We start from the raw sequence: 72089 nt of genomic DNA, 5'->3' as shown, positions 1-72089 counted from the left end.
TAGCTTCCCTTATTCTCTTATTCACTTCTCTCATTGTATAGATATCGTGCTACTTCAAGTGCATAGGCTTGGCTTGGTGGAATCTTTCCATCTCATTTCTTTGTGAGAGCCTTCAATGATGGTGATGAGGTGGGATGACGAGGATGCCGCGAAGCTTGAACTCGAACCCCATTGTTGTGTTCAATCTCTCTTTTGGATTAACGAGACATACATCCTCCGTGTGTCGCTTTAGTTTGGCCTGAAAAATAGGGAGATATGAGCTCTTTGTAGAAAACAAGCAAAGAAAGGAAATAGAGTAGGAATAGCTCTAAATGCAACTATATGCAACTAAACTAAGATAATATGTACACAAAAAGGATCCTAATTGGCTCCTAAATATGGGCTAACTACAAGCACACCAAACACCCCCAAACTAAACTCTTTCTCGTCCTCGTGCAAGACTCATAAAATGAAGCTCGATTGAAGAAAGAGCACAAGGATGAACCATTAAGAGTTCGGCCACTTATATCTCTCATCATAACATAATGTACACAATAGGATGAAAGAGAAATCATGATCAGACATAAGGTAGTGACAACATCCAAGCTCAACAAAGTTCACTTAATGGCATGCTCTCTCGTGACAAAGTGTTTAGTGTGGGTGAACCTAATGCTAAAATAATCTAGATGATTCACTCTACTTTAGACTAAACATGGTTCAGAAAATGCTTGCAAACAAAGTAAACATGCTCATCTGGGGAGGAATTTATTTTGGCTGGGTGTTCTTTGTGGTGGCATAATATGCAAACAAAATTGGGAATGGGGTGAAGCTTCAACAATAAATGGGAAGACAATACACACATGCTTTGCAAAGTGACCTACAATACATCACATGATATATAGTATCCATCAACTACTTCAACTTACACTAACCTTCTCAATAAAGCACAAATACAATCACTAAGAACAAACAAAAATGTGGTATACAAGTGTAGACAAGCAAGAGAGAAAATTGCTTAAAGAAAATGTTACACAGCCACTTGAAGACTTCTTGAGAATATTGAACTAGACTACTTTTTTTTTTGTATGTCTCATTTCCGGAGTGAGGGTATACATTTCTTCTTCTTTTTTTAATTTTTTGACTTGAATTGACACGAAAAACAAAACATGAACACATGATTACAAACATGTTACAATCATGAGGTGAAGTTGAACACGACTTCTTGAGATGCTTAGAAGCTACCTTACTTCCATCACGAACTTATGCTTTCATGGAATGGGGTATCAAAGAAAGGTTAAGAATTGGGTTATCAAAGAAAGGTTATGGATTGGGGTATCAAAGAAAGGTTATGGATTGGGATATCAAAGAAAGGTTATGGATTGGGGTATCAAAGGAAGGTTATGGATTGTGTTTGGGAGTAGAGTTGGGTAGGATTCAACATGGGTATGCAAAGGATATATTCAAGAAGGGCTTGTGTTTACGCACAACATTATACGAAAAATGGCCTCCGACCTAATCGGCATGTAGTTCATAAAGACAAGTGCATATAAAGAGAATTAAAACAAATCCAAGTTTCATGAAGCATGGGATATGGGAAAATTATATTTTACACTACAATGACATTTGAGAAACTTTTGGGTGAGACTCTATTGAGAAAGCTAGACTAATATATATTGGAAGACAAAACATTTGGTTTTCGAAAAGCTATGCTTGTGTAGGGAAATTCCAAAGTTACACATGAAGGAAATATGTCCTTCACCCAAGGTGCATTAGTCCGATACCAAGGTTCAGATTAATTACGAACAATTAATTCAGTGGGATCAAGTGATCGGAACAGCTAGCTGGAGCAATGCTTCCGATCAGTGAGTTCTAATCTATATTAGGCTCACAGCTTACTCTTGACTGAACCTATAAGGTCACACCATTGGCATGTAACAGATCACCAGATTAAATGAATAGGAAATTCATTTAATAGCTTTCCGGGAAATTAGTTCGGAAAAACATAATTACACGATTAAACATTGGATCGTGAAATCGTATATCGTATTGTGTATATTCGTAAGCTAGGCGAGAAGAATAATCGAATCGTACGACATTGGATCGTCAAGTACGAAACGATAAATAAATTTTCGAAGGATAATTTAATCGCAATACGAAAGCAACCCATGAGCGGGAGAGCGCAAGCGCAAGGCCCATGGGCGCAGCGTGCATGGTAATGCAGCGCTGGCCCATAGGTGTCGCTGATGTGTGGCGCGCACGGACAAGGCTCAAAGCAAGCAGCAGCTCGCGGCCCGCATAAAGACCCTCGTGGGATTGCTGGCCGGCCAATGGCCTTTGGCCTTGGTCGGTTGGCTTGCTTATTATCTAGGTTATTTTATTAACCTAAAATTATATTTTTCTAACACACAATTCAGTTTACACATCAAACCCTAAGGAGGAGAGAGAAACCCTAATTCTCTTTTAGCCTCCATGGATGTGTTCTTCCCAAAAGCACAAACTCTTGATCATTGTCTAAGCTACGATTATCAAGATGGATCTGAACGTGTCGGTCGGTGAACCAAATAGAGGAACGACGATTGGAGTTCTTTGTTCGTGTTCGTGAATCATAAACTCGGGAAAACACGCTTCGAATGTAAGTTTGCTTAATCTGTGTTTTATACATGTTTCCTGGCTTTGGGGATTGTTCCGCACATGTTATATGTATTTAACTGTATTCCCCTACAGTGGTATCATGAGCCTTATGTATTCAAAGCATTTTTTAGCATGATATATTGTTTTTGCTGTTGTCGAATTTTTGAAACTTTTTTTTTTAATTTTTCGATTTATTATGGAATATTGGATGAATCGTATAATAAATTCGGAATTCAAAATGTTTCGTATTTTCGACTTTTCTGACCCTAATCTGATTGAAAACGATTTTCTAAGATCAAGTCATGAGAACGAAATTGCAAAAACAGGCCTCGAAGTATGTGTTTTTGTGCATTTTTGTTAATTTTCGTATTAAAATTAACAAATTCGGAAAGTTTTTCAATTAATTGGTCGACCTAAACTACTCGGAATTGATTGAAATTTTGAAAAAATTATGTTGGGTATATTTTAAAATCATGCTAAAAATTTCGGCCATTTTTGTTAAGTATAAACCCTAATTTTGCTTTCCCCAAACTGGTAAACTTTAGATCGCTAATTGATTTTTTAAATAATTTGGATCTGGAAATTTGGTTAATTGGGAAAGGGAATATAATTTCATGTAAAGTGGAAGATTTTAAAAATTATTGGATTAAAATTTTGATTAGATTGGTTAATTTTAATCAACACTTAAACCAAATTGCTAAAAATCTGAAATTTAAATGTTTAGAACGATTTAAAGTTTTAGATTCGATTATTTAAAAGTTCAAATTTTTGGTTGAAATTTTTCTTCCTTAAAATTTGAACAAAGTTAGCCTAGATTTAATAAATTTAACAAAATCGGATTGTTGTTCATATTAATTAAACCGTAAAGTCGTTATTTTTCGAAAATAAAAATTGTTAAATTTTGTGAAAAATAACTTAATGCAAATTTGTTCGTGATTTTTTTTTTAATTAGTTGGTCCTTAGGCACGAACCAAAGGCACGAACACGAGGGGTGTGTGTGGACGTGTGGCTCGTCATAGCCATGCGGGCTACCTCACCACTGCCGAGCCACAGCAACGAGGGCAGCAGCAAGCGTGCTGCGTGCCGCGCGCGCTGGGCGAGGAGAGCAAGCAAGGAAGCGATCCCTGGCTTACGGGATACGAGCAGACATGGGCAAGGCTGCCTTGCCTTGCGCGCAGCGTCGAGCACAACAGCAGCAGCAGTGCCACGGGCAGCGACGAGCTGCGGTACGTGTGCGCGCTGGCTGCGGGGGCATGGGCGCATGCTCGTGTGCCTCGTAGGCCACACACAGCACGAGCATTGTTGGGCTGGGCGCAAGCCTAGCCCGCGTTGCACTTGGGCATTTTTTTGTTTCGTTGGGCTTGAATAATTGTATTTGCATTAAATGGCTAACGGGATAATTAATAATTATTTTATTTAACTTGGGTCGGGCCGTGAGTTTAATTTAATATTTAAATATTTAATTATCCGGAATAATTATTGGTTTGAGTGGGAGCCGCTTAATGAAATTAAAATGAAATAATTATTTTCATAGGTCGCTTTATTTTAATTAAATTAAATTTTAATTAGAATAAATTCTAGGGATTAATAATTTGGAAATTGATTAATCTTTTAGGACGCGTTTATGTGAACGTGAATTTTAAATAATTCACGTAAATACTTGCATAATTAAATGGGCCATTCGTTTTAGGATACGAATGGGTGAATGCATAGAATATATATATTTTATGTAATGCAGGTACTCCAAGTTACTAGTATGGCCAATCTAGGATAGTTAAATACGGTCTGCGAACCGTTTTATCTTTGAATGTAAAGTTTTAAAATATGGTCTGCGAACCATTGAAATTTTGATGTAATTTTTATTATTTCAAGTATTTCTAGTTTAGAACTTTAAGTTAGCATTGAATGAAGATTCAAGACGATGCCAAGCTAACAAAATGTTGAACAATATTGGATGTTTCAAGACAAGAGTTTTGGGCCATACTAGTTCACCAATTTAATTTATGCAGTATATATTATGCTTGTATGAATGTATTGTGCACGAATGTTGTTTGTATGCTAGATTAGATTTAGTTCACTAAATAATCGAACCAACATAGAAACAACTAGGTCCAAAGTAATATTGAGTTCAAAAATTGCCTTCCAAATCAAGCACTTACAAAAATCTAAGGATCTAACGTAGTAGGTTTACGCCAAATCAATGTGCTATATTGGTTGACTTAGATGGTAAGGCGTCCCAAAGGAGCACGTTGATTGTGGTTTCAACTCAAACAACAATGGCATTATGTTGTGGCAATGGGATAAATTATGGTATTAATTTATTAACCAAGAGTAATTTGAAGATTACTAGCAAAAGGTTTTGCTTACCTAGAATCTTAAAATACTTAAGACATGCCAAAGCTGCTTAAGGATTTAGGACTTTTAGGGTCTTGGAATCGTTTCATTCATTTTTGGACCATGTTTTGCTTTTGCATGAATGAAATGTTTAATAGCTTTGATGATTGCATGAATGATTTTATTTCAAGTTATTAAAGTATGATAAATGTTTTCTTTTCTAGTTCATTTTGTAGAATCGTAAATCTTCAACTTTATTGCGTTCGGATAATAGAACTGCGATATTTCCTCGATCGATTGGTAACTAATTATGAGAGTGATTCTCAAAGAAAAGGAGAGTGAGAGTGTATCTTGAATGCTATTTTCTTATAGTGATCTTCATGGTTGTTTTCAAACTAAAATTTTAATGGTAGACCAATTGGACCTCATATATTCAGAATACTGGGTAGTTTTGGAATAATGAAGTATTGAGTTAAAGACTCATGTGTAACCAATGGTTAACAACCAATTTTCTTTTGATTCGATAGTGAACTAGACTCATTGGATGCGGTCATTCAAAGTGAATAAAAGAAAGGGACTTTGTAAGCACAACAAAGTAAGAAGATCAAGCAAAGAGTAAAATATTCAGGACTATAAGAAAACGTGATAGAAAGGATAGGAAAGGGGAACAAAAGAAATGAATTTAGATATTCTATTTCTACCTTGAGGTTTATGTTAAAGAGAAACGACTTAGCAAATAAACTCCCATGGTATTAGATTACCGCTTGAGGTTCTAACTCTTGTTAAGAACTCAAATTGCGGGAGCTAAGTCTGGTTATTGACCTACAAGTGGGAAATAAAGCAAAGTTGTGCTACATTAATTGTAGGGTCATCATGTTTGTTTTAAAGTCCTAAAGGCTGGAAATTAATGATATTATGTTCCATTAATCATCATAATCAATTTCTGTTTGGACAACGGGAAAACTCACATTCAAAGTAAACAAAAACATTCGTTGAGTGTTTATTTGAATGAAATGGTCATTTAAGGGTTGAGTCATATGATTGATTAATAAACATACGAATCTCTTCACACTCAAACTTTAGAAGGTTCAAATCAAATATTTTGATTTGTGTTCCACATATCTTTGGCAATGTCATACGACCATATCTACAAGACAACATTCTAAGATTCCATGGCATGGATTTCTGAAAGTTGGTTAATTTAAGACACATGGGTCTTGCTTGTTGAACATGACGTAAAAATGGACTATTGTTAGAAGTTTCTATACAATAAAGTTCATGGGCCAAAGATGGATATTATGACTTACCTATTTCACAAGAATTTGAGAAAATGTGGCTATATTTACTCAAGGTGAAATATGTGAAATGCTTCATGCAATTCACAAAGGGTATAAAATAAACTTGGCAAGAATTTTGGAACATCTAGGTTGGGTCAAGGTGATGTTTGCAGGAGCCAAGAAAGATTATCTAGATTGTTTATATGGCAATTGTAATACCTCGTATTTTTATAATATTTATAAATATATCTTATTATATTTATAAAGCATTTTACGATTTATTATCGTTTAAATAATATTTAAACGCATTGCATTTAATGTATTTTAATTAATTAGAATATTTATTATTTTAATTAATTACGAAACGAATTTATTCTTGAGTCGGGAAAATTAAATGAGTTGCAAATGATTTTTAAAGCTTCGGGTTTTAAATAAAAAGTCCAATTCGTTTTATTAAACGAGCCCAATCCAAACAGTTTAATTTAAATCTTAAGCTAGCCCAATTCATTTAATTCCTAAGCCCAACTCAAATATCCTAAGCCTAGCCCATCAAGGGATTAGGGAGCCTATAAATAAACTCCCCCATCATTAAATGAACCCCTAAAATTTCATAAAGCCCCTTTTTGATTTCGTGCACCTCACTCCTCTCCTCTCTTTGCTCGGCACACCGCACGCACGCACACAACCCCGTGCTCGTGCTGCTGCGCCCTCGTGCTGCTCGGCCTCACGCCCAGCGCGCACTACCTCTCGCTCTCTCCTCGCGCACGCCAGCGCCCACTCCCTCTCTCCCTCGCGCACAGCGCGCCCCTGCTTCGCTCGCCTTCCCTCGCGCACAGCGCCCACACTCTCGCCTTCTCTCGCTCTCTCCTCGCGCTCAGCGCGCGCCCCTGCTACCCTCGTCCCCTCGTCGTAGCGCGCGCCCCTGTGCCTCGTCCCCTCGCTGCTGCGTGCACACACACGGTCGTGTGTGTGTGTTGTTCGTTCGTTGTTCAATTCTTTTCGCCCAATCACATTATATTCGTGGTTGTTCCGTGCTATAGGCCGGATTGGTATAATTCTCTTCTTCCTTACCTATTCTATTTAAATTCCGTATTTTAAATTATTATATTAATTAAAATGCTGGGAACCGGTTATGAATACCGTGGTTTGAGGATTTGTGTGTTGTGATTCATTAGGTTTGTTTTAATTAATAAAGGATGAATTTTCAGATTTGTTTATTTAATAAAGCATTGATTTTTATGATATTAAACTAGTTTTATTGGAATTTTCAAGTTAGGGTTTTAACCTAGACCTAATGAGTCAATTGATTAGCATAATTAGGTGATGATTTTAATTATGATAATCAATTATATTTTCAGATTTGAATAAAGGTTTAAAGTGTCGATTTTTATTGATTTTAAAGGCGGAAAAAGTATGTTTTCGTACTAGGGATTGATTTTGCAAATTGAGACGATTTTATCATTGAAAAACGATTGAATTCTAAAGTCTAAAGGAGGTTTTAATTTTTATAAAGTTGTTGGAAATTTAATGAACATGGAAATAATTTAAGTTTCATTATTTTGATGATAGGAGGTGATTTCTAGTTGAGTGCTCGTTATTGCAAAGTGGCCCCTACGCTTAGGTATTCAAGGTACGTACAAGTCTAGGGCGACCACACCTTTTTGTCAATGACATTACATGATTGTTGATGATGTGAATTACATTATGTGGAATCATGTTTATTTTGGTGAACGAGCATGTGTTTTGTGATGTTGGATTTACTGGATTAATTGTTGAACAAGCATGTTGAAATTATTATGAGTATGGATTTCATTGTCAATCATGTTGTTCAATATTTATGCATGTATGGTTTATTTCACATGCAAGGGATGGATTATTTATTTGTATGCTATTGTACGGGATGTCTAGCATACTTTGAGCCATTTATTTGTACCTCGTTGTACTATTTATTTTACCACATGTGAAGGGTTAGCTCACGTAAGCCACCGCACATGTAGGGTTCAGTTGGGAATATTATGTATGAAATGAATTAGGATTTGTCGTGCAAGGGCACAACCCTCATGTTGTGGAGTCTCACTTTGGCGAGGAGGAACATGGTAGTAATATCACAAGTGTCTTTCTTGGTTGATCACAAGTCTTAAAGCATTAAAATAAGATTGTTTTGGTTGTCGTTTATTAATGGTATGTATGCATGTTGTCGAGTCTTGAGTTCGCCTTTATTAAAATATTAATAAACGTAAAGTGCAACCGGAACAAGCTTCAAAACTCTTGGAACGTATATACCTTGAGTATGAACAATGGGGGGGAGTCTTGCCGGAAAGCTCGTACTCCTACTAATGATACAAGACGTTGTTTCATTTATATTATGCGCAGGAATTCCGTTGGTATGGCCCGACACTCGGTATGGCCCGATTTTATTATTATTATATTTGGTGTATGGTTGGCTCCCATCACCTTTTCCCTTTGTGGATTATTCTTTTGGCCCATTCGAAGCTTATTCTAATTAAATTGTGAGTCAAGAGTCGAGTCTTGTGTCTCATGATTGTCTGTTAAGTATTATATGGCTTTTGCATGTTGATTAGTACTTAGTGAGTGATGCATGCTTTAGTTTCATTTACTCTATGCTTGTAAGTACTCAGCTTTTGCTGACTACGTGCTTTGTGTGTTTCTGGTCATGGCCTTTGCCTTAATGACCCTATGATGATCCATCATTTAAAATTGCATTTTTGGGGAGTAGATTAATATAGCAGGTTGGTAGATCAAGTACGATCGAAATCATGTGGCTTGGGATGATTGAGAGAGTTGCATGCTTTCGTTCTTTGAAACTATTTTATTTAATACTTTAATTATGTTTGAAATGTTTGAATTATTTATATTTTGGGTTTTGGGCCATTATGGTTCCAAATTGTAGGAGGCCTCAATATTTCATTAATTATGGTTTTTAAAAGTTAGTTGACATTTAATTCCGCTGCGTAATTCTGGTAATAGCCTTAACCGTTATCACAGTGGCGGTAATACTTTAGTAATTCCTTTATTTTAAGTTGGAAAATGGTTTTATAAAAGCAAGGAATTATTAGGGTGTTACAGCAATATGACAATCGAATATCCATAAGAATATGGTATGTCCAAATGGAGAAATCGGAATCTATTCGATTAACGATAATCACGACTATTTTCCTATATAATTTCTAAATGATACTCTCAAATGACTATCACACTAAACAAAGTTGTCAAAGCTAAGGATAAGATGTCATAAGGATTGAACTTCGGTTCAGTACATCTTTTCAGTACATATATATCTAGGGTTGTCAAACCCAGTGGGAGTTAGTGTTTACATCAAACAAACTCAAGAATAGATATATGTTTCTTTATGAGAGACTCAAAGAAACAAAAGGTATTGATTCTACCACAAATCTGATAACATGTGGTTGTTGCTTAAGATAATTTCTTTTAGGAAACCATCATATTTCCAAAAAGACAAGTGGGAGAAAAATGACCTCGGATGAACTTCGAGTCAAGCAACAAACAAATGTAGGATACTTAGGAGTATTTGGAAAAGCTCTGTACTTAGAAGCCTTTGGAAGAGCTTCAGGAAGACTTTATAAGTGCTTCAAGAGAGTGATAATACTCATAGGACTTGAGTAATGTCTTTATAGACACTAACGTTTGATGTTCAATACCTACGTAAATCGTATAAGGAATAGAATTCAACCAAGATAGATACATAGATATCTTGATGAATAAAAACTATGAAGACTTTGGAAAGTGCTTCAAGAACATACGACTTACATGTTATCTACGACGAATTAAAAATTCCCAAGTATGGTTTGAGGCCATCATAAATACGAAACGGTTTGAGGCCATTTCATCCAAAGTATCTTCATCTTAAAGAATCAATTAAATCTATGATTTGGTTGATTTGCATAAAGGGTTCACTCCCATTAGTTGCATAAATGTTTTCTAAACATACAACGTTGATTTGCATAAAGGGTTCACTCCCATTGGTTGCAAACATGTTTTCAAAATATACAAAGATGATATTGTATACACATACAAAAGAAAAGCTAGATTGGTGGTTAAATATTATAAACTACTTCACGGGGTTGATAATGTTGAAATCTTTTTCACCAAGTCGGAATGCTTGAACTATTTTGGATAAATCTAGCAATCATTGCATATGGAAATATGGCAATTGGAAAACGAAACACCTTCCTCAATTGGACTTGTAGAAAGGAATTGTGTACATCACACAATGTAAGAGTTTTGGATGCTAGATAAAAGAGCAAGCTTAAGAAATCTATTCATAGATTAAAGCATGCAAGTGGGAATTGAATAATATTTTTCAAGGCTATTGAGTAATCATGGCTTTATGAAAATATGGGTCATCTTGTAGATGAGGAGTTTAGTGGGAGCTAAGTCAATTTTATTGGTTCTATATATATGAGATACATATCTCTCTATTGAAAATGACATTCAAATTCTAATTGGTTAAGATTTGAAAGTATTTGTCAATATTAGAACCATGGCGAAACTAAGAACATAGTGGGTTAGAAATCTATTGGATAACATCTAAAGCGTTGTTTGGATTCTGTAAAAGTAATTACTAAATCAAACACAATAGAGAGACTCAAAACAGACTCTCAACCCATATGAGTAAGTCTAAATAATGAATGCTTTAACTAAAGTATAAAGCTAGGCTGTTATCACTAAAGTTAAACATGAAGGACCTTGAAGAGGTGCATTCACCCTATATCACATGGCAATGCCAAGATTTTAGCAAGATTCAGTATCTCTTGAAACAGAATAAAGCTAAAGTTACATGGATAGATTTTTAAATGCGAATGGTTTTTGCATTACAATAAATCATGTATGATGTGATATATAGATCGCCAAGATAACTCGTGAACATTGGATCGTGACGAGTTTATACCAATCTCTATTGATCTAATCAAAGATAATTAGAACCATATCAAGAACATCCAATACATTTGGATATGTACGATGAGCACTTGATAAGAGGAAGTGAAGATGAACTAAAGTTTTGATGCTACATGCATTTGCCTAAGCAAAAGTTGAATCTTGTTGTTAGGCAAACCACAAACATACAAGGGCAATTAGGCGTCGTGATTAAAAGGTGGTAACATAGGTTCTAAACCATATGTGATGCATGGGAAACTGAATCAATGATTAGTTTCCAAGTTCTCAGTTGAAGGATGTATCTCCCACATCTCCGTGAACTGGTTGGAGTATTCCAAAAGAGAAGCATCATTTGAAGTTCTACATAATTGAAATGAATTCATTATTGCCTAAGAAGCAATGAAAAGGAATTGTTTTTAGTGGGAGTTCTTCAATGAACTCAGGTTGATCACAAGTCTGCTATCTGGATGATTTTCTATTTTGAATATGAGTATCATTCTAACAGCAATGAAAGACTAGAACATTCCATAAACATATTCAAAGATCTTTCCATCTTACATCAAAAGGCTTTCGATAGAAAAGATGCTAAGAATAGCAAAGTATGATAAACTAAACCTCTGCATCGAATGAGATACAACACTCATATGCAGAAATGGAATCAAGTTTGAGTTCCATGAATGTTTTAAGTATTGCGTGAAAGGCATATATCTGTAAAACATTAAATGCTTGATTTTGGGTTAGAGGCCCAAAGATTGGTAAGCATTTGGTTTAAACATTTATCATTTATGAAATTATATTTCATAGATCATTTAATCTTGGTTTAGTATTAAATTATGAAGTCCAAGTGATTCAAAACATTCAAATGGGATGTCAATATGGATTCTTTGACAAAGAAACACCCATAAGTGAACTTGAATATTGAAATCACAAAAGGATCCCTAATCCAGCTCATTGAAAGGTTGGACGACCAATGACTAATGAAGATTAGATTGCAAGTTGATTTATAGTTCTGTTTCTTGAACTAGATTGACTGGATGTCAGAAATTATTTGCATAGATACTTATTGGATCTTGTATCGGATTGACCATGAGAACACTTTAAGAGATTAAAGTCATGTCATAAGTAGTTCTCATTAATTGTGATTGGAACCTATTCCTAAGAACCTGAGTAGTTATGGCTGCTTGTTTGAGAATTAGTTCGCTTTAATGCTCGCTAAACGTCGCAGCGTAAAAGGAGGCTATAAAAGCAGTTATTGGGCGTACTATGAATCAAAGAAAGTTGTTCATAAGTTACAAGAAGGGATTGTCCTCCTATCTTTGATAGGATATGATGTTGTTGTTGTACAAGGCCTCTCGAAGAGTTAGATACTGTGAAAATGCATGGCCGTGCTCAGAATGGTTAAGGCTTAACCTTCTGTAAAAGTTTAACAGTTGAACTCAGTAATTCGAGAAATACTTCTTCACCTAATAAGGATGGCTTGGATCTTACCTTATGTTCAGTAAGTAACACCAAGAGACAAAGAAATCGGAATGCACACTTGTCTGAATAACAAGTGGGAGACTAAAGGAAATATGTCCTTCACCCAAGGTGCATTAGTCCAATACCAAGGTTCAGATTAATTACGAACAATTAATTCAGTGAGATCAAGTGATCGGAACAGTTAGCTGGAGCAATGCTTCCTATCAGTGAGTTCTAATCTATATTAGGCTCACAGCTTACTCTTGACTGAACCTATAAGGTCACACCATTGGCATGTAACAGATCACCGGATTAAATGAATCAAAAATTCATTTAATAGCTTTTTGGGAAATTAGTTCGGAAAAACATAATTACACGATTAAACATTGGATCGTGAAATCGTATATCGTATTGCGTATATTTGTAAGCTAGGCGAGACGAATAATCGAATCGTACGACATTGGATCTTCAAGTACGAAACGATAAATAAATTGTCGAAGGATAATTTAATCGCAATACGAAAGTAACCCACGAGCTGGAGCGCACAAGCGCAAGGCCCATGGGCGCAGCGTGCATGGTAATGCAGCGCTGGCCCATAGGCGTCGTTGTTGTGTGGCGCGCGCGGACAAGGCTCAAAGCAAGCAGCAGCTCGCGACCCGTGGCCCACGTTCCTGTGCGCGCATAAAGCCCCTTGTGGGCTTGCTGGCCGGCCAATGGCCTTTGGCCTTGGTTGGTTGGCTTGCTTATTATCTAGGTTATTTTAATAAACTAAACTTATGTTTTTCTAACACACAATTCAGTTTACACATCAAACCCTTAGGAGGAGAGAGAAACCCTAATTCTCTTTTAGCCTCCATGGATGTGTTCTTCCCAAAAGCACAAACTCTTGATCATTGTCTAAGCTACGATTATCAAGACGGATTTGAACGTGTCGGTGAACCAAATAGAGGAACGACGATTGGAGTTCTTTGTTCGTGTTCGTGAATCATAAACTCGGGAAAACACTATTCGAATGTAAGTTTGCTTAATATGTGCTTTATACATGTTTCCTGGCTTTGGGGATTGTTACGCACATGTTATATGTATTTAACTGTATTCCCCTACAACACACACAAAAGTGCCAGAATTATTCAATCATGCATCACCACAATGTACAAGACATTTTATAGCATGAGACCCAAACACAAAATACTCCATAGTTATGTACTAACATTGAGAATGCCCAAGGAGCCAAAAAAAAAACTAATATGCATGATGATGCAACTAATGCAAGGGTTAGTACCTAGAATGCAAAATAATGCAAAAAGTAAGAAAAAAGTAAGAAAAAGAAAGCAGTAAACTAAATGCAATCCTATATGCAAAGAAAAACATCAAAGAGAAAATAAAAATGCTTCATATAAACCCCCCCCCCCCCCCAAGATGAACTGAGCACATCACCCCAATGTGGTTTAGCCGGGTGGTAGAGAGAAAGTACCTCATCATAAGGAGCGTGTCGAGTCTCTTCCTCACTCTACACTACTCCGCATCTCCAACAAACTTCTTTTGCCGTGACTAGTCATTCTCACACTGTTGGGGGGTATTTTTGTACTTCGATTGCGTCGCCACCAAATAAGTTTTCGAGTCCGGTTTGGAAAGACCATATACGACTCGGGATAAGGCATAGGAATTGAAACTGATTGAAACTCGGGTAAGGGAACGAGACACTTATTTGAGCAAAATTTGCAATTGGTTCATACAATACAAGCATCATTTTCGGAGTAAAATCCTAACATGACACTAATATTTAGGCGGGTGATCATGCTTTATTAGAACATTGAAATTGCTAAGTTTGTATCACTTTGCTTTAAGTCAAATTTAGGGAACCTAAGCCGGTTTTCCAAAAATTATCTTTGTTAAGCGTGATTAGAACTTGCATTTTGTTGATTTAGCATGTTGGGTGATGAAAGCAATAAACAAGTAAAGCATCATCACAATAGAAAATAAATGCGGAATTAGTAAAGATACATCACCACCTAGAAAAAGAACTAGGTGGAAACCATATTGCCTAGAAGGATTAGGCAAGTAAAGTTGCTTAAATAGTAAGTGTGGAATTGAAAGGTGCAATATTTAAAGGTGCAGAATTGAAATTAGCAATAAATAAGCAACAAAGCATTGAACTTGTATTATAGAAATTGCATAACTTGAATATTGAAAATTCGATTGAGGAACACTTGCTCAGAAGTGATTTGGCTCCCCATCAAATCCAATCGTGTAAAATAATCTCACTTTAAAATGAGTTGCTCATTAAAAAGTATCATCGAGTTTTTATTTGAATATTGAAATAAAACTTGAATATAGAACTTGAATATTGAACTTGAATATTGAAATTAGGAGGTTAAACTCTTAAATATTATAACTTTCATGTTAAAATTCTCATCTTTAATAAGCTCCATATTTGAAATTGATTCTAGTTTAAAGAGAAATTGATCTCATTTAAACATCATTGAATATTGAACATAGAAATTTGGATGTTCATATGTTCTAGTTTGGAAAAGGGTTTGCACTTTTCCAAACATCCTTGAACTTACATAAAGTTAGAGTTTTTGAATATTTTAATGATGATTGTTGTGAGGAACACTTTCAAGAATGAAAGCATCAACTTATTAATCATGTTTTATTGAAAACAAAGCATAAAGATTGAAACTTGTAAATGGAGTACGGAAGATCATTTGAGGGGGGGTTTCAAGCATGAAATCCCCTTAAAGATTACTCCTTTTTAAAAATGTTTCCTAGTTCAAGTGAGTATTAACATCACAAGAACATCATAGGATTAGTAAACTTGAAATAAGAAAGGTAGAAATTAGATTTGAAGAGTCCTCGGAAATGTACCCATATTTAGGTGTTGGTTGATTTCCGAGCTTGGACTCCCAAATTTCTTAGGACATTAGAAGATTGAACTTGTATTTGAAGAGTGTTTGTATAAGACTATTTTATAGATATTTTAGGTGAATATTGAAATATTTGAAGCTTGAATATTGAAGGATTTAAAGATTGGATTTTAGAGAGTTTCGAAATATGCAGCGCTTCGCTGCACGGAATTGAATGATTCTTGCCTCGTTTGTTCGTGAAAAGGGGGGATTTATATAGGAAAACATGATGGGGGAAGGGAACATCAGTGCCAGGCGCCAGTGCAGCTAGCACAGGGCAGCTGGTACAGGCCAACGCACTTCTTTTTGTCCTTTTGCGCGTTTTGGCAGTTTGCAAAAGATGCTCTTTGTATCTTCTCCGTCGTTTTGCTTGGAGGTCAAGGCATGGATATTTATGTATTTTAAATAGATATTTTTGAGGAAGATTCTTGAGATTGTTGATTTGTACGGGTTTCGCTCGGTTTTACGGGTCGACGCCCGTAATGCTGGGTTTTGGGGTCGGCGCCCGATTTTGACTTTCCTTATATGATTTTGAGTGGAAATACGCCACGGAGAATGACGGTGGCATATGTTTCTTGAGTTTAAACTGGGATTTTGAAATTTTATTTTAGAAATGTGTTTGATCTTGAATTGGAACCCGAGTTTAGGATTTGGGCCCAAGGTTTGTATCTTTGAAATGGAAGTTCGGAATACAAATTGAACTTGGGGATTGAATTTGTATGGATTTTATTTATGAATTGGAGTTGGATTTTTGGAATTAGAATGTGTTTTGATTGAAATTGTGTTTGCTTTGGGATTTGTACTTGAATTTTGAACGAAAGTTTGGAATTGAATTGAATTATGTCTTTTTGGAACTGGTAGCTTGCACTTAGAAATTAACTACCCAAATATATTGGCGATATCATCATTGGACTCTAGGGGATACACAAATTAGGTGTTTACAACTAGTGGTTATGTTTTTACTCTTGCTAGTGGTGCTATTTAATGGAAATCATCTAAACAAACTTGTATTGCTAAATCTACAATGGAATATGGGTTTATTGCTTTAGAATTGGCAGGTCAAGAAGCCGAGTGGCTAAGGAGTCTGCTAGCTGATATTCCATTATGGGGGAAGCCATCTCCATCAGTGTCTATGCATTGTGACTCACAAGCTGCAATTGGGGTATAGTGAACAAACAATCTTATAATGGGAAAATGAGGCACATTCGCATGAGGAATGCAATTGTTAAAGATTTGATCATAAATAATGTGATATCACTTGAGTATGTAAAATCAGAGAGGAATATTGCTGACCCTCTCAGGCTCTCACCAAAGGCCTTTGTAAGAGAAATGGTGCACGAGTCAGCACAAGGAATGGGTTCAAAGCCTATTGAGGAGTGAATTATGATGAATACCCATCTTGGAGAAATCTATGTTCATTGGGTCAAAAAAATTCACAATAGGACTCGCGTTTTGTATACTACTGCCATCCCTATTAATAAAGTGATGTAGTATTTTGTTTTACTGTCAAATGTGTAAGGATGAGCCAAAGCTTTTAATAAGTTCATAGCCTATTGAGGTGGTTTATGACAGTATAAACCTGACAAACTTACCTATGTGAATGTGGGGGCTACGTACGCCCAACCCCCTACAAGGTTCCTTAGTTTAGACCTCTAGAGCGTTCATGAAAGACCAGGAATTTATGGGGTACTGACTATTAAATTTCGTGAGAACACTACTTATTTTGAGAAAAGTTTGGTGCGTTGTTGTGTTACTATAATCCCCATGCAAGGTTCAAGGGTAAATCCACCTTATATGGTTGTATGACATACTAGTATGCACTAGGTATCAATTCAAGTCTACAAGACATTGATACTTGTAAAAGTAAGTATCCCTTGCCCAGAATATCTTTCATAATCAAGCCATTATTCTTTTGAATCATGTGGGGTGAATGTTGAAGTTTCTTTCCTTTCTTCAATATGATGCTTCAAAAGAAGGAAATTTCCTTTGTCCCGCATTGATAAAAAAAACCCACTTTTACCTTCTTTAAATATACCACTACCCTTTAATGATTTGTTAGAAAACTAGAGAGGTGGGTCTAGTAACCACACACGCGTGCGCGCACTGGGCCGTGCCGGGCTCGGGCGAGTGGCGCAGCGCGTTTGCGGGTGTGGGTGGGGCTCGTTTTTACTAACCGTTATTATTTTTGGTTGTGCAATCATGTAAGTAATGGTTAATTAATTTCTTTGACGATTTGGTTTCCGTCAAAGATGTTTTCCCGATTGTTGCTTCAGTTACGGAATCAATCAAAGACTAATTTATTGTGTTTCTGACACTTTGGGCTAGGTGCATCATCACAATAGAAATTAAAGTGCGGAATTAGTAACTGGGGTAGGCCACTTTGGGATTTGTACTTGAATTTGAACGAAAGTTTGGAATTGAATTAAATTATGTCCTTTGCAACTGGTAGCTTGCACTTAGAAATTAACCGCCCAAATCTATTAGCGGTATCGTCATTGGAATCTAGGGGAGACACAAATTATGTGTCTACAGAAGCCCCCACTTTGACTGAGCTTTCGGTTAGGAAAGCGCAAGTCAAAGTATTTCGAAAGGGCCGAAGAATGGTCAAGATGCTCTACAATCAAGACCATCATTTGTACGCCGGTACCTGCATAAGACAAGCGTTAGTATTCAAAAGGAAAACCTTACCTGCCTCCATTATGTCTTGATGGCTTTGAACTCATGATCTTGTATGACTTGAATTCTTCCGGTCCTTGCTTGGAACGGAGCTTAGCATCGAAAGTTTTGAATGCTTTTTAAGTTTTGAATCTTGAATACCCTGGGTTGAGTCCGTTGGGTGCTTGAAGTTTGCTTGAAGTTATGCTAGGGATTTGATCGGCTTAATCCACTAGGGAATGGTATTGAATATCTGCAAGGGAATGTTATAATATCCACCGGGAAATATAATTTAAAAGTCTTGAAATACACTTGAATTTCCGGGAGCTTGGGTCCGTTGGGGATATATTCTCGATTTTCCCGGAGCTTGGGTCCGTCAGGAATGTATTGATCTTTAAACTTCCCAGATCTTGGGTCCGCTAGGGATACGAGGCTTGAATCTGGTTTGTGCTTTTGAACTTCCTAGAGCTTGGGTCCGCTGGGAATATGTGTGTCGTATTGAAGATTACAGGTAGCCACCTTGAGCTTTGAACTGTTAGAACTTGTAGAGTAGGCGGTGTCGTTTCAGCTTCTCCCAATTCGACCAGGTCGCCGTTTTTAGAACTTGAACCTTTGAAATGTGTACCTTGGATTTTGTAATTGAATTGTAGATGTCTTTCTTGGCATAACCTTGCTCGGCCAGGGATCGTAGAATTTGAATTTTGCATAGGGACCTTAAATGGTTGCTTCTTGAATATATACTTTGAGGGATATCTCTAGGGAAAGGTAGGCATGGATAGCCTATGCATTGGTGTAGACTTCGGATAGATGCTTAGGCATGGATGTCATGGGCGTTGGTGTAAACTCTGAGTAGTCCTTTGACAAGGGGATTTTAGAAGTGCTTCGTATAGACTTAGGACAGTCTAGCTTGAATTATCTTTGCTAGTCGACTTTGTACATGTGTCACCCTTCCGTTGGGGATGGTGGAGCTCTTGATTTTGAAGTAGGCTTTGTATTAGCCTAGATTGAATTGACTCTGGTTAGTCAAACTTGTATCGGAGTCGTCCCTCCATTGGGGATGTGTTGTTGGCCTTTTGAAATGACTCTGAATAGTCGATCCTAGAGGTAGGTTCTGCATAGCCTTTTTGAAGATAGACTCTGAGTAGCCTAAATATTGAGGAGGCTCTAAATAGCCTTGACATATAGGAGGATCTGAATATCCTTGACATTGGAGAGGCTTTGAATAACCCTTTACCTGTTTCAATCATGCAAGGTAGCGAGATCTTAACTTTGCCTTAGGGTTTTGAGGCTTTTGTATTTAGATTTCGGATTGTTGGATATTTTTATTGCTTAAGTACAAATCCCAAAGTGGCCTATCCCAAAGGGTTTCCACTGACTGGCCTGTACCAGCTGGCATGGCCAAAGTGGCAGAATGCTCGAATTGTATTTTCTGCTCAAAACACAAGTTTGGAACTCCCCAGTGGAGTCGCCAGATTGTTGGGAAGACGTATGTTAGCGAACGGTCTCCATGCCAAATGCTGGGAGCATTATGACAAATGTCAAGTTTTGGTAGGCTCAGAAATGATCAAACACTTTGGCAGGGAGCCGTATGGAGAGTGATCAAGTTTTTGCCCCCATGGCTAGCCCGAATGTAGAACACATTCTTGTGGGAAAGGGTAGAAAAAATTGATTTTGAATTTTCGAAAAGCATGCATGAAATGCCTAAGAGACAATTGTATTGAACCAAAATTTGCAAATTTTACCGTTTCGGTGTCCATTCTCAAAGCTTGAAAGCGGCTCTTTCGAAGTTCAAAAATCGAACCAAGCTCCCATTTTGAACATTGAACCACGCAATGGGCAGCCTGCCATTGCCATCCACTACGCCAGACGCTGCGGGTACCAGGTGCTTCGGCCAGTCAGTGGCAGAATGTTCGAATTGTATTTTTTGCTCAAAACGCAAGTTTGGAACTCCCCAGTGGAGTCGCCAGATTGTTGGGGGTATTTTTGTACTTCGATGGAGTCGCCGCCAAACAAGTTTTCGGGTCCGATTTGGAAATACCATATGTGACTCGGGATAAGACATAGGACTTGAAACCGATTGAAACTCAGGTAAGGGAACGAGACACTTATTGAGAGAGAGAGAGAGAGAGAGAGAGAGAGAGAGAGAGAGAGAGAGAGAGAGAGAGAGAGAGAGAGAGAGAGAGAGAGAGAGAGAGGTGGGAGGCTGAGAGAAGTAGAAAATGAAGTGAAAGGTTAGGGTTTTCTATTTAAATCAGCTAATACATTTGGGTTTTGGCCTTTGGTCCAAATCTAAAATATTGCCAAATGATCGACATCTCTTTTGCGGTTCAGTAAATAGAAATTTTGTTGCTTCTTTTTTTATATTTCGCGTTATCAGGTCGGGTTGACCTGACCTGAAATTGACCCATTTAATTCGGGTTACATAGGTTAGTTTTGGGTTGGGTTCATGTCGACCCATTTAATTAACATGGTTGAAAATCTCAACCCAAACCCGTTATTCCAGGTTGGGTTATCAGGCTGGGTCAGCTTTTTCCAGCACTGGTCGTGTATGATTCGACTTACGTAGTGCACATTTGGCACGTGTTGTACTCCCAGCTTCGAGGTCATGTAACACTTGCACGGGTCATGCAGAGCTGGCGAGGATCGTGCAATGTATGAAGGCTAACCCACTTCTCGGGAACATATTCCCCCTTAGTATAAATAGAATGTTACCCTAAATCCCACATGTGTGGAGGGTATATTAGGTTTTGTTTTTCTGTCATTCTACTTTCTCTTAGTAACACACTCTCACCACTTTATTACTTTCTAGATTACTCTTTAATTGCTTTAATATGTCTTTTAATTTCTGCAATTTTAGGAGCAATATCTCCTTTTTTAATTCAAGCACTTTTGGTTGTTTACTTGCTTAATCTCTTTATTGCTTTCATTTATAACTTTCATGCAATTTTTTGGGTTTTTAGTTCATGATTTGTGGTTGAACTTCTTTACCCAATTTAGTATATGTTCTTGGTGTTTATCTCCAAGTTCATCTTTTAGGTTGAGTTTCTTTACCCAAATAGAAATTCATGTTTTCATGTATGGTTTGCTTAGAACTAAGTGCTACTATGAGTAGTTTTCTTAGGCATAGGGGTTGGATGAACCCTAGTAGAATTATGACATGATTGTTCTCTCTATATCTCCGTTTTTGTATGTAATTTTGGTGTTTGTTGACCTTTGCAAGTTTTTGTGGGATAATGTCCTTGCTTGAGATGGGTGTATGAGCATGCTATATGGACTTAGGTTGGTATTTCTTGTTTGTTGCCTTGTTCCAAACCTAAGAAAAAAGTGTGATTCATGTGTTATATCTATTTATTCCCCTAGATATATAGACATTGAGCACGGAGCTATTGATACCAGAAATGCTCCCTTGACAAGGGAGACATGTACTTCGTGTTGACCCTAGGAATGTGATTGTAGTGGGGGTTCAGTCTCATTTCTATTTACCTAGTTGTCACTATGACCATCGGGAACCTAGGTAGAAAATTAAACTCTTGAACCACACCGTGACCATCGGGTGTGAATGGTTTGTAGTAGTGCGCAATGCTCCCTAGACTAACTTGTATTCGTCAATTGTTCACGCTTGAGTAGAGTAGAGAGACCTTGACTTGCCATAGCTATACTAGGTGATATCCTAGCCTCTTCCCTAGTCCTATCCTTTATTATTGATTACCCCATTTGTGCAATTAGTGACAAGTTGTGCAAACAACCCAACTATTGATTGTTGTTTAAAGTGAAGTGTTCTAGTAGCTACACGTGTTTTGCTAGTATGGAAAATATTTGATCCCCGATAGTTTAACCCCTTACTCTCCCCTTGTCTACTATACTTTGTGTAGTGTCATAGAATTGAGCCAACTAGACTAAATTGTATTACTTATGTAGGAACCTCCCATGGTAACGACTAGTGAGAGGTCCTTCATTAACCATGAGTGAGTCAATTATACTAAAGTTGTGAGATGTAATGCGAGTCAAACTAAAGCGGTTATTTTATTTGAGCCAAAGGAAGTTAGTTAATAATGTGGATTCAAGCATTGCTTGTTGTACCTTTATTTGCGAATATGCCAACATTGTCGAATTTTACTGCCAACGAGGGTGAAAATACGCTAAGTATAAATTTTCAAATAACATATTAACATGCACAGAGTAATGGATAATGAGGTGTTTTTTGTTCAAGGTCTTCTTGGTCGAGTTTACATGATTTATATGAACCCCTTTTATGTAGTGTTTGGAATCAAAATGTTTCATTTCAGTTCCATAATTTCAATCTTGAAATTGAAATTCAAATAATTTGCTTGGCAAAAATTAGGAATTTGAAATGCATAATTAAAATTTTATTGTGTACTTTGGGGTTTAAACCCAAAGTAGAATTATAATTTGAAGTCCCCTTTCTCTCACCTCTGCCTACATTTTGGGATGTCAATCCAAAACAGAAATTATAATTGGAACTCCACTTTCCTCGCCTCTTCCTCCACATCCATATCCACCCCCTCCTTCACTCCCACCACCGCTATTACCACCTTCTCTTACCATCGGATATTCCCCCTACTAAATGTCCAACTTCTAAGTATGTATTTCAAATGATCAAATTAATTAAAATATCAATCTAATCTATCACTTGGAATAAACTGTTGGTGAGTAGAAAATAAAATCCCAAAGAATGGATTCATATCCAATTAGCTGCGGACTTTCAACATCTATGGTAGATAGGTCGGTGGTCGAGAATATGTTGGCGGTGGAGGCAAACCTTTGATGTCGATGATAAGTGATTAAGTTGTTGGCGGCGGCGGGAATGGAGGAGGAGAAGAACAAAGGTAGAGCCTAATGTAAATAGAAGGGAGAAGGAGAGAGTGTGAGTTTAAAGGTGGGAGAGGTTAACAAAGTTGTGAAGTGTTGATGGTGGTGACAATGGACCTATGATTCGAGGAGTACTTAGCAGAATTTGAAATGACAACATTTCAAGAGTAATTTGAAATGACATACATTTCAGGAGTACTTTAACTTTATTTTTTATTAACTTATGGATTTGACCAATTTCAGAATTGTAAACTAGTGTGTGGCCCAAGCGATGCCCCGATTGCTAATTTGAATAATTAAAATTCGAGATTCATTTTCAGCTCAATATTTGACCAAAATACAGGTGTTCCATTAGGCTTTATTTAGTTGGGAGGAATTAGAAGGGAAAGAAAAGAAAGTAAAGGAAAAACAAAGTTTCCTGTATTTGGTACAAAAAATTATACGGAAAGTGGAAGAAAAGGAAGGGATTTGGAAGGAAAACTCCCTTTATAAAAGATTCACTTTCCTTTCCTCCCAAAATTGGAGGAATTTGGAAGGAAAGATAAAATTAAAATCTGTCAAACAAAATATTAAATCCTAAACCCACGTTTTCCCTTTTCTTCCCTCCCCTTCCTTTACTAATGTTGTACCAAACATGGGATTCATATCATTTCCTTTCATTATACCAAACATGAGAAAATATATTTTATTTCCTTTCCTTTCTCTTCCCTTCTCTTCTCTTCCCTTCATTTACTAATATTGAACCAAATGAAGCCTAAAAGTGAAAAGATTCATTAAGTTCGTCACCTACACAATTTATCTTGCCAAGTAATTTTTCAATTAGATCATCTTACAATTCGATTTTTTTTAATGGAACTAAGTGTTTCAACTTAATTAACACAGAATTAGATATATGTAGAGAAATTTTATAGTTGATTCTTATGAAACTTATGATATTATGTTTACTTCATGGTTTTCTTAATGCTTTAATTATTATTTTTATTCCAATATAGTCCATAGGGAATAAAAGGTAACGTAAATATTTACTCCATCCGTTCTTAAATATTAGTCCCCTTTTGACTTTTTCATCCGTTTCAACTCAATATTTAAACGTAAATATCTCCAAATGCATATGTTAGAAAAATATAAAATTTTGATATTGTTAAACTACACACTGAGACGAACAAAACAAGATCACACATGAATATATTTTGTAATACGTATTGGAAGAAAATTAGAAGATTCTCTTCAATTGTGAATAGTATCGAGATTCCAAAAGGGACTAATATTCGAGAACGAAGGGAGTAGTTGTTTTAGACTTTATGTTAACATCTATTTATAAATTAATGTGCATAGATAAACAACAATTAGTGAGTGTTTAAGATGGTAATGAGAGTTAATTATTTCCAACCTCGGGGTCTTGTATTCAAATCTTACTAGCTTTTGAGCTCGTTCAATGAACGAACACTTATATAGTGGTTGTTAAGCCGTCTTTTAAAGTGCTAATTTTATTGAGGGTTTGTGATTTTAGTACGAATATATGATTTATAGAGAAGTGAAATTCAAAAGTTGAAAAATATACTCCGTATAAAATAAATGGTGAATTATGAGTGTTAAAGCGGGAGAAGGAGTGGAAGAGGTTGAATTATTGTGTGAATTAAATGTTGAAATGATGTTGAATGAGCAAGATGGAGTGAAAGAGGTGTTGAAAGATGGAGGTGACACTTGTCATATAATAATCAATGGTTTCCCTTTTTATAGACTAGGTATAGATTGTATTGATTTTTTTGCTGTCAATCACAACACATAACCTTGTTGAGAGGATGACATGGCGTAAATGAGAGAGTTCTACATGATACATAATTTTTTTAGCAATGCCTTTTAATATATTACTGTAGATTCCTTGTTTCCCAAACACCTAATTCACAAAATTTGGAATTTTATTCTAATATCCAAATAAACCATTAATTTTTTAAAATCTTTTTTCTACATGTGATTGTAAGTAAAAATAGGATACGAAAATTGGGTCCTTCATCTCGAGCGTCAATCCTAAAGTACCAAGTCAGGACCAGGTTTAGTGAGGATGCGACTACAATCTAAATCCATGTTTTGTTTGTAGGGGTGTATCAGCCTTATATGAGTTGGTTGTTATTGTTATTGTCCCACCTACAAGAGGTGGGCAGTTGTTTCAAATTTAGCCAAAGATGGCCGTTAGTGTATTTTATACGGAGTAGTTTATGCCTAATGTTTTAAAAAACATTAAGATAACGTATTTTTTGAAATGCGAAACACGCATCGTAAGGTTGTTCACCAAACCGCAAACCAAACAATGTTTTGTTACGGTTTGGTGTAATTACGAGTTTGAAATATTGACCAAATTGTGGTTTACAAAACATTTGAAATTGGACCACATCGCAAATCACAATTAAGGCGGTTTAAACGCTAACCATACTTTAAAGTCATTTTTAGTTTTTCAGAATAATGTGATGGTTCCATACTTTTTTTAGGCTTTGTTCTGTTTAACTTATGTTGACTTATTTGAGACAAAATAAGTTCAGATAAGCTCATATAAAATAAATTTATAAAAAATAAGCTTTTTTTTCATACATTTTCATATACGAATAAGTTTATTTCATACAAAATAAGTTCAGTTTAATTAAATTGGATAAGTACAGATAATATAAATTTAGACAAATAAATCGAATAAAACGAGTTTTTTTTATAATTTAAAATGGCATAAAAAGTATTCATTCGTGAAAAAACTAAAAACCCTATTTTGCCTATCCTTTGCTGATATTTTCTCCGAGTGAGACCAAAAAAAGAGTGTTAACTCACGGTCACGATCCTTCGGATCTCGATTGCCTTTACACCACCCCCTTCTTCCCAAATCCTTCTCTCTCTAACATCTTTTTCTCTCTCCCCTCGCCGTCGCCGCCGCTGCCGCTGCTGTCGTCATAAGTTACAAACCGCATCGCCGTCGTCTTATCGGCGTTCAGTTCTTCTGGCGTATCTTATTCATCTGTTTCCGGTATGTTCCTCCATTTCCTACTCTATTTATCTCTGTCTTTTTTTTCACAAAACTCTTTAATTGGATTTTTTCCCCCCAAAACCTAAATTTTCTGTGTCGTATATTGTAAACAATTTTGGTACGAATTTTGCTTGAAACTCAAAATTCGTTTAGTGATTTTGTTTTTTAAGTATAGTTTGTTTATCTTTTGGGAAAAGAATCGCATTTTGGTTATTTGAGATATTTTATGTTCCTAATTTTCTATTTATTGAAAGTATGTTCCATCAATTTGGTATTTTGATTTGTCATATTGACAATTTTTGGGATTTTGATTTTAGGGTTTTCAGTTAGGTTCGTCGTCCGTTCTTTTGCATCTAGGGTTTGTATGTTGTGGCTTGCAAGTAGTTTTTCTTTTTCATTAGTGCTGATTTTCAATCCACATTATTGTTGTTTTTATGTTTTATATGGGTGCTAAATTTTTTTTACGTTTATTTTATGGTGAAGTTCTGAAAGTTAGTCTACCTTATGTAGCAGTTCTAAAGATGAAAGGTTCGTCTGGATTCCCTGTTCTGGATAACCGGCCAATTGATCAGTGGAAAGTTACAGAACTCAAGGAAGAACTCAAGAGACGAAAGCTGACCACGAGGGGGTTGAAGGAAGAACTAGTCAGACGGTTGGATGAATCTCTGCGCGATGAAATGGAAGCTCAGAAAGAAGAGGATGAAGAGGATGACAATGGTGTTGAAGACATAGAGCCTAATAACATTCCCGAGGCTGCCCTAACTGAGCAAACTGGAGCTGAAACCGGTGAATTAGATGTAGGCAACCCTGTAATTGCTGAGGATAATGTGGGTGAATTAGGTTTAGGCAGTCCTGTAGCTGCTGAAAAAAATGTAGGTGAATTAGGTTTAGGAAATCCTTTAATTTCCGAGGAAAATGTGGGTGAATTAGGTTTAGGCAATCCTGTAATTGCTGAGGATGATGTGGAAAAATCAGGCAACAGTGGAATCACAAAGTTGGATGACATATCACTACAGGTGGATAACAAGGTGGGTGAATTAGATTCAGGCAATCCTATTATTGCTGAGGATAATGTGGGAGAATCTGGCAACAGTGGAATCACTAAGTTGGATGACATATCACTACAGGTGGATAACAATATTAGTATTGAGAGACCAGTTGAGGGGATAATCCATGAAGAACAGGAGTCAGAGGTAGTCACTCTTCAACCTCCAGTTGTGGGCACATTAGCTGCAGATGATGTGCCTTCTGTTGGTTTAGGAAATGAATTTAGTGAGAGTTTGTCATCTGAAATAGCAGTGGATGCGAAGGGGTTGCAGGATGGTATAGTGGAGAGGATTGATGAGGGTTCAAGAGCGCAGGAGCAATCAGAGGATTTAAAGCCACTACATGATGATGGGAAGCTGGACTCTTCTGATTCAAACATCCAGGTATCTGAGGTCAGCTCTAGTTTAGGGTTTCCCGTAAAATCTAATTCTATTTCTACTGATTCTGTGTCTTTTAATGAAAAGAATGACCTAAAGGATAACATAATTGCTGATAATGTTAAATTAGAATCTGATGTTAAGCCTGCGATGGTGCAACCATCGTCAAGTGATTTAGTCCTCGACGGTGGCAAATCACATCCAAGTGATGTTGAGGAGCCACACGAAAACAAGGTTTCTGTTCAAGAGACAAATAACAATGTTACAAATGCGGATGTGGGCCAGAAAAATTATAGTGCAGATTTGGGTTCTTCTGAAAAGTTGAACTTAGATCGAAGTTCAGGCGATGACTCCATGGAGGAAGATGCCTTGGAAAGTAAGCATATTGATTCAAATTATAATTCTGAAGAAATTGTAGAAAAGACTGATAAAAGTGAGGTCACTACAATTAAGGAAGAAAGGCCTGTTGCAACCATGGATATTGATATGCCTGCTAAAGAGAAAGGTACCCATCATGAAAATAATGTTGTTGCTGCAGTTTCAACTGACAAGAGGAAGCTTTCAGGTGAGACTTTTTTCATGGTACACTTAGTTATGAACCATGTTTTCAATTCTGATATTTATGTGTAACACTGTTCTTAGTTTTATGAACCATGTATTCAATTCTGATATGTATCGCTGTATGTTTTACACGTTAACATGATATACTGCTGCCTTTACTGCAATGAGACACTGATCTACATTTCCTTTACCATTCATAAAGTTTTCTAGAATGTTCATTACTGCAGCGGATATGACATTTGTTGGTTTCCAAAATATGTAGAGATTTTGTTTATTCATAGCTTTGCTGATTTTCATGGTTAAGGTTTTTCCTGTGGGATGAGTTGGAGGTAATGACTTGCTTGTTTCCTCTATCTGAACTTTCATGTGGTGGTATAAGTCTTAGTCTTAAAAAGGGCGCTAATTTGCGCTTAAAGCCCTAGAAGCTCGGAAGCTCACAACAAAACGCTTCTGCCAGCCGAAGCCTAGCGACATACAGGAAGCGCGCGCTTCCTAGCACTTCGGTGCTTCTGCGTTTCCTAACGCTTTTGCGCTTCCTAACGCTTTTGCGCTTCCTGTAGTCTAGGCACATCAGACCCTTCTTTTTTATAAAAAATAAAGTTACGTGACTCTAACCTTCTTTTTTAAAGTATCACGTGATTTCTTTTTTTAAAAAAGCGAATATTTGGGAAGTTTTTGAAAACCCTAGTGCAATTTTCTCCCGTAGCTGGATTTCTCTAGCCTTTTCGTCGGATTCTGAATTTTTCTTTTATCGTTTTGATTTCTCTTTTTTTCCCCATCTTTTCTTTCCATATTTTCTGAACTTCTGAAATTTTATTATTTCTTTCCGGGTGGGCTTCGCCTACGAAAAGCGTGCGCTTTTGCTTAAGCCCCAGGGCCCTTTTGCGCTTCAGTGCGCTTCGCGCTTTTTAAAACTATGGTATAAGTTCGGGGCTCATGTTAATTTCGGTAAATTTAATCCTATATCCAAACCTAATTTTCAAAGTATCTACGTTAAGCCAAGCCGCAGTAGTGAAGAGAAATGGAGGGCAGTAATATTTTTAAATTGAATGTCATAACAACAAGTGTTAGGTGATATTTTTAGGTGTAAATAAACTGGAGCAAGAGTCATTGGTTCCCTCTGCACCACCTCTTCTTGGGCTCTGACTGATAGTCCTGGATCTACTGGTTGATCAGTATAATATCTAGATAACTCTTTGCCATGCTTTATTTTCCTTTTACATTATTTATTTCTCTGTTGGTTAAGTTGGAGTTGTTAGCTGGGGCTGTCTACTTTTGGGTAGAGGTAAGTCAAATTGATGGCAGTGTTAAGAGACCATAGCCACAGGCCTGCTCCTTTTTTATTAAAAAGTTCAAAGTACCTCCTTTAATGTTGAGTTTTGACTCCCCAGTCTACTTCGGTGGAGGATGCTAACTAGGTTTCCCTGTGTTTTTGCATCTTCAGTAAAACACTTTACTAGGCTAGGCTGGTGCAAGAGACATTAGTTTCACATGGCTACCTGTTTGATTGTAATGCTATTTAACTTTTTAGATGTTTTCGTTCAGCTTCACCAAGCCCCACTTCTCTTTCTGAATTTCCATTTACCATTACTTAGTTGCGAATTCGTAGCAGTGTCATGTTAGCATTAATAATGCACGAAGTTAGAACATGAGTTTTTTAAGGCTCAAAAATCAAAAGTAAGTACTTAGTATATTCTTTAGCACTTGGCAGACTAGTAAAATTCTGAGATGGACCTGAGAATACGTTTTGACAAGTTGGTATTCACGGCTTCCCTTGTCTTGCATTGCCATGTTGGTGTGCATCAATCATTGACTGCACCAAATTGTGCTCCTGTCTTCTATAGATGAATATCTTATCATTTTACAATGGAGGAGCCATTGGTGGGGGGTAACTGAATTTGGGTGGAGGTGCAGCTCTGCTGACCTCACAACTCAATGTGTGCAAGTTTTACCTCAGAACTCAAGACTGATTGTTTTAGTTGCTAATTTTGTCGAATTAAGATTTGCTTAGAGGGAGAGAGAGAGAGAGAGAGAGAGAGAGGTCATATGGTAGAGATATAGTTTTGTCTTCAATCTGATAGCTTAACATGGTTCTTTATGTTACAGATCAAGCAGAAGTTTTGAATAATGAGCCCACAAAGAGGCAGCGTAGATGGAAAACTGAAAGTAATAATGTTAAGGAGCCTCATATCTCAAATATTCCTCCCCAATCTGCAATTAAGGATGTGCCGCAACCTGCTGTTTTGAAACGCAACCTCTCTGGATCCAAATCCATTCGTGGTGCTGCTGACACCCCTAAAGAGCGTGAAGGTCGGTCAAGTTTTTTTTGAGATTGAGTTTTGTTATGAAATCATCTGTACACCCTGATTCTGGTTAACTAACATGTTGGTTAAAATATTTACAGTTCCACCCTCTTCAAAACCTGCAACTAATTCCCTCAGGATTGATCGTTTTCTGCGCCCTTTTACCCTGAAAGCTGTCCAAGAACTTTTGGCCAAAACAGGGACTGTCACCAGTTTCTGGATGGATCACATTAAAACACATTGCTACGTCACCGTAAGTTCTTTTTCCTTGTACTTGAATGTGCTTCTGTGCAGTTGTTATTGTCGCTCATACAATTCTTTTGATGCAGTACTCAGCTGTGGAGGAAGCAACGGAAACAAGGAACGCTGTCTACAACTTACAGTGGCCTCCAAATGGTGGACGCCAACTTACGGCTGAGTACGTTGATCCCGAGGAAGTTCAATTACGTTCAGAGAAGCCAGCTCCTCCACCTCCAGCAGCTCCGGTAAGTTCTATCCCTACAGTTGCTGAACCACCCCCAACAATTCCACAACCTTCACCCCGCCAACTAAGTCTCAGACAGCAGATGGCACAACAACCTACTCTGCCGCCGCCACCTCCTTTAACAAACCCACCGCAGGCTAGGGAATGGGCTGTTCCACCACCGCCCCCACCAATGGAAAAGGTAGAGGCTTCTATTGTGACCTTGGATGATCTATTTAGGAAAACCAAAGCAACACCTCGAATCTACTACTTGCCTTTGTCTGAAGAGCAAGTGTCTGCTGTACTTGAAGCTCGGCGTAGAAACGCTATGCATTAGGAATCTGGCTGGTAAGTGTCTGCTCCTGGTTTAGGATGTAAATGTTGACAAAGAAATGATGTATTTGCAGCTTTCTTTGTCAATACAATAGTTAGTATTAGGAAGAAACTTATCCAGCTGAGGAGATCCTGATGGTCCGTGATGGATGATGTTTGCTTATTGTCTTGGGGGGTCTCCTGTAAGTTTTGTTTCGAGTTGAGAAATTTCTGGAGTGAACCCCATATGAATGAATTTTCATCCTTAGGGCTGGATTGTGGCTTTGGCGTGTCTCCATTTTTCTTTTATCAAACTGATTATTCTGTTTTTTCTTGAATTTTTTCTTTAGGACTATCGAATTATATGTTACTTGAGATGTTTGTGGATTTGAGATTGGTATATAGTGTATTGATATAATCAAGCAAAATATCAGATTTCTATCTGTCTGACTTGCATGTTTCCCTGTTTGTAGTTGCTGTCAAATTTGAGAAGTTTGGTTTGAAAAGTTAAAATACATAAGAATTTTGTTACAGTGGTGTGTTCGTTTGATGGTTCAGTACTTTTCTATGTCGGCCATATTAGAGCATGAGCAATGGTAAACTGAAAGGCTGTAGTTTTGCTTTGCCACATCATTTTGAAACTACAATCCATTTTCAAGATGCAATCTCTCCAATGGAAAGCTATAACTACTCGTAGTTTTTTTAGGCCTTACATATCAATAGGCCTGGTTATCGGGCGGGGCGGGTCAGGGTCGGTGCGGGTCAAAAGAGGGTCGGGTATTGAAAGGGTCATTTTTAGAGGGTCGATAATGGGCGGGTCAAAAGCGGGTCGCGGGTCAATAGCGGGTCATTATTGGGCGGGTCATTAAACGAGCAATGAAAAATGAAAAACAAAAGAGCCATGTGCAAGTACAAGTAAATACGAAGCTATGCATGTAATTTTTTGTATCATTACTATTTTTATTTTCAAAATAATTGTAGTATAAGTTTGACCCTATAATGACCCTGTCCAATAAAGGCCCTGTCCAATAAGAGCCCTGCCCAATAAAAGCCCTATTAACTTGACCCTAACCCTATATCCATTGGACTACCCTGTCCAATAACCAGGTCTACATATCAATCATCATTTCTAATTAATTCTACAACATCAAACTTACCGCAACAATAGAAATTGATGCTAGGAGTTTATCAGAAATTGCTAGCAGGTCCTTTGGATGCTCCAGTGCTGATGTTCTTACCCATTTTGTTAATTTTTGCATGCTAGTCCATGTTAGCGGGCAAGATCCTAAAGATTGTGTGATGCAAATCTGTCTTTGGTATCAATACATATTGTAAACTCAATATCATGGTTTCGTTTTCATAGAGTATCTTGGGCCTAAACATCCACTTTTTGAGATAAATATACTTCTTCCTCTTCCTCTTCCTTGATATGGAGCGAGAGAGACTTTAGTTGGAAAAGATAAACGTGTGAGAAAAACTTAAAATTAACATAGATGATAGTAGGGTTTAGAAAGTTTTTGTAACGGTTGATGATTGTGTTGAGGACCTTGAATTATGATTATTTTAAAGAAAATTTGTCTTTTATAATAGGGAACTTGTGAGAAATTGCTTTTTAACCAAAACATTATAAGAAAGAACATGATTTGTAATTATTTACCAAACGATACCTTAAGCTGTATTCCGGTGGTTGTTAAGTTTTCCCGCGTTGACCATGCATGCGTTACACATCACATATGTAACTACTAACAACTCCTTTGTCTTGATTTCCCCCTTTCCCCTCCATTTCTCTTTCTCTCCTTGTCGATCGTCATTCTTTCGCATCTAAACCAACAACCACTCGAATCTTCAATATACCGACATCCTAAAATTCATCTTCTAGACTTCCCAATGTTTGCTCAAATTTTCTCTCTTTTCAATAACAATGGTGGCGTGCCTGCAATATTCTTGTTTATTCTTCAACTGAATGTTTAATCCTTTCCAAACTCTTTCCCTAACCCCTTGTTAAATACATGACTTTTGGGCTCCACGAAATGGGTATTTCTAAGAGTGATGAGGTTTTGATAGATTCTCTTACCCAATTAAATACACTTGACAATTACATTACGAATGTTGTTGGTTTAGCCATAAATGTTACTCCTATAATTCCTATGTCTTTTATTCACGAGGCAAAAAAGAAGCATTTAGTTATAATGCTATTTTGGCCTTCACTCTTGCTAGAAATGCTCCAAATTTAGTGTATATGCCTTAATTAAAATCATTCAAGTGCTTCAAATGTTATGATTTTTGAAGAAATCTAGAAATTCCACGAATTCTTATATGTTATTTTGTGTAATTTAGCTGGAATTTTATATCAATGGTGGAGTAATTTGTAAGGTTTAAATCTTCACAGTGCACCCACTAGAATAGTGAGTTATAACAATAGGGGAAAACGAAGAGAAATAACAAAGGTGAGACGAAGAGGGTGGGGTAATCAGTCAATCATCGAAAGGAGTAATTGTGGTCTTCGGGGAAAAAACATAGCATAAAACAAGTTTCTTGCAATCAATTACTGCGTACTAAAAGATATACCAGGAATGACAAGTGTCGTCTCCTGGTGTGTCTTGCATTTTTTTTTAAAGTAAAGGATACTTATGTAGAAAAATTTTAAACATGAATAAAAATAATCTACATTAGGAAAATATTACATAGATTATACAGGTAAAAATTTAACATTTTTTTATAGTATATAAAAAATTAACATAATAAGCCTTAATAGTCTGATTAAAAGACATGAATGTCTTTCACAGAAGAATCAAATGACCTTTTATAGGAGAATCAAATGATTTACTAAACTAGTTTTAACCTCCGTGCGATACACGATTACTTTATTTTGCAAATTTTACTTTTAAAAATTTTGTAGTTGAGATTTCTTGTGTTGGTTTATTACTCCATCCGTTTTTTAATAACTATAACACTCATCTGAATTTTTCGTTTTTATTAAGTGTTACACTTCCATTTGTTTTGATTAAGGGAAACAAAATATACCAAATCCATACTACTCTACATAACCATTGAGATCATACGCAAGGGAAATTATTTTCGCAAATGGGAAAGAAATGTTATACTTTGTTTTTTTTTTTTTTTTTTTTTTTTTTTTTTTTTTTTTTTGACAAGTAATGTTATACTTTGTAGCTTGTTGCTGTTGCATCATATTATTTTCACAATATAATTCACATACTGACATACAACTAATTTTTTGTTGTCCCTCATACAATTCTTTTGATGCAGTCTTGTGTAATAAATAGTTTCCCAAATGGAGAAACTAAATACTACGCATGATAAATTATTTGATCGATTTCGAAAGGATATTATTGGAAATTATTACTCCCTTCATTTCTCTTTACTTGTCCCACCAATTAGGAATGCATGTATTACAATAGTGAGAAAAATGGTTAGGAAAACAAAAGTACAAAAGATGTATTTATTAGAAAAAAGTACACAAATTTTGATATTTTTGAAAAGAATAATAAAGTAGAAAAAGTGTTAGTTGTCTTAAAAAATAAGGGATTCCTTGATTATTTTTTTATCTTGAAAACAAATCGTGATTTTTAAATTCTAATTTGGTCATTATTTAGGTGAATCAGAGACTTAGATTTAGTCTTATGCAAACCAAAGAATGATAATTAATGAAATTTCATATTATATACCTGATGTAGGCACACAAGTTTATTTTTCGTTCTTTAAAATGTAAGCGGTTCACTCATTATATTTTCAAAATCAAGTGCTTGTCGATGAAGGAATATGTTAATTTACAAGTTCGTTGGGTTAATAAGAAAATTCCAAAGAATTATCTTTGAAAGGCCTATAATTCTAACATTGTTTATGTTACCCTTGTTTCAAACAAGCCACACTTGATTCATCTAAGTTGACTTTCTTTATCTTCGCACATTATCATACAAACCCCCGCAACAACATTTCACCGTAAATACTTTTAAAAGACAATATCTTAGTATTATACTATGTTCGTAGAAATTAACCAACTACAATGATAAGAGTGAACAAGATGCACATGCTTAGTTGTACGGATTATCCGTTTCTATCAAAGTAACTTCAAAGAAGTCTATTTTTTTGACAAATGAACACGTTCTTTTTCAACTAAATAAAATTTGAAAGTTTTTCATGATGTGATCACATGTCAAAGGAAATTTAAGGTTATCTTCCAATTTATAAAGTACGAAGTACTATTTAAAAGTGCATGACATGTCGATATTCACAACAAATTAACTCAAAATCCCTCTTTAATTAAATTTATTTTGCGCGACATTTAAGAATTCTAAATTCTCGAAAGGAGTTAGGATCGGAATTTCTACTACGATACAATAAATCTTTGCAAGGATTTCCTTCTTTCAATTAATTTGGCAAGATATTCAAGTTAACGTGTATTTAAAAATAAATTTTCGAATGGAATTAGGATCGGAATTTCCAGTAACGGGGACAAATGATGTAGGGTAGATGTAGTAGTTGTAAGATCCAATGTTAACACAAAAATGCCCTAGATTTAGTAAGAACACCCAGTTTCATAGTTTCCCATAGACCGTAGTAGTCACAGGTCTCACAGACATCCCAAAATCCAATTCCCCTTTTTCTCTCTCTTCTGCAACACTCTCTCAACTCTTCTGAGTTTGCGGCACTCTAAATCTTTGAAATCCCAATTCATCCTTTTCAGCTTGTTCAATTCTATTCATTTCTCAAATTTTCTACATCTTCAAATCTATCTCTTTTGATTTTTTTTGTTTTTGTTTTTGTGTGAATTTTTAATCAATCGAATTCTTCGCCTTGCCATTGTTCTTGCCTTTCTTTCTTTTGGGCGAATAAGAGTAGAGAGCCCCAAGATTCTTGCCTTTCTTCTAGTATCATTTTTTTCCTCCCCAAATTTTGTTTTCTTCTGCTCTTCATTTTCCTGTCCAAATTTGATTTTCTGTGTTCTGTAGAATAAATCCGAAGTTTGCATTTCTTTTTGAAATAATTCATTAGACCGTTGTCGATTCTTTTTTGTAAAAGTCGAACATTTATTGATGTTCGAATTTCATGTCTTCCTTCAGTTTCGAGGGGTTTTTAGGTTTTCTGGTTCATGAATTCAATTGAACAAGAGGGAGAAAAAGAGTGTGTGTAAGCCAATAAATTGAGGAACTTTCATCCGAATAGATCGAAATTTGGGGCAAATTTTATTAAATTTTTACTGCCAACTGCCAACTGCCAAGAAACTCAAGTTTGCTGGGATGAACAGTGTTTTCAGTGAACAGATATTAGCTGACAAGCTGTCCAAGCTCAATAGTACTCAACAATGTATAGAGAGTATCCTTCTTTTTCTCTATTATTAGCTAGGATTAATGCCATTTTTTTGCTCATTTCCCCCCCTCCCTCTCATACTGCTACTTTATCATTTCTTTGTTTCATGTTATGTCTTTGTTTGGTAGTGAGATATTTCTTGTATGATTTTCACCTTGATTTGGCTGTTCTATTTACGACCATTTGGCAGGCGGTGATAAATGGTGGTAAGGGTGATGAATTCATATTGATGCTACTCTGTGGCCAAATCTTAGTAGTATAGGATATACTGATTTGACATAGTCATGGTTTCTTGTCTACAACTTATACTACTATGTCGATAATTTTTTGTTGTTGCTAAATGAAATCTTAGTTCAATAGTAGGGCTCTTTTTAAATTCTATAATCGATTGCGAGCTATTATAGATGATGAATTTTGTAGATAATGTAGATGAGACTTTTGTTTGTGTAGTCTGAAAGGAGATCGGAAATTTGTGGATGTTTGTCACTGCGAGGGAGGACTTTATTGCTATATGGAGTTAGAATCTTTCATGCCTTTTGTGCATAGGTCATATATAATGGAGGTAGTTTATTCAACATTTGATTTGATTTTAATTTGAGCATTATAGGCAATGATTTGTAGAAAACTGAGATGCTATGTTTGGTCTATGTTTTCTGAAAGGAGATCAAAGGTTTGAGGATGTTTACCGTTGTGACTTGTGAGGTGTGCTTCATCTCTATAATTATTCAGTTAGAACATTGTTCAATGCCTTTAATGTGTAGGTCATATTTACTTCATGGAAGGATTTGGTTCTATTTTAGATAGTTGGTAAGGGGTTCTTGGTTTTTACGAGTTCGATTGGATGGTGATGAGATTTTGGTGCCAATAATTAGCATTCTAGAAAATATAAGCCGCAGCGCTAAGGAAAAACATGGAAAATATGCAGAGGTGATTGAACGCAAATATGTACTTTATTTTTCCATCTAGATATACTTCAAGCAAGCTAATAACTGTTGGTAGATGATCTTGTAATGCACGACGTGAGTGGATTTGGAGGCATTTGTAGTATTTTCTTTGTGACCTCCAAATTTTGTGAAGATTGGTACCTTGAACATTGCTTACATATAACTGTCTTTATTGTACCTCCTCTTTTGCTGTCTTTTCTCGCCATGCCATTCGGAGCTTAGTCTTCTTATCAGCAAAGAACTGTAACTCTGACTTCTTATTGATGACACACTGCGGTTTATATGATTCCAGCGGAATATTTTGGGAATGCGAATTGAGAGTGCTTGTATCCTCCTTAGTGGCCCTTTTCTTCTGTTACAAGCACTTACGATGGTGATAAACATCAGAGGCAAAGCTATCCCTTCCCTCCATCTTTAACATCTTTCGGGCCCCGGGCCTGGGGCATGGTTAGTGTGTAGATAGATCACTTGGCTGTAACAAGGCAACTCCACCTGATTCAAACGTCTATTTGATTTTGATCTTGCAATTTTTCCATAGTGAATTCTAGGTGTGTGTTTTATACTCTTCACATGTCAAGAACAAGTTTCTCCAATATGAGTACTGAATCACTAGTACTGATTCTTAAAGCAATTAGATATGCGAGCACGTCAGGAACTACACCTTATTGTGTAAATAATGCACTTTGTTGTCCCCTGCCACATTGCACAATCTGCATAAAATGAGACCTTGCTGTACACATTAGGAATATCCTTTTGAATGTATGGTTCATTTGTTTGGCTTAATATGCCAGCCCACTGTTGAAGTGCACACATCCTTAGGTGTCTTTCAAATCTGTAAGTGTGTAAGTCCTACCAAAACCATGATGCTTGATACACATTTTTTCATGTATGTGTTTCACATGTATGTTCTTTCCTTGAAGTCTTCTATTGAGTTTTTTTTTTTTAATATTTTGTGTTGAAGCTCTTTGTCATGTCCATAATGGCGCTGAAAGACTGTTAGGTTGTTAGCTTATCTATAGCTTCTGCAAAACATTCAGAATACTTGTCACCTTAACTCCTGTATAGCGCTGTCACACTGGTGTATATTTCACCGAAGCAAGGCAGAAGTGGTTGTAACAACGTGGAATCAACAATTCAACAGTTCTGAAATTGCGCAGAAAGTCCCCCTTTTATATCTTGCCAATGATATACTGCAGAACAGCAAACGTAATGGAAATGAGTTTGTTATTGAGTTCTGGAAGGTACTTCCTGCGGCTCTCAAGGATGTCAGTAACATGGGTGATGAGCAAGGAAAGAAGGCCGTCTCTAGACTGGTATGCCTTGTGTGTTTCTGGCATATCTCATTTGCTCCTATAATTAGATGATAAATTTCTTTTGTATCACATATCTCGTTTATCGGTTTATCCCATGCCGGATATCTTAAGTTTACACCAAGTAACTGAATGATTATGTTAAAATCTCTAGAGCATGAATAGTCCAATTTTGATATTACTCATATTCCAAATTGTAACGTGTGCTTTGCAGGTTAAAATATGGGATGAAAGAAAAGTTTTTGGAACCAAGGCACAGAACCTGATGGATATAATGCTTGGAGATGAGGCTCTTCCCCCCCTTGAGTTTAACAAGAAGCGATCACGCACAGTGAAGATTATGAGAAGGGATTCACGTTCCATAAGGACGGTGAGATCCTTTTTTATTTTAGTTCTTGTAATAAATTATTTCTACTTTTTTCCTGTATTTGTAATGTGCTTTCTGATGCTATTGGGGACCCTAATGATTATGTGTCGATACCTTTGACCTTGGGCGAGACACTAACTATTTTTAACCTACACTTCATTTTCTGCAATGCCATTCTCTTGTTTTGGTAATTCATATGTCTTAATCACCAGCAACTCACAATTATCAATGCAGAAATTATCTATTGGTGGCCCAGCGGAGAAAATTGTAACAGCTTTCCATATGGTGCTTAATGAGCATCTCACAGAAGAATCAGAGATGAATAGATGCAAGTCTGCAGTTAACCGTGTGAGGAAGATGGATCATGATGTAGAAATAGCCTGTACTCAAGGTGAAGTGTAAATTTAGCATGTCTGTAGCCAGATTTCCCTATTCAATATGAAGATAAATGCTCAGTTTCTTTAATAAAGAATGACTTTATTTGATTAGTGCAGTATGATGCATTTCTGAAAGCTTACCTTGATAATTCATTTCAGCAAAGGATCCAAAGCGGAAGACGTTTGCCAAAGGATTGGAGGAGGAAGAGGCTATTTTGAAAGAGTGTGTGGAGAAACTGAAATCAGTTGAAGCAAATAGAGCAGTGCTTGTTGCTCAGTTAAGAGAAGCATTGCAAGAACAGGTATGAATTTGGATTATATATTTACAAATCGTTGAATGATTTTTCTTGGAGTAAGTACAAGGTGGCTTAAGGTCATCTTTTATGTTTTGGAAGCTGTAGGAAAATTATGATTCTTTTATGTTATATAAGAAGAGGAAAACATAGGATACAGTATTTTTTGCTATGGTTATCTATTAATTGATCTAACTCACAATCACTGTGTCTCTCACATTGGCAGGAATCTGAATTGGAGAATGTTCGTACGCAAATGCAGGTACTTGCTAGTGTCTGGTCACTCAGGATTATGATCAAACATTGTTTTTGCTTCTCTAAGGTTTTCTTTTAACATGATTGTGCAAATACCCAGGGTTGAAAGGGTACACTTTAACCCTGAGATCCAAACTGACGGGGAGACCGAAAAAAGAGATAAAATAATAGCAATATTATGCAAATTGACGTCTCTACTTTTGTAGAGGGTTTAATTGAGTATATCTCATCCCCTAATCCTCTTGGCGCGAACCTGTCTAGGTACAGTTTATTTGTGTGTATTTCATCCCAGATTCTTTTGTCGGGAGTCTGATTAAGTATTGTATATATCTCATCCCAAATCCTCTTGGTGAGGACCTAATTAGGTGGATCAGTAGATAGATGTCTCCCCCTCTTGCCCCGTGACTGCATTGTGATTGAGTGTTTATCTGTGTGATTACGGTCTAACGAAACAGCGTCATTTTGTCAGCAGGAGATAACTTGATGAGGCTGTATATACATCTTAAGTCTTTTACGTTAGGTTACTGTCAAAAGCTGTCTGCTTTGGGGATTCTTGTAACAGACTACGTAGCATGGAAACTCTCATAACGGTCACGTGTCTTTTTTCCGGAACTTGGAAACCCAAAAAAACTGTGGGTGGGGGGCGGGGGGGGGGGGGGGGGGACATTGTCTTTAAAAGATCAGCAAGTTTTTTTATCTTTAGAGTAAAAATCATTTTATATAACCGAACTAACTGTTTTTTGGTGAAACAAACTGATTTCAATACCCTCTTCTTTTCCTTTTTTGTTGAGAATAAACAAAGTTACAAAGCAATATTGGATTTCTCAGAAAAAGTTAATGATGTACGGAATATTGCTTTAAATTTTGCATTTCCATGTTTCCTAATTGTATGACAGTTGCATTTCTGCGTATCCCTCTGCTTAGATTCAAGTCCTTGGGATCATTGTTGAAACTATTAAACTTTTCAGAGATATGTTAAATTGAGTTGTATATCTTTACTGGTAAAGAGAAGACCATATTCTACATACTGTTTAATGTCTGATTATCTCATGAAATACTTGCCTCTCTAACTTTTGTGGCAAATATGCCATGCTCATTGCCCTAGAAAATTTTGGCGAGCTACAATCATTAACATAAAACTATTTTGGTCAGATATCCTCTGCTTGTGTGCTTTATCACTTTTCATCAAAACTCAATGATTTTATTCAACCAAAGCATATTAGAAAAGCGGGAATATCTTTGATCTTATTGCTGCATTTGTTAAATATGTGGTGCATGAGTCACCACTCACCACTGAGAAAATATGTTGTGAAGGCTGAGTAAAACTGGAGTGCTGATGTGTATTGGACTATGAGCAGTTGTCCACCCATCAAGCTTTATGCTTGTATTAGAGCTTTTTGCCTGTAAACATGGATGTTCCCCTAAGATTTGTATATTGATTGACTTAGAAAATGGGATAACCATCTAAACTACAATGTTTGCTGTCCTCGGCAGCTTTTGCCTAAGAAATGTTAAAGAGTCAAATCCACTTGAGATACCCCACTAACCTTCTTCGCAACTCGCAAGATGCAATTCTACTCCCTGCAATTGAGCTCGTCTGCTTAAGTGGACTTCTAAAGGGGTTTGTAGGTGATTGTTTGAAGAGATTGGAAGCCCCTTGTTACTTCTCTTAGTCAACTTTATCTATAATTTTTTACTCTATTTTATATGGTTAAAAACACAGACAGAGTCGGAAGCCCTTCTTGCCTCTACTATATATCCAGCTGTGGACTTGCTGCTCTGATATGAGTTGGGGATAGGCCTGGTTATCGGGCGGGGCGGGTCAGGGTCGGTGCGGGTCAAAAGAGGGTCGGGTATTAAAAGGGTCATTTTTAGAGGGTCGATAATGGGCGGGTCAAAAGCGGGTCGCGGGTCAATAGCGGGTCATTATTGGGCGGGTCAATAAACGAGCAATGAAAAATGAAAAACAAAAGAGCCATGTGCAAGTACAAGTAAATACGAAGCTATGCATGTAATTTTTTGTATCATTACTATTTTTATTTTCAAACTAATTGTAGTATAAGTTTGACCCTATAATGACCCTGTCCAATAAAGGCCCTGTCCAATAAGAGCCCTGCCCAATAAAAGCCCTATTAACTTGACCCTAACCCTATATCCATTGGACTACCCTGTCCAATAACCAGGTCTAGTTGGGGATACTTGTTTGTTTCTTTGGATAACTACTGTTAATTGTTTGCTGATAAGGAATAAATACTTCCTTTCACATTTCTTTGGATATCTTCCTTCTGTCAAAGGACTATATACTTGCCTTTCCATTTTATGATATCAACTGCCGCCAACTTATCAAATATCAAAATATTGTACAATTTTGATTGTCAGATGATTTAGGAAAGTCATTAAAGACAATTAGATTATCTTTTGATTCAGGTTGCACAAGCACAAGCGGAGGAGGCTAACAACATGAGAAAGCGACTCAATGATGAAAATTATGTTGCAATTCCAAATGCCAATGCGGGAAAATCCAAAAAGACTGCTGCTGACATTGCAGCTGAGGTTGCTGACAAACTCACAGCTTCTAGTTCCTCTCAGTTGATCATGACTTCTGTTCTGTCAACATTTGCAGCTGAAGAGGCTAAGAAGAAAGTTGGGCTTGCTAAACCAAACTCAGTTTCAAATTCTTATCCACCCTCACAGTCTGTTAGTTCGGCCTCCAATTCAATGCCAAAGTTGGAGCAGCCCTCGTCAGTTTCACTGCCAGCTGCTGCTCCTCCTCCTCCTCCTAATCAATATCAATCAATGTTGGTAAATCAGCAAAACTTGCAAAATATGAGCTCAAATCCTCAGAATCAGTATCAGTTTCTTTCGAACACGAGTTCTCAACAGTATGCACAAACACCAAGAGGGATCAGTGCATATGGTTATGGGGGTCTTCCTCCACCAGGTCCGCCACCACCTCATGTAATGCATCAGATGATGCCTACACAAATGCAAATGAATCAACAGCAGTTGATGCCAATGGTGCAACAATCAGCTCCATTGTCACAGCATCAGCAATCGATGCTATTGATGCAGCAGCAGCAGCAGCAGCAGCAGCAGCAACCACCAGCCCCGCCAAGTTTCCGTCCGCTTCAACCTCCTGGTATGTTGTATTTTACACAATCCCACCAGCTTCAATGATGGTTTCTGTTGAGGCATTCAAATGTTGTTCACTCTGCCCCCATCCTGAAAGGGGGGGCATCAGAGTAGGAAGCTAAAAGGTAGAGCGATGCAATGTGTAATTACTGATTGAGCCTGTATTAGGTTTTCTGTCCCAATAGTTTGCTAATTTCTAACTGTAATCAGTGTTATATTGTCAGTAGTGTTCATGTATTAGTAGTTTAGTACACACAATCAGGTTTAATAGTTCCATTGCTATTCAATGGATATAAAGAGAATTTTTGTTAGCACCAAACTTAGGTTTACATATCTGACGCTGGAAATTTCTCTCAAGCCAAAAGAGCTGACAATTTTTTTACCATTATTTGAAAAAGTAAGTTATTTTACTCTTCACCCAATATTCAAATGTTTGAGCTAGCTGCGGGGGATTTAATGGCATTGTTGACGAGATGGAAAATTTTGACGGGAATAGAAGTGAAACCTCTGTATACTTTGGTGTACAAATGACAGCAACTGGTATACTCATTTGGCGTAAAGTCACGGAGAAATGAGCTTTGAAAGTAATGGCTAATTGCGTCGTATTTGATTAAGTTAAGATCGAGGTCCTGTACTCCTGTGTACAATAGGTCACAAGTTTGAACCCCCTCTCCTAGTTATAATTTGTATTGTCCTTGTGACTCATTTGCAGTTTTGCATCAAAAAAATTCTTCCTTCATTTTATTCATTTATTAATCAAATTATATGTAGTATATCTTTTCTTAAAAAATATTTAGATCAAAAATAAAAATTCTTAGAGAAAAGAATAGGAAAAAAAATAATTCGCCTTCCTTTAGCTAATCAAATAAAGTTTTACGCAAATACTGTAAATTACTAAAAAAAATTTAGCCTATCGATTGTTGATTAACCAATTTTATTTTTCAACTGCATATATATGAACTTCGTATTATTCTTTAAATACATACGTACAAAAATTTATACTCCGTAAGTTAATTTGAAATGAATAAAAAAAACTTAAACTATATGCAACACTAAGGGGCATCGCCCGGATCACTAACTAGTTGTTTTCTAAATTTACCTATGGCTCATGCTTTACAAAGTGAGCTCAATTGCTTCTAAATTTAGTTGTGAAACTATACAAATGAAAGTAGAAAAGTTCAAATCTACCAATTTAATGTACAAATAATCTTTTTTTTTCCAGCTAAATAAACAAACAAAAACAAGGTTGGATTCGAATAGAATTACCAAAAATATGATGAAAATTTACAAAAATTTCAGTCAATTGTTGTATTAGAATTCTTTGACAAACAAATCAGCATTTGGAGACAAGCCGCAATACGAAATCCCGGACAAAGATTGGCATATAATACATGATGTTCATCACTGTGGATTGATGGCCATAGGAGAACCAAGCAGGTGGGTTTTTCTTGAGTATAGCATTAACTGTTTTCTTTGCAAACTCTTCAGCTGATGTTGATTTAGGGCCCTGGGAAATGGTAGCTCTTTCGCGTATAGCTTCATCATATTGCTTGTATAGTTTCCATTCTGGAAATTTGCTATAGTTTGCAATGGCGGAATTCCCTATATTTGATTTGATAGCTCCAGGTACAACATTTATAACATCAATACCCAAAACCCGAAGTTCTAACCTGCACAACCAGGAAAACTCAATAATGATTTATACTTCGTATTACCAAAGTTCTTTATTTTTATCTAATGATGTTAAAACCACTTCTCGCAGAATCAAGATCTGGCATCTACTTATCCTAATCTCCTTGATTTATGCCAGTTGCAACAACCATACAACCGTTTTCTAGCAGTCACTTGACAGGTACATACCGTACATACCATTATGAGCAGGAAAACAGGTCTTCTACTCACTTGGTATCTTAGATCCAGTTTACAATCTATATGTTGCAAGTTTTTCTACATGTAAGCATGATTAGTGGCATCACATTGTATAAGGGTAAATGGGTATACTAGAGGAATTTTGTTTAAACAGGCTCCATAAAACAGGACTACAAATAAAGCAGGATGATCCTATGAGAATCGCGCAAAGGAAATCATTATTGTCATGCTTACGTATCAAGGTTTACTAGTTTAGCCACAGCCTGTTGAATTTATATATAGACTCAAATTATCACTGTTCGACATCAGAAAGCTAACAGAAATCAGAGAATTACTAAAATGATCAAGAAAAAATTACTTTTGAAATCGTTTTATGAAGTTGGAACTGATACCTTCAGTTTCAACTACCTTATCGGTTCCAACTAAATTTCAGCTAGTGCTGTCAAACAAAGCTAGCAAATTAATTCTCCAAGCTTGTACCTAGCTGAAAATTTACTCCCATCTAGCTGCCTATTGCTGTTTCAATAAAGGGCGCTATTTAGCCTTTTTACTAACAATCTATTGGTTGTAACCAAGACTTGGAATCAAATTCCTGTCTACATCATTGCTCGAAACCTCAGATGATAGCAATAAATTGCACAACATCATTTTATTCAAGTACTTGCAAAGTTGAATAACAAAAGGGGGTTCAACAATAACTAGCTAGGCAAATGAGAACAAACCTGAGAGAGTCTGTAAGAGCATGAATAGCAGCTTTTGATGCAGTATAAGCACCTGCCCATGGTAAAGGTGCCAATACAGTTACACTCCCAACATTTACAATCTTTCCCTTTCGCCTCAATGCCATGTGCGGTACCACAGCTTGAATCAATCGCATTGTACCTGTTTACAGAAAACCACAAATCAAATACAACCATTTTCAGTACCAATATTGCAATACAGAATATATAAGTACCAATAACACAAATGACTCGTATTAATACCACACCAGTATCAGTTCATTTTAGACGCAAGCCACTTTTGACATAGATTTCCTGGCAATAACAAGAAAATTACCAAAAACATTGGTATCAAAAGTGCGTTGCAGAGCAGGAATAGGGATTTCAGCAAGAGGGCCAACACACTGAACACCAGCATTATTAACAACAATATCAATCCGGCCAAAGTTGTCCAAAACGAAGGATATAACACGATTGACGCTGTCCTCCGACAAGACATCGAGTTCCATAAGCATAAAACGAGGATCTTGTTCCAACGACGACATAGTTGACAGAGATCTGGTGGTGGCTACAACCTGGCATTTCTCCGCCGCAAAAGCTCGTGCAAGGGCGTTTCCGATGCCCCCATCTGAACATCCGGTGATTAGTACTACTGGTGCTACTTCTTGCTTCTTGTTCACCTCCATTCAAATTTTAAGACTTTTAACTCTTTTTTTTTTTTTCTTTCTTTCAAGTTTGTGAATTGTGGTGGGTTTGTTGATGGAGAAAGTTGGCAAAAATAGTAATTTACGATGTTGATTTAATTTCCCACGAAAGACAAAGACAAGCCAACCCCCAACTCCAACTCCAACTCCAACTCCAACCTCCCATTTTCCGAATACATACGTAATTACGTACTCCTCTTCACGTGATTATCCTTTTTTAGGTGGAAATTCATTCATCTTTTCTACCATTGATCGTATGCAGTCCGTCCCGCTAGCAAAGTAATGAAAGTGAAAGTACGCACGCTCGAGTTTGGGTAGATTTTTTGAGGCAGCCCCAGCCCAGCCCGATTTTAAATAATTTTGGGTGGCTTTAGACTTATATTTTGCTTATAAGTTTTGGCCTTGTACTAAATTAATGGTCAGAAAGCTTGTTACTTCTGGAACGAAATAGCCGGTTTTAGACACTAAAATTGGTTTGACCCGATATTTACGACCTGGAACCATCAGTGGATCAAGTCTATACACATCTTCAATTTATTTAACAAAACTAGTTTTTGAGCCCGTTCAAAGAACGAGCGGTTGTATATTGGTTGTTCAGATGTCTTTTGAAGTTTTAATTAGACCCTATTCTGTTCACCTTATTTCCACTTATTTCAGGAAAAATAAGTTCAGATAAGTTCAGATAAGTCCAGTTAAGTTCAGATAAGTTCAGATAAGATAAGTTCAGGAAAAATAAGGGTTGACCAAGTACAATTTATAACTAAAATAAGTTTTGATAAGTTCTAATAAGTTCAGATAAGTTCAGATAAGTTCAGTTAAGTTCAGATAAGTTCAGATAAGATAAGTTCAGGAAAAATAAGTGGAAATCAGGTGAATAGAACGCAGCCTTAGTGAGTACTTGTGATTTTTGGTAACATATGAATTAAATAAATAAAGGTGTAATTTAATGGTTGGAAAAATATAAAAATTTTAATGATGAATAAATATTGGATGTTAAAGTGGTGGAGTGGAAGAGACTAATAAGTACTCCCTCGGTCCCAGATTAGTTGTTACACTTACCTTTGCACAAAGTTTTAGGTGATAAGTGGTTGTTTGGTTATCAATTGTTATTTTATTGAAATAGTAGATGTGATAAAAGTTAGTGGGGTATTTTTTTTAATTGAATGAGAGAGGGTGTGGGGACAAAAAAATATTTAGTGGGAAGAGAGACAATATAATAATTGTGGGGTCATTCCTAATTTAGAAGTGTAACAACTAATCTGGGACGGACGAAAAAGGAAAGTGTAACAACTAATCTGGGACGGAGGGAGTATAGTAGACTATCAATAACTTGATGTTGAATAAGGAAAATGGAGTGGAAGAGACATTAGAAATTGTAAAACATAGAAACAATAAAGAAAAATTGAAAAAAAAAACAAAATAAAATGATGGATGAAAGGAGAGATGTTACATGGCTTCTAATAATGATATACCACATGGCTTATAATAACCTATGGTTAGATGACCATTGATATGCTTATTCTGGCAATTGCTCTGTTGGAAAGTCGCTTTTTAGGCCAAGCCCAACCCCTTTTAAAAGATTTCCATGGTTTAGATAAGTTCCTACAAGTTGAATAAGATCCAATTAGTTCCAATAGTTCCTATAAATTTTAATAAAGTCTTAAATAAAATGTGCAATACTATGATTTGTGTTGTTATATTAAATAAATCATAGTTATATTATTAAATTAAAATAATTTGCGGTTACTAATTCACGATAATAATTATCAATGATACGTAAATATGAATTAATATGTTATTATTAATTACTATCAATATAATTATAAGAGAAAACTTAATAAACACTTTTAAAATTATGTATACATCACAAATTAATGGACAATTTTTTTAGTGAGACGCAAATAATCATAATATTACTTCTTTACATAAATGCATCATGTGAAATTCTCGTACATATTTCGTCCATGATAAAGTTACATTAAAGAGTATAAAGATGTTTATTAAAGAGTTAGTTACAATTTTTTTTTTACAAATTGGTCGAATTCGTACTTGGATTTTATAAATTTTGGATACTTATTACAGGGTAATAATATTAAGAAGTATTAAATATAATAAAAACGTAATTATTAATATAAGAACTAAATAATAATTGCTTTATTAACTTATACTCCCTCGGTCCCTTAATACTTGACCTGTTTTGACCGAACACGCTTGCCAATACATAACTTTGACCACCCATTTCTTTAACTACATATTATAAAAACTTACTTCGTATTAAGATGAAGCCAACAATATATTATATACTAACATTTGTTTTCATATACTAGAAATAAAATAGGGTCAAAGTGAATTATGTGAATAGTGAAAAAAGTCAAACTGGGTCGAGTATTAAGGGATGGAGGGAGTATTTATTAATATTTACAATCAACTATATATTTGTTGGAACATTTATAGAGTAAATGGATTTATGAGTTAAATGTGAAGTGTGTATTATACTAGGAGTTGAGGAGGTAGTATAATGTTTAGAGTTTATTCCAAGCGGATGCAACGGTTATTTGGGCTATTGCAATGGTTTTGGCGTTTGCATTAGCACGCTCGTCGGGCGAAGCACCGCCAGTCGGGCGAATTTCATGAGAAATTAAATGTTGCACGCGCGCCCGATCGGGCGAATCCCGCCCGTCGGGAAACTTTCTCCGCTCGCCCGTCGGGCAAAGCTCCGCCCATCGGGCGAATGGAGAAAGTGTCCGTTTTTGAGCGATTTTGTGACAGTTTCTTGGATGTAACCGTTGGATATTATTTCCAACTGTGACTCTTCATTAAGAACTCTATATATAGAGTACTTATGACACATTTAATATAAGGGTTAACATATTAATATACTTGCATACTTTTGAGAAATCCACTTGCAAATCTATACTATATATTAAAAGACGTTTACAATCAAGTTCATCAGCCACGTGGCGCCCTCCCTCTTCCTTCTTAAAGGGTCGTACTCCATGCATTTACATACAATAAAAAATAGAAATATTATTTACATACAATCAAGTTCATCAGCCACGTGGCGCCCTCCCTCTTCCTTCTTAAAGGGTCGTACTCCATGCTTTTACATACAATAAAAAATAGAAATATTATTTACATAAGACTCGAACTCTCAACCTCAAGTTTCAAACAATAAAGACTTATCCACCAAACTATATGTCATATTTGATGTCTTTTTTTCCAAACAAAATATAATAAATGAAAAAGTACTAAAGAAAGAAAAATAATATAAGCATTTAATTATGTTCTTTGTATGCAATGGTATTAATACGATTTTTCATGTAATGACCCGGGGCATCGCCCGGGATCAAAAACTAGTTATTTTATCAAAGTGAGACATTTGAGTGATAAAAACAAATTCTTGTTGGATTGATTTTGTGAGAACACACAAGATCAATTGATTCTTCATTGTATCTCAATAAGTCAATAGTATTATCGTGAACCCGATTGTTCCTTTGTGGGTCGATAAAATACTATTAAGAAAGCGTGTTATCTCGTGCCTTGAAGATTTTATCCGGTCTCTCCACAATGATATTTCCAACACTATTATCAATATTCTAATGGTTAAAAATTTACTAATAATCTAATAAACTTTAAATTGTAACACCCCAACCTCTAATTCAATTATTATAGCATAATTAGCAGCGGAATTAACCTAATCGGTCGGGACATTACCTGCCGTAACTCCCTCTTGGGAATTACAAGGCAACCATCAATCATAAACTATTAAAACTCCAAACTAATATAATAATCTTTTATATTCCCAAAATAAAAGTACATAACTTTCTAAAAAGCCTTTAATTAATTAATTACCAAAACATAGAACATTAACTAGGAGAATATTATTAAAGTGAAATCCGATCCTCGCCACTACTCGTTTCCATCGTTCCCAGCAGTACCTAAAACAGAAAACAAAAACGGTGAGCCGAAGACTCAGTAACGAACTATCCTAGCAACGTAAATTCATTTCAATTCATTTTATTTACTAACACAGGGAGAATAGAATAACGTAAAACATTTTATAAAGTCATTTATTTAATTCATTCATAACTTTTGGGTGCACATGCTAGTCGTGGCAAGTATGACATGGTGGAACGTCTTCCACGATGGACAGCTGTCCATAAACATGGGGCCTTGGCCCGAAAACATGAGAGCCTTGGCTCAATGGGCGGATGCCCCATGGGTACATGCATGACCGAGAATCGTAACCTGTGAACATATACTGCCAAACGGACTAGGTCTTTCACTTTCATTTATCATGTTTCGTTTAATTTTACATTTTAGCCTTTTTACTTCAGTTAAAGTAACATATTTCCTTTGGATCATAAGATCAAACATCCTTTCTTTGATGGTTTCTTATAAACAGCATTTTATAAGAAATTCAATCAATCATAATATCATTTTATAATCAATCATAAAATAAGGAATAATTCCATCAAATCATATTATAATAAATTATTCAATCAAAACATAATTCATTTCCCGCAATTCAATAAAACATGTCAAAGCATTCAGATCATAAATTCAATCATAATGTCATGATTTCATAAACACATTTAGAAGGGAATTGCGGGTACTAGCAATAGCCGTTACCTCACTTCCACGATAGCTAAGGATTTTCCTTGGTTCGTTCGTCATGAGCTCCGAGTCCAATTTCTTTCAAAATATTAAATCATAGAATTAGTACTAAATCGATAAATAATTTAAAATAAATATTTTATAAATAATAAATTCTATAAATAATGGTTTTATTAAATATAATTTCATAATTTAATGAAATTATTATTCAACGAAATTTTAATCGAAATATATTTATATATTTCATAAATAGATTTACGTGAAAATATTATATAAATTCGATTTTCGCTAAATAAAGCTAGTAATTTATTTTAATAAAATCGATAATTAAACCTGAAATATTAAACAATTTATTAGTGAATACTTATATCATAAAAATTTGTTGAAACATGAAAACCAACAATTAGGAAATCTGAAATAATAATTCAATTTTTTACTCACCATAGGCCCAAATTGAAAGGCCAAATCCTAAAATTGGATTTGGATGACAAAGCAAGGTTTCACAATTGAAACTCAATTTTGGGTTTACTGGGAAAGGAACGCGAGCAGCGGAAGGGGCCGAAACAGGGGAGGCACGAAGGGAAAAAAAAAGAGGAGGAGAGGAGGCGGCTGGGCTAGGTGGTTTGGCGTCGCAAGCCTGGCGCCGGTGAAGGCGGCAGTGAGGGTGGTGGTTGCTCGTGCGGTGGTGATACAGGCGAGAGAAGGAGGAGGGAGTGCAAGGGAGGCGAGAAAACAGGGGAGTTGGGGAGCGGTTTTCCGATCAGTTATGGGGAGGAGGGAGGTCGTTGGAGGCTGGCTAGGCGGCGCGGAAGGGTTGCGCCAGTGGTGGTTATGCTGGACGGTGGTGGGGCGTTGCGTTGGTGGTGTTGTGAGCAAGGAAAGAGAAAAGAAACAGGGGAGGGGCAGGGGAGTTCGAGGGAGGTGGAGAGCAGGGTGAGGGTGGTGGTCGAGTGGTTGAGGTGATTGCGGTGTGGTGGTGGCGTGGTGCTGGGTGGATGAGGCTAGGTGCAGTGGTCGGTGGTTGAGCAGTGGTGGTGGTGGGGGTTAGTTTGAACCAGAGAAACAAGAGAGGAGAGGAATTGGTTTTTGGTTGAATTCTTCAATCTGAATTTCTGGTTTTGAAAACATGTAGAGTAAAGGAGAAGGAGAAGAACTTGGGGCTTAAGCAAATGAATGTGGACAGATTCAAGGGAAGAGAGGAAGGAAGGAAATTGCTTCCTTCTTACTTTGTACGTGGAAAGCAAAGAGAATAAAAGAAATGGAATTTTGGCTCTTCTAAGGGCATTTTCGTAATTTCCCAAGATTAGGCTAAAATTTCTGAAATTTGTTGCCATTTTTGGAAACTACTAAAAATATAAATGTGTAGTAAAAATAATTCTTAATAAAAAAATATCGTTAACGAGACCTAAATAAATAAATTTTCGTTTATAAATTTATCGTTTAAAAATAAATCGTAAAAACGTTTAAATTAACGAAATTCGATTATTCGTAATTATTTAAAACAGAATCAAGCTAATAAATATTTTTAATTTTAATAAATCGAGTTTAAAAAATTTCGGGGTATTACATCCTTACCCCCTTTGAAAAAGTTTCGTCCTCGAAACTGGAGCTCAGTCGAACTTGCCGATTCTAGAAATCTTACTGTAGACACCTACTTTTGTCCCCATTCCCGAAAGGGAAGGTTCGATGATGAGAACATAAATCTCCACTTGACAACGCATCTCCTATAAAATAACGAATCTCAATTCCCCTTTTCATTTCACCCGAAACCTGCTATTTATAGAAACCTGCTATTTATGGAAACCTGCTAAAAATAGTAACTGTCGTAATGGGCAGTTGTTAAAAGTGGCAAGTCATAAAAGATAGAAACCTGTCAGAATTAGGTGTTGCACTCCAACATAAAACCTAAATGAGATAGAAGTTGCAAGAGAATCCTATTACTAATACGATTCGAAAATAAGAGTTATGTATTAATTAAAATCCTAACGAGCCTAGAGTTCGTAACGGGCCCAGACGCATCCCGTCATAAAATTAATACGCACTAAAAGACTCGATTAAGTCTCATACACTCCGGATTCTAAGAGTCTGAATCTGACAAAGAAACGACCCAAACATCAATTTCAACGCCTAGCCCTGGGCGCTGAAATTGCCTGGATCCTATTTTCAACGCCCAGAGCTGGGCGCCGAAATCTTTGACGCCCAGCCCTGGGCACTGAAAATACCTGGGACGTGTTCTTTCCTAATTCCTCGTGGATTAGAGTTCTACAATTCTATCTTTCCACGAACTCTTTTCTATAAATAGGGCCCTAAGTTCGACGTGAAAGGAACACAACACACAATTATTATTCTGAGTATTGACTCTAATCCCCTAAGCCTAAGCCTCACGCTGCAAAACTGATCACGCGTTCTGTCGCAATCGATCCAAACATCGAACAGAACGTATCCTGTCCTATAATTTGAGATTCGTTAAATAAAAGGAGAAATAACAAAGTCAAAGTGGTTAGTTTTCTGAGAACCGTGACGCACCTCCCAAGGGTGCGTCGTAATGTGTCCCTCTTCCATGGTTTAATTGCTTTCCTCGCCCTTTTATGAACTGTTAAACTAATTAAATCTGATTGTTCTATCACGCCTAATAAAGATAATATGTTGGGAAATTGGATTATCATGCTAGGTCCCTTAAAACAATCTAAATCAGATAATCGCGTTCGATCTAGTACTATATGTTGCATATTGTTAAAATCAACTCAGATTAGTTTAATAGTTAACGCATGTCCCTTCAATTATTTATGTTGAGCTAGTAAGGATATCCTGCTTCTGGAGTTATCGAAGAGCGAGTACTCCTCTCGGTAGTTACAGTCCCCCGAACCCTCAATTTTTACCTTGCGGGTGTATGTTGAGAGATCCCCACACCAGGGATCACAAGGGAACCTACGGCCGTCGTGGTCAAACATAATTGCACTCCCTTTATGTCACGATAACCGGGTTTTGTCAGTTTTTCTCATTTTCGTTAAAAACTGAATGGCGACTCCTATATTACTAGTCAATTGGGTGTAAACTCACAGGAAATCCAATTACACTTGATTTGACAAAAAGAAACGTCACACCCACGAGGGACAAGGTCACGCATTAGCCTCGTGCTTTTTCGACCCCCTCACAGTGGCGACTCCACTGGGGATAGTGAAGGACATACTCGTGCTCGTAGGTAATCAAAATAGCCGAAGGGTGAAACGATCCTACCCCGCGTTTATTTCCCCATCAAGTTGGGACGACCTGAAAATCAGCATATTAATGTGAACGGACAGAACCGCATAACGAATCTTGGCTCCCTTGGATGTTTCATCTCGGGAGTTGGGACTAAGGATACCCATCGCCAACCGGGGGGTGCATACGCTTCGAATGTTGTCCACTCGGCACTTTCTCTAGTAGTACACCCGTCCCAAACCCAATCGCTCGCCCATTAGGTCCCTCTCATTGGTGCATGCCCCCTTGGCTTACATCGTGATTGGCCTCTTGGGCGAAATTCGTCTGTTGAAGGCACTACCTCGACCGGGGCATGTGTTGGATCTGCGATAGAAGCGGTACCAAGCCAGGCGCAAAAACTACCCATAGAAGCCTATCATAAAATACATGACATGTTATTATTGCCTCATGATGTAATGTTAGTTATGTGTAGCGAAATATATGATTGTGTGTGATAAACAATCCTAGAAAACCAACGACCATAAAAATTCCCCAAACATTCATAAACCAATTGGCCAAAGAGTTATACCAAAATACGTGTTCCACAAACCCGAACGATCGCCACAAAAATAAGTGACGCTCGGGATGGCCTGTAACGAATCCCACAAACGCTGCACAACACGTAAAGGACGTTATTAGGCAAGCACGCAAAATCGAAGTCGCATAAACAAAAAGTAGACGCAAACAGAAAACGAGAACCAGCTAGGGACGCATTTTCAACGCCCCTGGCTGGGCGCCATAATTTCTCACGCCCTTCGCTGGGCGCTGAAGTTGCTGCCTGGCCTTTTGGTCAGGCACAACAGCCTCGGTGCCCACGCATGAAGAAAATACGTAGCAAACAAAAACAAAAACTTTTCGTGAAAAAAATTTGCTACGAGGGCGTATGAAAAAGAACTCGATTCCAAAAGCGACTTATAAAAAAAAACAACTCTTCGTTGATAGGCCTCCTACGACGGCGCTCCGAAACCGAGCACGCTAATTGAAATAACCTTGAATGTCACATGGGCAAAGTATTCAAAAAAATAATGTTCAAATAGAATCTTCAAGGAAAAATAATGTTCGAATAAAAAATAAATCCGAGTCTAGACTAGGCTATGGCAAAGTACAATCTAAATCCTAAGTCTTAGTTGTCTTATCCATAGAATCGGTCCTAATGCTTGGTGTCGTTCTGCAAGTTAAAAGGTTAAACCATATTGAGTCTCCCTTCCTAACATTTAAATCAATAAGCACCCATATGTAATTGTCATCCCTTGCTAAGAATATACGGCCTCAATACTCTCTCTCACCAACAAGAAGAATATATTATAGTATTTGCAAAATGGAAACAGTCACATTCTGAAAATCATTCCCCCATAGTCGCACAACCCCCAAAGTGAACCTAAGGTTTCAATACCATTGGCAAGAAAAATTAATGGCCTCAAGGCTTATGATCACATTGGGTCACGACCATCATAGTCCTCACGAGCCACTCGCTCCTTTAAATACTCCTAAGTACGGACTAAAAGATTTTCCATGAATGCAATATGACCAACCATGAAAATACCCAAATCGGCATACCATAAGGCTACCATTGGGGTAAAGCAATACACACTAAGAGAGAAGCCGCACTAATGACTCTAGCCTTGCAAAGACGAAAATTCGATCTCCCCAACTAACTACCTTGCCAACATTAAGCAAAATGGCGCATGACAAATGAACACCCAAGGGTTAAAATCTAAAGTGTCAACCAACGAAAGTTATGGTCCAATTAGCCTAAGTCTGAAAGTTGCTTGGTCAAGTATTATAGGCTTACTCCACGTCATTATTTTGAGTCTAGGCCACCTCCTTGTATTCATACACGGGCTATAATCAGAAAGATTAATGAAAGTTCGAGTCTAAATCACAACTTCCAATTAAATCCCAGAAACTAGAGTCTGAAAAAAAACAAAAAAAAATTATTTTCGATGTAATTCTTTCGTTAAATTTCAATAAAGTAAAAACAACATTTTGAATCTACGCTATTTGCACATTTTAAGAAATGACTAAATACGCTTGCAAAGTAAGACAATTTAAAAGGTCCACCCTAGGCATAATAAAGCTAAAGGTCCACTATAGGCCTACCAAACGAGGCTCACTCAGTCTCGCCTCGTGACTCAAAGACCGCAACCATCTACCTTTTAGCCCAAATAAAAAAAAATTGAAGGATTTATGTTGGGGAGAAATCCCAAACAAAAAGAAAAAAATAGAAAGAGAAAAGGGAGAGCGAAAAGAGCAAGCCATGAAATACTTAAAAAGAAAGAGAAAAGGGAGAGCGAAAAGAGCGAGCCATGAAATACTTAGCCCGTACCTCCCAAAGTGCGAAATTTGCCCAAGTAAACGAAGGAGAAGAATTGAGTCAACCAATCCAAATCATAAAATTCTACGATGTCTACCCTTTCCAATCCTTATGTTCTTAGACGCCTTCGCTCTGGGGCCCCTGTTCAGCTCATTTAACCCATCCATGTTATCATTGCCATAACCCAAGAAACCATTACCTCAACTCTTGCTCTTAAACTTGTTGTCAACTGCAAACCACGTACGGCTATTGACACGTGCGTCATACCCATTATTTCCAAAGCCCAAACCTGCTCTTACACCAGCATTAACATAATGACCATATGACTTGTTTGGATACATCCTGTTGATATACCCCTGAGCCGTCCCCATGCTATTCATTGGCCTTGGTTGATGTAATCCTCATGCTCGACTAAGACCTATACAACTTATCCTATCTCATTCAACCCATCTTTCAAGCCGTCTTGAGTCACAAATAAAAAAAGAGACAAATGAAAAGTACATTCTACGCTCAACGTAAGAAAAAATTAAAAAATAAAATGTGAATAATAAAAAAGGAACTTTGCAAAGCGCCTCTAAAGTTAGTCTAAAAAGAAAAAGAAGCATTTAGCGCACCAAAAAAGGATCCGCCCAGAAATAATTTTCAGCGCCCACAGTTGGGCGCCGAAATCTTTAACGCCCCAGCCTGGGCGCCGAATCTCTCTGCTCGCAAAATTTGGTCCAGAAGTGCTCGTCATTTTATCCGCACATACACGGAAAAATAACGAACACTTGGAGGGGTACAGTGAAGGAAATAATGCCCTTGGTCCAAGTATGCATTCTATGTTAAGTCTAATAAATGCGGTTCAGTATTAATTAACAAGTTAATAATTCAGTGAGATCAAGTGAGCTGAATGCCTAGCTAGAGGCCGCTTCAGTTCAAGTGGAATTAATGATATTAATCCACAGCTTACTCTTGACTGAACCCGTAGGGTCACACAAATAGTATGTAAACGAATCAAGTATTTAATAGCATTAAATACTCCATCTATGAATATTCGGAACCGACGGATCTTGGTTTCAGTGGGAGCTAAGATCGTCACAGGCAAGAAATGAATACTCCGGAAACGATGATATTGCCGGAAACGGAAATATGGATCGTATCGGAAATATAAATATTATCCAAGTCGTAGATGTTGCCGGAAACGGAAACATGGTACGTATCGGAAAATATTATCGGAAATGGAAATATTACCAGAATCGGAAATATTGCCGGAAACGGAAATATTGTCAGAATCGGAAATATTACCGGAATCGGAAAATAATTCCGGAAACGGAAATATTAAATATTTGTTCGAAACGGAAATTAATTCCGGAATCGGAAATATTAAATATTGTTCGTATCGGAAATGAATTCCAGAATCGGAAAATTTAATCGGAAGCGCATCGTACGAATAAGCATCGGACGAGGCCTGCCGGACGAGGCCCAGCACGAAGCCAGGCCATCGCCCAGCAAGCCAAGCGCGCCGCACAAACAGCCACGCCAGGCCCAGCAGGCTGCGCGCAGCGCGCACAGCGCGCACAGCGCGCACAGCGCGCACAGCGCGCACAGCGCGCACAGCGCGCACAGCGCGCGCAGCGCGCGCGGGCGCTGAGTGGGCTGCTGCTCGCGCGCACGCATGGGGCCCATCGTGGCTGCCGTGCGTGTGTGTGCAAGTGTTTGTGTTCGTGCACGTTTCCTAAAACATGCAGAGTTCGGTTAATGATTAAATTCCTAATTCTATTTGATAAATTAATTAAATTAGAGTTCTTGTAGGATTCTAGGTTTAATTAATTTGTATCTGAATAGGATTTCGATTCCCTTTCCATACCGCTATAAATATGAGGCTAGGGCTCACAATTTATAACACGAGTTTCAAAGTATTCAAAGTGAGTTTTTGAGAGAAAAATTCAGCCACACATCTTGCTCAAAAGTGCCGAAAATTCTAGTACCTTAAGGGCGATTCTAGTTGGTCAATCTTAAGGCGGATCCGGACGTGCTGTGGACTATCTACGGAGGGACGACACTTGGAGTCCTAAAGACTTGTTCTTGCTCGGTTCGGGCGCAGCTAGGGAGGGCACGCAACAAAGAGTATGCATCTAAATTATGCTATATGATTATGTGTAAATAATATGTTTTCCTGGGTTTATGGTTTTTCCGCATGATTTATGAATTGTCATATGTATCATAACCTAACAGTGGTATCACGAGCCCCTTATTATTTTCATAATCTAAATTGCATGAACATGGTTAAATATTACAAATTTGCAAGAATTAAAAGGGGTGATTAATTTTCGTAATTGTTAATTAATTGCAAATTGCGTTTATTTAATTATACGTACGCAGTTTTTCGGCAGTTTCTTCGTTACTCATCCGAATTGAGTGATTTTTGTGTCATTTCCGCATGTAAAAGGCATTCTAAAATTTTGACAAAATTAGTTTTTTTCTGCCGAACCCAGAATTCTCAAATTCGAAGCCTAACTATGACTTTTCGAAGGTTTTAGATTTTCGAATGCAAAATTTCGTAAATTTAAGATGTTAAATTAAATATTTGCGATTCTTGTTGATAAATCTTGAATTTTTGATTGACCTACTGCATATGTTTAACAAGTTTGAATGCCTAGTCTTGTTAATTATGCAATCTAATTTGTAATTATGATTAATTTGTTGAAAATTAGAATAATTTAGAATTAATTTGATTTTCATAATTAATTGTAATTTAATTAGAAACCTATGATTAAAAACCACCATAAAAATTGTAAATTTACGATAAATTTTAAATTTTTATGACCTAGACTTGAATCCATAACAATCGGAAATCAATTGGATAATAAATTTTCGATTTTTCGCCCTAAAATTATGAAATTAATATTATTTATTAATTTGTCATTAATTTTAAATATAAATTTTAAATTTTTATGCGATTCGTTCATATAACTTGCACGCACGAGGCAATGGACGCTTCGTGTTACCCTTAAGGGGTGTTGTATAATGCGGGCATGCGACGACGAGCAAGGGAGCTCGTCGCCCGTGCGGCACGAATGCAATGAGCAAGGGCGTAGTGCACGAGCACAAGGCAGCAGCCCTGCCTTGTGTCGTGTGCCACGACCAATGGACGAATGGGCATGGGCGTAGGGCGAGCCAAGGCAGTCGCGTGTGGGCAGCAAGCGAGCTGCGCCACAACGCGCGCTGCCTCGCACAAGAGCGCGCAGCCTCGCGCGCAGCGAGCGCAAGCTCGCGTGCCACGAGCGCTGCGCCTAGCATTGCTCGCGCGCACAGCGAGCGATGTCGCCCGCCCAGCGAGCGATGTCGCCCGCCCAGCGAGCGATGTCGCGCGCCCAGCGAGCGATGGCTCGCGCGCCCAGCGAGCGATGTCGCGCGCCCAGCGAGCGATGTCGCGCGCGCACTGCGAGCGATAGCCCGCGTGCGATGAGCGCTGGCGCGCGCAGCGAGCACCAATGCGTGCGGAGGCTTGCGATAGGGATGCAGCAGCTATGCGACGAGCGCATGGGCTGCGCGCACATGGCCAGCAATGGCTGTGTGCGTGCGGCCCATGGGCGTGCAACGCGTAGGGTGTTTGCGTTACGATTAGATCGTTCTGAATGTTTAATTTGAAAATTTCAGTTCACGTAATTTTAATTAATTTTAAAATTAATAATTTAAATTATTTTCTTGGATTTTAATTTTGAATATTATAATTATAATAAATGTTATTTATTCTAATTATTTTACTAAAATTAAAATCATGAATTAATTTAAATGCGACTGAAATTAAATTAAACTTTTTGGATTCAATTATAAATTTATATGAGCTTTAAATTTTAATTAAATTTGTATGTTTCCGGTTAGACTAGAAATACATTTTTATGTTTAAAATTGGTAAAGCATATGAATTTATTGGTTTAAGTGGGAGCGCTTTTTAGTCATAAACTCTTGATTAGGTCTACAAATCCTTAAGGTTAAAACAACTTGATTAGAATTAATAAGGACTGAATAATTGGTAGATTATTGGTGCCCTTGATTAATTGCTGCAAATGTTTACGTGATGCATAATGTGTTTTACTAACCAGCTATGTGGGCCATTCATGATAATGAATGGGTGAATGGTATATATTGTATATGTACTGTTTTGCAGGTTATGAAGTGACTAGTATGGCCCAAATAGGATAGAAAATATGATCTGCGTACCATTAATTTGAATGTAATTGGTCTAAAGTACCAAAGTTATTTTTCAATTCAAATATGGTCTGCGAACCATCAAATAGTTGTAATTAGTTATAGCTTATCCTATTTGAAGAAAATGGTGCCTCCCACGGAGATTTTCAAGACGGACTTTGAAGTCAAAGCTTCAAGATGAAGTCGGGCCATACTAGATCACAAATATCTTATGCATGTTTTAAGTTATTTATTGTTTTAAATATGTCTTAAAATGCATGAGATCAAAAGCTTGATTATGTTGCATGATTAAGGATTTTAGTTCACTTAAAATCTAACCAACATAGTAAGAGCCTTAAGTTCCAAACTTAAAAATTGAGTTAAAAGGTGCCATGCCAAAATATACACTTGCTTGGATATCCTTTACATCAATCTAGTAATAGTTTTCGCTCAGCGAGGTGTTACTTATTGGTCCTAAAGGGGCAAGGTACACAAATAATTGTGAGTACATGTTAGTTTTGGTGAAACTCAACGATATAAGTAAGGAGTCCTTTTATGTCGTGGCAAAATCGATAGGTTTACCTAATAAGTTCTTAGACGTACCTATCAACCAAGAATAGTTTCTAGACTATTAGCAAAAGGCTTTTGCTTACCTAAGATGTTTTAGGATTAAGTCGACAAACTGTGCTTAGTTCTTCAATGATTTTAGGATCTTGGAATCATTTTATTCACACCTGCCGGAACACATAATTCGAATAAAATGCTAATGACTTGTTTAAATTGCATGATTGCTTTTATTTTCAAGTTATTATTCATGATAAATGTTTAGACTTTGCATGCTTCAATGTATGTTTTAATTATTGTTTATAATTAAATGTCTTGCACTGCAGTAAATCCTTTTAGAAAGGTAACAGTAAATTTCCTCGATTGGTAGTGAATCCAAGAACGATTCACGGAAAAGAGAGAAAGTGAGCAATTTAAAATGTACGTTTCTTATATCGACTTGTATGGTTGTTTTCGAATATCAAAATCGAATGGCAAACCAATTGGTGCTTGTGAATTCAAAATACACTGTAGTTTTGAAATCATGAAGCATTGAGTTTAATACGCTCAGCTTTACCAATGGTTAACAACCTAATATCTTTGTCCATTTAATTCTCGAATGAGTCTAGTCCCTAGACATTCGAATAGATCGATGCTTAGAGAACTTTAGAAGCTTCTGGTAAGATCATCTAGTTGAAACAAAATATTCAACATAAATTAAAATGGTAAAGAACCTTGTTGGTGACATTGGACATGTCTAACAAAGTATAAAAGTCAACACTAAAGAATTTAATTCTTAAGCCTATAAGAAAAAGTACAAGAAATAGGAAAACGAGGAACAAATGAAAGGAATTTACGATTCCGTTTCTACCTATAAGTTTATGTTTAAAGAGAAGTGACCTAGCAATCAAACTTCCTTGGTATCATATACCGCTTGAGGTTCTTACTTCGGTAATAACTCAAACAATGGAAGCTAGGATACACTAATGACCTACAAGTGGGAAATGAAGCATGGCAATGCTACATTAGTTGTAGGGTCATCTAGTTTGTTTTAAGTCCTTTCAAAGGCTGGAACTAAATGGCTATTTTGTTCCATAACCAGCATACCTAAATTTCTGCTTCAAACACAGAAAGACTCACATTCAGAAGAACAAAAACAATGCTTGTTTGTTTGTTTATTTAAATGAAATGGTCATTTACGGGATGAGTCAATATGCTTGATTAAAACAAACAACTCTTTAACAATAAAAATTTTACTAGGTTCAAATCAAACCCTTGATTTGAGTTCCACTAATCTTTGGCATTGTTGCTTAGACCATATCAACAAGTTAACATTCACAAGATCTATTTTAAATGGACTTTTGAAAGTTGGTTGATTTCTAGATCAACTTAAGACAAGCTAGTCTTACTTGTTGAAAGTAACAAAGAATATGAACTATTGTTAGAACGCCTAGACGATAGAGTTCAAAGCTAAAGAAAGGTTTTATGACTTTATTATTTCACATGGATTTGAGTGAATATAGGTTTATTTACTCAAATGTGATATAAGTTGAATCTGTTTGGCTAGTTCAAAGATTCAGAAGTATAAAATCCACTTGGCAAGAAATCATAAAGATCTAGGTTAGATCATGTTGATGATTACTTGAGACCAAATATGATCATCAATGGTTGTGTGGTGTAATTTCACAATCTAGGTCCATAAGATATGGCATATCTTAGTTGGAATAATCGAAGTCAATTAGTACTTGATTCGATTAATGATGAATCATAAAGACTTTTCCTATAATTTCTAAAACAAAATGCTCAACTACCACCAAACTAAACCAAAATTCGTCAAAGCTATTGAAAAGTAAATTCAGAATAACTTTTCATAAAATATATATCTAGAGAGTTGCTAAACTCAGTGGGAGCTTAGTGTTTGTTATTCAACAAACTAAGGCCCAAGTATAGATATATGTTTCATTGTGATTTATTCAAATGAGACACAAGGGTATTGTTTCTACCACGAATTTTTGAGAACATAATGTTTGTTTGCTCGAAATAATGTCCTTTTGGAGATTCGTTTCCAAAATGACAAGTGGGAGAAAATAGACCTCGAAAGTCTTCGAGACGAACAACAAACATAAACGGACATTCCGGAGGCTTTTCGAAGTGCTTCAGAAAATCCGAACTTATTCTTTAAGGACTTTAGAAGTGGCTTTAAAGAATAGACATCTCTTAGAAGACTTTACAAGTGCTTCAAGGAGAACAGAATATTCAAAGGACTTTCAAGTGGCTATTTGATATTCTATTGTTTGATGTTCTATACCCTAGTAGGCATAGAGTTCAAGTCACTGGAACTATGAGATTCTTCTATTAGATAGTGAAGAAACATGGAGTTCAGGTCATTGAAGCTATGCGATTCTTCCATTAGATAGTGAAGAAACCTACAACTTGCAGTCAAACTATTATCATGTAGATTAATGAGTTTGTGACTTGTAAGAAAGCTATGACGAAACCCAGATTCCCTAAAAAGGTTAGAGGCCATATATAGACTCAAATGTTTTAAATGGTTAGAGGCCATAAAACATACTCAATGTTTTGATGACAAAATTGAAATTTTGTTGATTTGCAAGAATAGTTTCACACCTATTGGTTGCAAGTTTGTTTTAAGGATAAAAACCATCAAACATGAATTGTGTTCACACACAAAGCTAGATTAGTTGCTAAAAGTTACAAGCAAATTCACGATGTGGATTGTGTTGAAACCTCATGCAAAATCGTAATGCTTCAAGTCTATAATTCAAGCAATGATTGCATATTGGTAAATATGGCAATTGGATGACAAAAGTATTCCTCAATCAAATGTTGGAATAAACTATGTACATGGCATGTCATAGGATTTGTGGATCCAAATAAATGCTTGAAAAGGAAAGCTAGCTTATAAAATCTAAGTACAGATTTAAGCAAGCAATTGGGAATTGGAACTGTATTTTAAGTGAAGCTAATAAGCATTTTAGTTTCATAAAATATACATGATTCTTATAGATGTATAAGAAGTTTAGTGGGAGTACATAAAAACTTATTTGGTCCTATGTGTATAACACACATATCTCTCTATTGTGAAATAACATTCAAATGCTAATGACTTAGATTTGAAATTATTCATCAATGATGGACCATGGCGAAACTTAGTACATATTGGGTATTAAGATCTATTTACAAAGATCTTATAATATTGTTTTAGATTAAGTAATGGCATTTACTAAATCAAACACGAAAGTCTCCATTGGAGATATTCGACCCATGTGAATAAATCTAAGTAAAGAATGTTTGAACTATGTATAAGCATTTACTAAGTTAAACATCAAAGAGTCTAAATGAGATTCTTAACCTATATTATATGTCAAAGAATTTAGCTGGATTCAGTATCTACTAAAATTGAATGAGCTAAAGTTACATGAATAGAATTCAATTGGGAATTATTCTGCAAAAGAATTTATCATGTATGATATAATATGAGGATCGCCAAAAACGTATCGTATGACTTTAGGCATGACGAACATATACCAATCTCTATTGATCTAAGTGAAGATCAACTAGATTGAGATCAAGAATACTTATGGTACTTGAAAAGGTACATAGGAATAGTTCTTGATTCAAGGAAATAAAGATACGCTAAATATTGATGCTACACGCATAAACACTGGCAAAGGATCAAGCAAGACCCTTTGGAGTTAACCATTGATAAGGACGAGCTATAGAGCATCGTGTTTTGAAATGGCAACATGGATTGGAGACCATGAGTTGTTGCGTGGGAAATTAAAATATTAATTTCTATGTTCTAAGATATAGTTGGAGAGTCTTCCACATATCTATGAACTGCTTGGATAGGTAAATCCAAACAAAGCATCACTAGCAGCCTATACAGTTGAAGTAAAAGTAATTATTGCCTAAGAAGCAATAAAACAGGGTTGTTTAAAGTTCTTCACTGAACTTGGGTAGATCACCTATCTGCTGGCTTGATGGTTCTTCATTGAAAAATGCGTAGAACCACTCTTGAAGCAAGAAAAAGGTCTGCTAACTTGATGGTTCTTCATTGAGAAATGCGTAGAACCACCATTGTAGCGAGAAAGACTAGATCACAAAATAAACATACTCAAAAGATCTTATCATCTATCTCGAAGAACATTCGATGAAAAGGATATTAAGATTGGCAAAGCATGATAACTAAACCTATGCAACAAGTGAGAAGCAACACTTACATTGTAGCACTGGAAATCAAGCATAGCTTTGAAATTCCATGAACTGTTTTAGAAGATGGGTTTGAGGCCCATGGTTGTAAAACATTGGGGTTGAACATTTATCATATATGAAATGTATTTTCATATTCCATTTAATCTTGGTTTAGTATTAAATGATGAGTCCCTTCAATTTGACGATATATTCAAGATAGACTGTCAGGACAAGTCCTGTGACTAAGAAATGTCTATCAAGTGAACTTGAATGTCAAAGGTTGAAAATGGTCCCTAATCGGAGTTTTCTATAAAATTGGACGCATAGAAAACGTTAGACGATTAGAATGCAAGATGACTAGTAGTTCTGTTTCTTGAACTATGTGGACATGGCAATGTCATAATCATTTGCATAGATACTTACTTCGGGAAGACTAGTATCGGACGAGACCTATGAAACTTTACTGTAAGAGATGAAAGTCTGTCATAAGTAAATTTCATTAAATTATTAGACACTAAATCCTCAATACCTGAGTGATTTGAGATTACTTGTTTGAGAACTGGTTGCTTTGACGTTGACCAACCGTCGCACCGTAAAAGGAGGCTATAAAGGCAACGCTCAGGTAATCACCTATCAAACGAAGTCTAATCTCAAGATCGCAAGATTGGGATTGTCCTCCCATAAATCGGGATGAGATGCTTAAAAGTTGTACAAGGCCACTCGGAGAGCTAGAAACTGTGAAATGCATGGCCGTGCTCGGATGAATCATAGGCTATGATTATCTGTTTATTTGATCAGTTGAACTCTGAAACCGAGGAACACCTCTGGACATAATAAGGATGACAACTCTTACCTTATGTTCAAGAGCAAGCATCGAGCGACAAAGGAATTAGGAAATGCACACTTGTCCCTAAGGACAAGTGGGAGACTGAAGGAAATAATGCCCTTGGTCCAAGTATGCATTCTATGTTAAGTCTAATAAATGCGGTTCAGTATTAATTAACAAGTTAATAATTCAGTGAGATCAAGTGAGCTGAATGCCTAGCTAGAGGCCGCTTCAGTTCAAGTGGAATTAATGATATTAATCCACAGCTTACTCTTGACTGAACCCGTAGGGTCACACAAATAGTACGTAAACGGATCAAGTATTTAATAGCATTAAATACTCCATCTATGAATATTCGGAACCGACGGATCTTGGTTTCAGTGGGAGCTAAGATCGTCACAGGCAAGAAATGAATACTCCGGAAACGATGATATTGCCGGAAACGGAAATATGGATCGTATCGGAAATATAAATATTATCCAAGTCGTAGATGTTGCCGGAAACGGAAACATGGTACGTATCGGAAAATATTATCGGAAATGGAAATATTACCAGAATCGGAAATATTGCCGGAAACGGAAATATTGTCAGAATCGGAAATATTACCGGAATCGGAAAATAATTCCGGAAACGGAAATATTAAATATTTGTTCGAAACGGAAATTAATTCCGGAATCGGAAATATTAAATATTGTTCGTATCGGAAATGAATTCCAGAATCGGAAAATTTAATCGGAAGCGCATCGTACGAATAAGCATCGGACGAGGCCTGCCGGACGAGGCCCAGCACGAAGCCAGGCCATCGCCCAGCAAGCCAAGCGCGCCGCACAAACAGCCACGCCAGGCCCAGCGCAAGGCCAGGCCCAGCAGGCTGCGCGCAGCGCGCAGCGCGCACAGCGCGCACAGCGCGCACAGCGCGCGCAGCGCGCGCGGGCGCTGAGTGGGCTGCTGCTCGCGCGCACGCATGGGGCCCATCGTGGCTGCCGTGCGTGTGTGTGCAAGTGTTTGTGTTCGTGCACGTTTCCTAAAACATGCAGAGTTCGGTTAATGATTAAATTCCTAATTCTATTTGATAAATTAATTAAATTAGAGTTCTTGTAGGATTCTAGGTTTAATTAATTTGTATCTGAATAGGATTTCGATTCCCTTTCCATACCGCTATAAAATGAGGCTAGGGCTCACAATTTATAACACGAGTTTCAAAGTATTCAAAGTGAGTTTTTGAGAGAAAAATTCAGCCACACATCTTGCTCAAAAGTGCCGAAAATTCTAGTACCTTAAGGGCGATTCTAGTTGGTCAATCTTAAGGCGGATCCGGACGTGCTGTGGACTATCTACGGAGGGACGACACTTGGAGTCCTAAAGACTTGTTCTTGCTCGGTTCGGGCGCAGCTAGGGAGGGCACGCAACAAAGAGTATGCATCTAAATTATGCTATATGATTATGTGTAAATAATATGTTTTCCTGGGTTTATGGTTTTTCCGCATGATTTATGAATTGTCATATGTATCATAACCTAACATACAGCACGTATTCAGATATACGTACCACCAAAAAATACATGTACTCGAAAAAAAATATAAAACAAATTTTTGGCTTACGGCAAAGCGGCAGATTAAAATAAATAAACCTCACTTATTTCACCCTATTTCAAACATTAAGATTCCACTCGAACGTACTTGTTTAAAATCGGCATTCTAAGAAACCATTTTTCTAGGCTAAGAACTACGCAAGACCTGATTCCAAATTAAATCTATTTGAGGCGGATACGTAGGCAATCCATGATTCGGTCCAACCAATTTGCAAAAATGTTAAAACCTGTAGAATAACAAGAATAAAAATAGAGTCCCTTATTGAAATTTAATTACTTGCAATCCAAGTCGAAAGAAAAATTTAAGTCAAAGGAAGAATCCAAGTCATCAAGATGCCAAAATTAATGAGCACACATTGAAAAATAATAAGGGCACGTACCCTTGCCAGAAGGAGCACTCACACTCCTAGGCACTTAGCCAAGACTCAAAGATCGCTTTGCCTCAATTGAATGGGGGCTAGCGCAAGCGTCCATGACCTCTAAAGTACTCGACTTGACCCTCCCTAAAGCAAACTAACTCACTTAAAGACCTCCTTTCACCACTAGACATGCATAGTCGTTCGCTTAAAGACCTTCTTTCACCACTAGACACAGTCATAATCGCCAATAAGTAGTAAAGGCAGTAAGCTTGCAATAAAGAGGATTGTTCTACGGCATCGCCCCATCGTTCCTGCAGACTCAGGGCACCCGTTCATGGTAATTCAAATGCTTGCGAATCTCCTTTGAAAAAAATCAGACATTGTCAATAGGACTTGGCACTTAACCAAGGCTCACCCTACTCAGACATATGACACGGGCATCTAAAATCGAAATCTAAAACAATCATTAATGGGAAGACATAATAGCAATTGGGGGCTAAAAAATTGAAATGAAGAGCTAGGGAAAGAACTAAGTATACCTTGACCTTTTGTGCAGACATACACCAAGTAAATCTAAGTCAATTTGAAAACGGTTTATATTCCCGCAATTCTGGAAAAGATGGCCCTAAAAGCCCAAAGCATGTGCCACACGGGCACAAGTAATATCTTGACGCCTGCACCCTGGCTTCCAGCAAATCCTTAGACAACATTCCAAAAATCGTAACAATATTTTGATTCACTCATGTAATCCTGTACGAACCCTTCTATAAGTCAACTTACTTAGGACACCTCGGATTGTACACAGTAGGACTCGGATTTCAAATAATTTTCAAAGACTTCTTCGAACATAATAAAGTGTCGTTGGTTTAAGCTAAGTATGCGTTTATCTCGATGTTGCAAGTGAGTCAAAAAGATCTATAAATATGATTATGGGTAAAGAAAGGCACCTAGCTTTTGGTCAAGGCACGCTTCAACATGTGACTACCTTGACCATGGCAATGTCGCACAATACGACATTTACAAGAGACGTAGCAAATCACTACTCGAACATACCTCGCACTAAACGAGTCTGGTTCAAACTATTCATGATCCGTGTCACCATGAATGCATAAAAACGTATGCAAAGCATTATAGCACCAAGCCAATCCCGTAGCTACAGTTGGAGGCTTGAGAAAAACACTCTAAAAATGCTCGAAATGATCATTTTATCGCAAATTCTCGACGCTAATGCTATACACACGTCATAGGGGCACAATCCTAAGGTCAATCGTGTAAAACGAACCTTAGAATGGCTACAATCCCTCCCAAATTCTAAAGCACTACTTAGAATATGTAAAGTCACCCCACTATCAAGGGTAACTGAAAATCGCGAGTCACCAAAACTCCGGTCAAACTACTGCACATAACGCTAGCCCTATAAGCGCCCGTTACACAGTCTACATCGTTCCAAAGCAAAAGCGAAAGAAAAATCAAGGATAAGAAAAATAAAAAGAAATAAACATCTGAATCCTCGCATCGAACGAAGTAATAAGCCGTGCACACCCACGCAGAAGGTGCTACACTTGTTCGAGTACCTAAACGAGGCGTGATGAAGTACTCCAATGAAAAAAAATAATAATGATATCCCAACACCTGGAGGAATGTTCTAAGACACGCTGTTAGGCCACACAAGCCTACGTCGCACCATAAGTTCAACCATCCCACGGTACAAGTCTAAAAAAAAGAGAGAGTAAGGCATATTGCACTAACATGGGCACGACCAAAGAGCATGTGTAAAAGAGGCAAAGACTACTTATCGCCCAAATTCAAAATGCAAGCCACACGACTTCTACATTAAGGATTAAAGGTAGCAAAATATTACCTACCACGAAAGGGATAGCTCGCACCTACACGAGCGGAACCCCAGGGCATCTTTCTCGAAAGAACCTACAAAAATCGTACGCCAAAAGGAAGCATCCCAACATGCATACTTGGGGGCTCCAAGCTACGAAACAACCATAACAAAATAAAAATCTCGAAGCAAATGTTTGAACAATCGAAAGGGCACGATGTTTGAGCCCACTTCATGAATGGGCCTGAACCCTATCAAGCTTCTAAGTAAACTATTCAACATCAGTCATTGCTCAAAAAAAATATGATTCAAGCAAACTGATTAATGGACCGCACGCAACGGCCATTCTATGAACGCTCGTTCGCACATACATATCATCTTTTCTAAGTATCGAACATTTACGAACGCGTTCAAAAGAAAGAAAAAGGAAAACGAACGAATAAGAGGCCAACTGTGTCATCAAGAAACCTCGCCAGAAATTATTTTCAGCGCCCAGCGCTGGGCGCCGAAATCTTTAACGCCCAGGCATGGGCGCCGAAAATGATCCAAGACCCAAAAAAACAGCTCTGACTTCTATAGGGCCCTGCCATGTTCATTCGACTTGAAAATTGCCGATTTCTTTACTGAAAGTCGCACCTCACGGCTTTGTTAAGAGTAGCACACCACTACAAAGATCGCTCGCACTTACGAGCACAATCCCAAACACGATCAAGGGCATTACAGAATGCGTATCCCCAAGGAACCTCTTTGACAAGAAATGACCGTCAAGCACGAGTGCTTGGGGGCTCGAAAGAAAATATATATTATGCAAAGGTAAAACAATATTGCCAGACTACACTGTACGAAGTCCCGTGTCTGGATGTCTCAAAAAATAAAACCGGTTTACGACCTCAAGACAAAGGTCACCGTTGATACTTATACATAGTCCCCTAATCAAGGACCCAGGTAGTGGCAAAATTGAGCCATGAGGACTAGCTCAAAACCATGAAAGGATGATGACCACAAGACAATGGTCCATCTAAGCATGTTGTCAACCCACATTTAGGTTCCAACTAAATCCGAGCATCCCTCGAAAGAATTCGCTCCTACAAGAATGAATAAAAAGAAATTCTCAAAAGAAATCACAAGAACAAATGAAGTAGGGACTTGCCCACCTCAATCAAGCAAGATCGCGCCACGAACCACACGAGTTCCAAATCAAGAAAAAAACGAATTCAGGGACGTCCACCCTCAGCGGACAGGGCTCGCCCACCTTCAGCGGGCGGGGTCTGCGTCACTAGCCGCGCAGGTCCTCAGTTTTCGAAAATTAAAGTCTTCAAATTCAAAATAGGCTCGCCATCTTCAGCCGGCGGGGTCTACGTCACAAACCGCGTAGGTCCTTATTTTCAAAAAGCACAAACAAATTTCAAAATAGATTCGTCCACTTCTATCGGATGGGGTGTCCACCCTTAGCGGACAGGCTCGTCATCTTTAGCCGGCGGGGTCTACGTCACAAGCCGCGTAGGTCCTTATTTTCAAATTTCAAAAAACAGATTCGTCCACTTCTTTCGGACGGGGCGTCCACCCTTAGCGGACAGGCTACCATCTTTAGCCGGCGGGGTCTACGTCACAAGCCGCATAGGTCCTTATTTTCAAAAAAACAAACGAACTTCAAAACAGACTCGTCCACTTCTTTCGGACGGGGAGTCCACCCTTAGCGGATTGGTTCGCCATCTTTAGCCGGCGGGGTCTACGTCACAAGCCGCGTAGGTCCTTATTTTCAAATTTCAAAAACAGATTCGTCCACTTCTTTCGGACGGGGCGTCCACCCTTAGCGGACAGGTTCACCATCTTTAGCCGGCGGGGTCTACGTCACAATCCGCGTAGGTCCTTATTTTCAAAATTTCAAAAACAGATTCGTCCACTTCTTTCGGACTGGGCGTCCACCCTTAGCGGACAGGCTCGCCATCTTTAGCCGGCGGGGTCTACGTCACAAGCCGCGCAGGTCCTTAGTCGCTGCAGCGATAACTTTTTCTGGTTTTCCCT

At 37.2% G+C, this 72089-nt stretch overlaps 3 protein-coding genes and 1 long non-coding RNA gene across 6 annotated transcripts; 2 read left to right on the top strand and 2 right to left on the bottom strand.

Moving 5' to 3' along the window:
* Positions 1 to 25711: 25711 nt before the first annotated feature.
* LOC110786143 (uncharacterized) lies at positions 25712 to 31500 on the top strand. 3 transcript variants are annotated; one of them, XM_021990680.2, is made up of 5 exons: positions 25712 to 25994; positions 26505 to 27983; positions 30086 to 30289; positions 30384 to 30535; positions 30612 to 31500. In XM_021990680.2, exons 2-5 carry the CDS (start codon positions 26516 to 26518, stop codon positions 31080 to 31082), a joined length of 2295 nt encoding a protein of 764 aa, XP_021846372.1. In that variant the 5' UTR covers positions 25712 to 25994; positions 26505 to 26515; the 3' UTR covers positions 31083 to 31500. The 3 variants fall into 3 exon arrangements, with proteins under 3 accessions (XP_021846372.1, XP_021846373.1, XP_056696777.1); XM_021990681.2 differs by having other exon boundaries at positions 25755 to 25994; positions 26508 to 27983; XM_056840799.1 differs by having other exon boundaries at positions 25755 to 25994; positions 26478 to 27983.
* Positions 31501 to 35602: 4102 nt separating this feature from the next.
* LOC110786142 (uncharacterized) lies at positions 35603 to 43485 on the top strand. Its single transcript, XM_021990679.2, has 7 exons — positions 35603 to 36391; positions 38395 to 38642; positions 38854 to 39009; positions 39241 to 39397; positions 39543 to 39685; positions 39903 to 39938; positions 42359 to 43485. Exons 1-7 carry the CDS (start codon positions 36316 to 36318, stop codon positions 43106 to 43108), a joined length of 1566 nt encoding a protein of 521 aa, XP_021846371.1. The 5' UTR covers positions 35603 to 36315; the 3' UTR covers positions 43109 to 43485.
* Positions 43486 to 44290: 805 nt separating this feature from the next.
* LOC110786141 (NADPH-dependent 1-acyldihydroxyacetone phosphate reductase) lies at positions 44291 to 46530 on the bottom strand. Its single transcript, XM_021990677.2, has 3 exons — positions 45989 to 46530; positions 45655 to 45814; positions 44291 to 44733 (listed from the first exon to the last, which is right to left on the bottom strand). The coding sequence occupies exons 1-3, from the start codon at positions 46335 to 46337 to the stop codon at positions 44397 to 44399; spliced, it is 846 nt and encodes a 281-aa protein (XP_021846369.1). The 5' UTR covers positions 46338 to 46530; the 3' UTR covers positions 44291 to 44396.
* A 3626-nt stretch (positions 46531 to 50156) lies between these two features.
* LOC130469401 (uncharacterized) lies at positions 50157 to 52017 on the bottom strand. Its single transcript, XR_008929928.1, has 3 exons — positions 51414 to 52017; positions 50988 to 51050; positions 50157 to 50293 (listed from the first exon to the last, which is right to left on the bottom strand). It is a non-coding gene; the product is annotated as an uncharacterized lncRNA (long non-coding RNA).
* Positions 52018 to 72089: the final 20072 nt, after the last annotated feature.

The sequence above is a fragment of the Spinacia oleracea genome, chromosome 3 (genome assembly GCF_020520425.1).
Source record: "Spinacia oleracea cultivar Varoflay chromosome 3, BTI_SOV_V1, whole genome shotgun sequence".
Taxonomy (NCBI): domain Eukaryota; kingdom Viridiplantae; phylum Streptophyta; class Magnoliopsida; order Caryophyllales; family Amaranthaceae; genus Spinacia; species Spinacia oleracea.
This window is presented reverse-complemented; position numbering and strand designations above follow the sequence as displayed.

What these genes read in the sequence shown, in the direction of transcription:
- LOC110786142 (XM_021990679.2), top strand. Translation starts at nt 36,316, where the DNA reads ATGAACAGTGTTTTCAGTGAACAGATATTAGCTGACAAGCTGTCCAAG. An exon ending in TACTCAACAATGTATAGAGA is followed by an intron (nt 36,392 to 38,394) that starts GTATCCTTCTTT and finishes ACTCCTGTATAG; the next exon opens with CGCTGTCACACTGGTGTATA. An exon ending in AGAAGGCCGTCTCTAGACTG is followed by an intron (nt 38,643 to 38,853) that starts GTATGCCTTGTG and finishes TGTGCTTTGCAG; the next exon opens with GTTAAAATATGGGATGAAAG.
- LOC110786143 (XM_021990680.2), top strand. Translation starts at nt 26,516, where the DNA reads ATGAAAGGTTCGTCTGGATTCCCTGTTCTGGATAACCGGCCAATTGAT. An exon ending in CACCCCTAAAGAGCGTGAAG is followed by an intron (nt 30,290 to 30,383) that starts GTCGGTCAAGTT and finishes AAATATTTACAG; the next exon opens with TTCCACCCTCTTCAAAACCT. An exon ending in AAACACATTGCTACGTCACC is followed by an intron (nt 30,536 to 30,611) that starts GTAAGTTCTTTT and finishes CTTTTGATGCAG; the next exon opens with TACTCAGCTGTGGAGGAAGC.
- LOC110786141 (XM_021990677.2), bottom strand. Translation starts at nt 46,337, where the DNA reads ATGGAGGTGAACAAGAAGCAAGAAGTAGCACCAGTAGTACTAATCACC. An exon ending in TTTTGATACCAATGTTTTTG is followed by an intron (nt 45,815 to 45,988) that starts GTAATTTTCTTG and finishes TTCTGTAAACAG; the next exon opens with GTACAATGCGATTGATTCAA. An exon ending in GCTCTTACAGACTCTCTCAG is followed by an intron (nt 44,734 to 45,654) that starts GTTTGTTCTCAT and finishes CTGGTTGTGCAG; the next exon opens with GTTAGAACTTCGGGTTTTGG.